Source organism: Lactuca virosa, chromosome 1, assembly GCF_052849685.1.
Source record: "Lactuca virosa cultivar CGN04683 chromosome 1, Lactuca_virosa_CGN04683_v6, whole genome shotgun sequence".
Classification (NCBI taxonomy): domain Eukaryota; kingdom Viridiplantae; phylum Streptophyta; class Magnoliopsida; order Asterales; family Asteraceae; genus Lactuca; species Lactuca virosa.
The window spans coordinates 78,838,889-78,899,836 of record NC_136426.1 but is presented as its reverse complement, the minus strand read 5'-3'; the positions used below and the strand labels follow the sequence as shown (position 1 = coordinate 78,899,836).

The window sequence follows — 60,948 nt, the reverse complement described above, 5'->3', positions numbered from 1 at the left end:
CTGAAAAAAATATTCGCACCCGACGCTTGGTGCGGGTAAACGGCTAGTACCTTAATATACATATTTGGTCAAAGGCTGAAAAATAAGAGGTACAAACCTTTATGCAACTTATACAATAAAGTTATGCAGTGAAAAAATAAAATTCTTAATTGGTCAATATACCTCAATTGATCTTGACTTGGTCTCCATTTCCTATCCATTCCCTAACAATTTTTTTTGAAAGTCAGCATTGAATGCGTTTGACTCGGATCGAGTTTGTTGAATCTGAGATCGTGGGAGATACTCTTGGAGTTTGGCCGGTCTCCTATGTATCCCTTATATCTTTAGTCTTTCTGTTGAACTTCTCCATCGCCTTCCTTCGTCTCCACACTCTTTCACCACCTTCGTCCATCTCTTTTCCTCCCTCTCTAACCTTAAACCAGACTAGATTTAAATACCCCTGACGACTGCCATCACAACATCTTTTACCACGGCTATCACCATAATCTACAACACCAAGGCAGATGGACCTCGACAAATGGAATTCTTTCTCAGCTTGATTTTATTGTCAATCGAACCTTGGCTTTACATTTTTGTTTTCAGGTAGACAACATGGAAACCCACATCATCGGCTCTCTGTTTCACTCTCTCTCCAATCAAGCTAAGTTTTTATCTTCTTTGTTGAAATTTATATGTTTGAAGCTTTCTTTTGTGGCTGATGTTTATTTGTATGATGCTTAAGGCTTTGGTTCAGGTTTGATTCTTATCTTATGTTGCTTCCTTCTTTCTAAATCGCCTTATTTTTTAACAAAATTGAATCCGTATGGACCGATTCCTAGCACATATTGAGGGCTATAGCTATTTTGAAATTTGAATCCTCAAATTACCTCATGTCTCGCTCCATCCCTTTATAATTGATTACCAAATTATAGCGGAATCATCCGCTTTCTTCATCTTAGACACATCCAACTTTGCTTAGGTTTAGTTCCAGCCATCGTCAGCAACAACGGAGACCCACCCCAGTTTTCCGGCAACAACCGCTAACCGTCGCATTAGCCGACCACTACATTTCAGCCATAATCGCACCCCTACACTGCCATTTGCAGCCGTCACAGTCCTCCCCAACCCACATCTCCGACAACCAACCCCAACCTTGAAATCGTTGCTACCACCGCCGTACCCCTGCATTACCAGGTATTTCATATTAGAAATCTCTTAGCCACCGACGCCGTTTTTCTCCATCTTTGCTGATTGGTCAGAGCATCGAATATTTACTGAGTGGATTATCTATTCCCAGTGGTTTATGTCTAATAATGTCCAGAAACATGAATGTTGAATCCTGATTTAAAACGCAACCGCCCCATTTACTCATTGATCGATTTATGTTGAATCCTGGTATTTCCCCTTATCCGCCTTCATAATCTGGAAATGGACCAATCAATTTCACTCAGTTCTAAAATAGGCACAGTGTTCGATCATGTTATACATGTCGAATTCTCTTAGTTGTACAAACTAATTGATTTCTTGCTTCTCGGTCTGATCAGGTTAAGCCTTTAAAATCGATTTCTCAGTTCAAGGTACATACGAATCAAATTCATGCTCTCCCACGCCATCTCACAGCTTCATCTTCAACAATCCCACGTCGTCCCAAAACTTAGTATGAAGATGAGTTCGATTTTTGTTCCAAACATTACATATTTGGGAGTTAAATCGATTTCTCACTTGAAGGTGCACACTAAATCCGTCCCATAATTTCTCAGTGGTAGGAATCTTTTGACTTCTCAAATGTTTTATTTTGAAAATTTTATGTTTTACTTTATTCTTGGAATTGCTTGGAAATTATGTAATGCTTGGAATATATTATGTTTGGATCAAGTTTTGTTTTCATATGATTTTAAGCTTCGAATTCCTAGGATATTATGTGATTTTGGTACAGATTATGCTTGGAACAGATAATTCTTGGATCAAGTTTTGTTTACATCTCCATTTCAGGTTCTGATGTTCGTCTGTATTTCAAGTACCCATTTATATATTAAGTGGTTCATAGGTTCCGGTGTTTCATATTAAGTGGCTTATTTAATATTATGAATGATTTTTATATAATTTTGTTGTTTTATGGTTATACAGGAAGGCTCTGTAGATAGTAGGTTACATATGTTCCTAGATTCTATGATGTTTTGCAACAGCTAAAAGGGCACAAAAGGCACAAAGGTCACAATTTTACCAGTTTCTTTATTTTCCAATTTTATCATTTTGATGTATTTTTTAATTAATCAATATATTAAACCATGTTCTAATTTGGGATGTTGAAGCTCAGCCCAATGTGCATGTTGTCATGGGTTCCATTGAGTTCCGTCTTGATCTGGTGGGGATCATTGTACACAATCACAACACAGTTACAAAATCTTCACTTCCATCTTTTATCTTCCCTTTATGTTATCATCTTTCTTTATTGTAATATGCAATTATAGGTGTTGTTTTTCATATGAGTCTCCATAATTATATCTGTAAATAATTACTTTTATACCCTTCACCTTGCAGATTTTGACTGGTCATCAAGAAAATGCAGAATTTGTTCTTGCTATGATTGGGTAGATTTTTCTTTGTTTGGTTTCATGTATCTTGTAGTGGCTTTGGTTGTTTCTCTTTTCCAATGTTGGTGATCTTTTCCTATAAATAATTACTTTTATACCCTTCACCTTGCAGATTTTGATCGGTCATCAAGAAAATGCAGAATCCTGGTATTTCCCCTTGTGTCTTACATGCTTATGTTGAGGGCGATTATGGTTAATCTTCGTTGTTGTTGCCTTATGTTCATGGGATGCATTTGTTCGTTGGCTCTTTCTTTCTTCTAGCTATTGGTGAGTTTTTTGTTTTTTTTTTTGGCATGGTGGGTGGTTATGCCCTTGCTTTCTATGTGTTTCTACAGTGTGTTTTTTTGCTTCACTTCACAGATGATGTTTAGATAATCAGAAGGCAATTTTTTAATAAGAAATTATTTTGAGAGGAAACCTTAATGGGAATCTCAAGGTCGCATTTACCCTGTGTTATGAAATTTTTGCATAACCATCTCTATTAGCATCAAGAAGTTAAAACGTTTCATTTTGGTTTTGTAGAAATCAAAATGGCAGGGTTTTAGGAAGAACAATGATGAAATAACATGACAAGCACATGTGACATTTTGTGCAATATCTAACTTGTAAACTAACTATGAGGTGTCTAACTATTTATAATTCAGATGTTTTTTTTTTCAATCAGAAGTAGGGAAGTAAGTTGCTATTACTTATGGCTAATCTCTTTCTCTTTCTTGACTCAAAGAGGTAAAACGCCCATATTACTCTCTCTACGTGTGTGTGTGTATTTGTTTGGTTTATTGAGTTATTAACGAGTTTCCTGCCATAGGAATCATGATTAGTCAAATAATTTTCTGTATCAAGTTATACGAGAGTTAATGATATAACAGATTTAGGGTTTTTCTGTATGTATTGATTGAGAAGTGTACAGAATAAATACACAAGGCAAATCAAGAAAAGGAAACTATTCTATGGAATCCCTTGATATTAGGGATTACCTACAATTAAGACTATAATTAGCTATCATCTTTCCTACAATAAATGCAGAATAATTTACATTTTCCCACACTCCCCCTCAAGCTGGTGAGTGGGAGTTTCCCATTCCCAGCTTGGATAAGATCCTTTCAAACATTGGTGTACTTAGCCCCTTGGTGAAGACATCTGCTAGTTGTTCATGAGTAGGCACAAATGGGGTACAAATTAAGCCACTGTCTAACTTCTCCTTGACAAAATGTCTGTCAACTTCAACATGCTTTGTCCGATCATGCTGAACTGGATTGTGAGCTATGTTTATTGCAGACTTATTGTCACAATAGAGCTTCATTGGTCCCTCCCAGTTGATCCTTAGATCTTCAAGGATAATTTTCAGCCATAATAGCTCACATATACCGTGTGCCATTGCCCGAAATTCTGCTTCAGCACTAGATCGTGCCACCACGCTTTGCTTCTTGCTTCTCCATGTCACAAGGTTTCCTCCTAGGAGAGTGCAATACCCTGTTATTGATCTACTGTCAACTGATGACGTAGCATAGCTTGAATCAGTGTACGCCTCAAGAGTCGCACAATTATTTCTTTCAAACATGATCCCTTTCCCTGGCGCTCCTTTGAGATACTGCAAAATCCGATGTGCTGCTCGCAAATGGGTTTCCTTTGGATTATGCATAAATTGACTGGCCATGCTTACAGCATAAGCTATGTCAGGTCTGGTATGAGACAAATATATAAGTTTCCCTACAAGGCGTTGATACATTTCTTTGTTTACACTTGCATCTTTTTCTGCATTTCCCAGTTTATGATTTGGGTCTATAGGAGTACTAGCTGGTTTGCATGCACCTTGACCTGTTTCCATGAGTAAGTCTATAGTATACTTCTGTTGGGATATAAAAATTCCCTTTCTTGAATGGGCAACTTCAATTCCAAGGAAATACTTCAGTCTTCCTAAAGTCTTGATCTCAAATTCTTTGGCTAGACATTGGCTTAAGACTTTTTGCTCTATTTCATCATCTCCTGCTACGATGATATCGTCCACATAAACCAGTAGCGCTGTTATCTTTCCCATTTTTGAGTGCTTCACGAACAAAGTGTGATCCCCTTGACTTTGTTTATATCCCAAAGCTAACATAGTTCTGGAAAATCTCCCAAACCATGCTCGGGGAGATTGTTTTAAACCGTATAGTGCCTTTTTCAATTTACACACCATATTGGGATTTATTCCTTTTCTATAACCAGGAGGAACATCCATGTAGATCTCCTCTTCGAGTTCTCCATGCAAAAATGCATTTTTTACATCAAATTGATGCAACTCCCAACCAAGATTAGCAGCTAGGGATAGAATTACCCTAACGGTATTCATTTTCGCAACTGGTGTGAACGTCTCAGAATAATCAATGCCAAAAGTCTGCGTATATCCCTTAGCTACCAATCTCGCTTTATACCTTTCAATTGTCCCATCCGCCTTGTATTTCACTGTATAGACCCATTTGCATCCTACAGTTTTTTCCCTTCAGGCAATTTAAGCAACTCCCAAGTTTTATTCTTTTCTAGTGCTTGCATTTCCACATTCATGGCTTGCTTCCATTTTTCATTAGATAATGCCTCAGACAAATTAGTAGGAATGGTAATGGAGTTGAGATTGACAAGAAATGCTTTGTATGTAGGAGAGAACTTTTGGAAGGAGGTGTAGTGTGATAAGGGATACAATGGTCTTTTTGTGCATTCTCTTGTTCCTTTTCTAAAGGCAATGGGCAGATTTTGATCAATTGTTTGAGATTCAGTTTCACTTTGTAAGGGTATAGAATCAGAGATTATTACCCCATTTGAAGGATCAAAAGGACTAGAATCAGACACTTGGACTTGCTCATGTCTAGGAATGTTCTTCTTTTGTCTCGAGTATACCAGGTTCTTTCTAAACCGTGCGGATTCAGGTTCTGGAATAGTTTCACGAACTGGAACCGTGGAGACTATTTCTGGATTAGGGACAGAATCATGGGTAGGAGTACTTGGGGGGTTAGGTTGGGATGATGTAGGAATAGATGTGGAATGGGATGATGTAGGAGATGATGAAGGAATAGATGTGGATTGAGAATGTGATGTAACTGTTTCTGGATCAGGTTCAGGGATATTATGATCGGAGTGAGAATGAGATGATGCAGGCAAAGATGTAGATAAGTCATGGAAAATATCTTCCAAGCTTCCATTATCTTCCTTACAATTCCCCCCCCCCCCCCTGAAGATAAGGTTGGGTGAAGTAGGGATTGTTTTCGCTAAAGGTTACATCCCTTGAAACAAAGAACCTTCTAGACGGGGGGTGGTAGCATTTGTACCCTTTCTGGGTTGAGGAATATCCCAAAAAAACACACTTTAGAGCCCGGGGATCAAGTTTGTTTCTGTCTTGGCTATGAATGTGAACAAATGAAATACATCCAAAGATGCACGGAACAAGATTGTTGGAAGTGGACACATTCGGGTAGAAGGAAGAAAGTACATCCATCGGACTTTTGAATCCAAGAACTCGGGTAGGAAGTCTATTTATAAGGTAAGTTGCTGTGAGCACAGCTTCTCCCCAAAAATATTTTGGAACATTATTTTGGAATAATAGTGCTCTGGTTTGATCTAATAAATGCCCATTTTTCCTCTCTGACACTCCGTTCTGTTGAGGCGTTTTAACACATGAAGATTCTTGAATTATTCCCTCCTTTTGAAAATAAGAGGTGAGAGTTTGATTGAAATAATCTCGAGCATTATCAGATCTTATTCTTTGAATTTTGACTCCAAATTGGTTTTTTATCATTGAAATGAAATTAGGGAGAATAGTGCTAACATCTGATTTATGCTTTAACAGAAACACCCAAGTAACCCGTGTACAATCATCGATGAATGTCACGAACCATCGTGCACCCGACACATTAGAAATATTAGATGGACCCCATATATCAGTGTGAATAAGATAAAAAGGAGAATTAATTCTTTTATTACTGATATAAAAAGGGATACGCTTGTGTTTAGCAAGCTCACATACTTCACAATGAAGGCTTTCAACATCAATTGTTTTAAACAGAGAAGGAAAAAGAACTTTAATAATCCTAAATGAGGGATGACCTAAACGACAATGATGAAGTATGATTTTTTCTTTATTGGAGATAGCAAATTCTGATATGAGTGAGCGAGAATCTGTTATGAGTGAGTGAGATGATTTGGGTGTTTTTTGCAACTCAAGACGATATAGATCATCCTTTTCCTTAGCAAGTCCAATCATCTTCCCTGAATCCTTTTCCTGAAGTACACAATATTTATCAGAAAATATCACATAACAATGTAAATCTCGTGCTAGTTTTTTTATAGAGATCAGATTAGTGGACAATTTTGGCACATGAAGGACACTTTTTAAAGGAATGGATGGGCTGATTTGGATATCACCTTTACCGGCTACAGTGGTTCGAGTTCCATCAGCAGTGGCAATTTTCTTGTTACTTGGACAAGGTGAGTATGTGGAGTAGTGTTTGGAAGAGTGAGTCATATGGTCAGTGGCTCCCGAATCAATGACCCAAGAGTATTTTAGGTTTGAATCTGAGGCACTAAATCCAAATGAAAGTGGTTGTTTACCTGGGAATGAAGGTTGACCACCAGAAGGTTTTTCGAGAGAGCTGAAAAATGAAAGTGGTTGTTTACCTGGAAATGAAGGTTCACCACCAGAAGGTTTTTCGAGAGAGCTGAAAAATGATCTGAGCTTCTCCACTTCCTCTTGTTTAAGGCTTATTGGCTCTTGTTTGACTTCTTATGGGGTTGGGTCAACTACAATATGAGCTTGTCCTTTGTCTCTAATTTTTGCACTTTTCTGGCCCCATTCATGACTTGGAGGTTTGCCATGTAACTTCCAACATTTATCCTTCGTGTGACGTGCCTTTTTGCAATGAGTGCACCATAGCCCATCTCGATTTTAAGCTCTGAATTGATCATTTTTCCCAGATCCAGACTCATAGTTGGTTCTATTTTCCCTTCCTATCTTGACATGTTCTGCTGCCATTGCCGAGCCATTCATTGGAAGGGTCTCAAGCATTAAAGTTCTCCTGCTCTCCTCACTTCTAACAATGGCCACCACTTCATTAAAGCAAGGAACTTCAGGCTTTCCAAGGATTTGAATCCTTACTTGATCAAAATCAGAGTTTAAACCTACAAGAAAATCATAAACTCTGTCTTGTTCAATGAAGTCCTTGAGTATTGCAACATCTTCTGAGCAATTGGTCTTGATTACCCTATAATGATCGAGTTCTTGCCACAAAGATTTTAGTTGATTGGCATACTCGGTTACTGTTTTACTTCCTTGTTTCGCTGCCATAGTTTTGACTTTCACTTCATAAACTTGGGCTGCATCTCTGGCTTTGGAGTAAGTTTGTTGAATTGCATCCCAGATATCGTTGGCGTTAGCCATGAACATCATTGTATCGCTTATCTCAAGGACCATAGAACTCCATAACCATGCCATGATCATGGAATCTTCTTCATCCCATGCTTCAAACTTGGGGTCTTCTCGCTTTGGTCCTGTCCCAGTCAGATGGCTGATTTTTCCCTTCCCTTTCAGGATGGTTCGAATCAGTTGGGACCATTTGAGATAGTTTTTTCCATCCAATCGGTATGATGCATGGATGTGCTGTAAATCTCCTGGTTGAGAAATATGGGTTGCAGATTGAGCCTCAGATTCTGACTTGGCTCCTGTCATTCGTTTGGTACTAGGTTATAAATTCTTGACAATAAAGGCCAAATAATCAAAGGGAAGAGGCAATGAAAAAAAAGAACGAAGGCTAAAAAGGTTTCCCAAGCTTCAGATGCTCTGATACCATAACAGATTTAGGGTTTTTCTGTATGTATTGATTGAGAAGTGTACAGAATAAATACACAAGGCAAATCAAGAAAAGGAAACTATTCTATGGAATCCCTTGATATTAGGGATTACCTACAATTAAGATTATAATTAGCTATCATCTTTCCTACAATAAATGCAGAATAATTTACATTTTCCCACATGATAGATTCTATGATGTTTTGTTTGGAGTGTTTTGCCTTTTTATTAATCTTTTCTAAGCTGATAGCAAGTGATAATGTTGGAATTGTGTTACAACATAATATACTTAATATTTTTTTGCCTTATAAAAGGCATTGTACTTTGAGAAAACTAATTATCAATACATTGCACTTCATTTTTGTTTCCTTACTAATATTGATGCATTTAATTTAGGCAATGTACTTATGAGGACAATTCCAAAAATTTCAAGCAACCCCTTTCATAAAGGCAATGTACTTATGGGGTTATACCAGAAATAACATCAGAATATTTTACTAAGTTTTCAAGCATACATCAGACCATAAAGTGTGTTTCCCCTACAAACAGGATTATCCTCATCCCATGCATGAAGGTAATATACTTATGGGGCTATCCCGAAAATAGCATCGAACTATTCTAAAGTGTTCAAGTATACATCAATAGAGTCTTGTGATGTGTACATGGAGCTGCAACTTCATGCCATATATATTTACATCCACAAACGCAGGGAGTTAGTGGCATGTATGTCCATGGTGCTTTTGATCCCAAGGTGTTGTGGGGAAACGCTATGTTTTCTTTATTATCAATAATATGCTGATGGAACAAACTTTTAATTTTTACATAGTAATCTTGGGTGCTTCTTGATTCTAACTTGGATGTTGAGAATAATGATGTTTTAGGTGCACAAAAAAGCTACAATAAGAAATTTAGGGCATTCCATTCTGCAACGTTTCAATGCAAAAGGATCAATTTTACAATTTTACCCTTGGGGGTGCTCTTTTTCATCACAAGGTTTAAATTTAAGTTTGTCGCTTTCTCAAATTGGACGGATTTGCATTGTAGTTGATTTTAATGCTATCTGATGATGATTTCAAAATTTTGGACAAAACTATCCTTGCTTCAGGTTTTGATGTCTTCTATATATATTTGGATAGAGTGTAATATGGTATTTTTGCCTATATTAGACAATTTTGTCCCTAATGTTGATGTTATTGTTTCTGTTTTTTATGGGGATATTTCGGAATATGCCATCCTTTTTTTATCAATTTTTTACAACAAACTTTGATTGACTTATAGGTAATTAGAATATAGAAATTTATATGATAATATTTTTATTTATAGCCTTTTCATTTGTAAATTTTTCCTTTTATAGGTTTAACATTTAAATTTAAAATTTTTATTGTCTTTATCATTTTATTAAATCACTTTATCTTATAGTTGTGATATATATATATATATATATATATATATATATATATATATATATATATATATACTATTTGATTTTTGCTTCTCTTTTTAAGACTTCTATGTCCATATTATATTTCTATGTTAATTAACTTTTCTTTTAAAGTTGTACCAACATCGAATGCAGATTAATATATTAAATTTAGGTATTTATTAAACCACCATATATTGCGATCAATAATGAATTTTGGTTTATACTATATTACTCTGAATATAATGTTAAATAATTATATGAAAACTTAATCTATTTTTCATTCAAACTCATGATGTTTTGTTAAATAAGTATATGAAAACTTAATATATTTTTTGCAGGCTCTCATTCGAAAGTAAAATGTTATAACAATATGTATGGAAAAAATTTATAGCATTGTACTTTTGAAGTATAACGGTTTAGTAAGGAAAATATAAATATAAATGGAAAAACGTTATAACATTATACTTTTAAAGTATGGGTAATTACAAAAAATGGCATTCTACTTTGAAAGATATTATGAACCATTTGGTGTTGTTTCAATAACACATTGAAAGATATTATAAACCATAAAAGCGACGAATACATTAAATAATACATTGGTCTTCGAAGAAAAAATGAATCAGTAACACTAATGCTTAGTGATAATTTCCAATACATTGTATCTTATTTTTAATATGATATGTTTCATAAAATAAACTAATCCCTAAATTGAAACTAATCATTGCTCGCCGAAATGAATTTAATTTTCGAAACAAATTATTCGCACCCGTCGCTTAGCGCGGGTAAACGGCTAGTATATATATATATATATATATATATATATATATATATATATATATATATATATATATATATATATATATATATATATATATATATATATATATATTTGTTTTGTAAGATCGTGATCGTAAGATCTTACCAAAAATATTTTAGTACATAACAAATACATTTTTATCCATCTGTTCAGTTAACAATATATAGTTTAAACATAAAAATACATATACAATACAACATTAAACAATTCAAAATATATATTATATGTAGTTAGTTCAAGAAAAAAAAAAATATCGATCCTACGATCTTACAATCAGATCCTACAATCTTACCACGATCTTTCCGGAAAACAATCCTAGTAAGATCGAGATTTATTTACCTAGATGCGATCCTAGGATCGTATGAACTATGATCGGAATTGCAATTGTAACAACATTGGTTTTATTTATTCTGTTTTTACCGTAGATTTTTGGATATTTTGAAATGCAACCCACATTCTTTCGGTTTTTTATGTGAATTTACCTCTAAGATCATAAGTATTTCAATTTAACTCTAATACTTTCTCCCTCAAATGTTTTTTAGTTTTCTTATCCAATTTTGACTCTTAGGGTTCTAGATATTTAAAATTTACTATTTTATTTTCTGCATAAATTTCATTTGGTCATATCCACATTAAAAGTATAATCTTTATTTCGTTTATAAGTTTTTATGAGATTTTACAATTTAACTTTTTTACACATCAATAAAATCATTGAAATATATTTTTATTAATAAAATATTTTTTACGGTTTGTTTATTTAGCACAAAAAGATTATTACCACATCAAAACTATTGGATAAATACAAAGATAATGAAAATGGATGGATTTTCCAATTTACTGATGTATTCATAAATCATATCATTTATAATTTTCCTCTTTTTGGCCTTAAATCATTTTTAAAGTTCTTGTTATAATTAGATCTAATCATACCGTAAATTATCTCTTGCCTGAATATACAAAATTTCCGCAACATGGCCTGGCACGGGGTACAACCATTAGTTTGTTTCTAATAATTAAGTTTAGATATTGCAAAAGATAGATTTTGAATACTTCTAGTTTCACAGGTGAGCTAGTTAGTAGCCTTGCAACATACCGAAACCAAGATGGCCCTTCAATACCTGATCATATTCATCACCAAATTTGTGTGCCACCTCCCGTGCCTTCTTCTTCAGAGCTTCTGAAGCATTATCATACTCTAACTGAGCCACCTTCAACATCTCCTGAGCTTCTACAAACTGTTTCCATCTCCCACCTAACCTTTCCTTCAGTGGCTCTAACGATTCTTTCAACGCCATCAACTCTTGTTGTAAAGGCTCGTTTCCAAACTTAAGCTTCTCAACCATGTCTATCCTCTTGTGGGCCCACGACAGATCAAAACCAAACCTCTCAAATTCTTTGAGATCCTCCCGAAGGGTAGCTAACCGGTCCTCCGCCAGTTCAGCAACGGATGTTTCCAGAAAACTTTTGATGACCACATGGAATTCTTTCAAAATGGAAATCCACATTTCTTTTGCTCGAATTTGAACCCCTTGAAATGTGTCTGGGTATTGGTGCTCAACAGCCTCCAGTAGCTTTTTCACCTCCAGCCCAACAGCATTCCCCCGCCACAATCCTTCATCAGGCATCAATGTTCTAGAAGCTTCATGAGCATGATCAACTGTATGATCGGTATTGCTGATCTGGTCAGAATTGTCACCGCTCTCAGTATCATTCACCCAACCATTGCTATTATTGAAATTATTTGCATGATCATCTGTGTTTTCACAAATTGCAATGTGTGTAATCAGAAATTTAAAAGTAGCCACTATAAGATAGGTTAATTGTCATGGTTTATGTACCGTTTGAAGTCTCAGGTACCTTCAGATCATCAATGGGGTCGTTTGAATCACTAACACCTGCCAAATCCATCATAGCATGGTCTAATGCATATAGCATCATTTTCCCAATCTAAATATACCACAGAAAAGTAGCAAGTTAGATAATAAAATTACTTATTAATATAAGTAATACTTTAATACGTGAGAGACTTTACATTTAGCTTATTTTGTTTGTCCCTGTGATTGTTGGGAAGCATACGGAGTTCGTGTTGTAAGCGGATGCATTCACCAAGACTCTCAGGTGAAACAAAGTTGAGTTCAATCTTTGTACTTGACTATAAGGAGATGTTTTTTTTTTTTTTTTTTTTTTTTAATCAGCAAAATTAATAACAAACAAAACAATATTGCATTCATACAAGTATTAAGTATTATATATTCTGATCTGACCTTCAAGTTTCTAACTTGATACGGACAACCAGCTGGAATAAAAACAGCATCACCCAACTTTTGTTTGAAGCTCCATGGTTCGATTCCTAATCAGGATCAAGAAATCTGTATAAACATAACAAGCAATCACCAAAATACATACTCAACATCAAGACGTACCCAATTCCTCTTTCAGCTTCCTTTTATGTTCAGTGTTCAGGTAAAATATCCGATCATGTATAGGGTGAACAATCTTGTCAAATGCAAGACAATCAGCATGCATAAGGTCACTCGAGTGATTCCTAAGATATGTCTCTAATTTAGGTATATCTTGCCTCCTGAATATGTCCCACAGAGCACCTTCCTCCTCACAAACTAAAGCTTCATCTTGATGTTTCACCATTTTGGTATTGTTAAGCTTTGTGGATGAAAGGACAGGAGATTCTGTATGTGTCAGGACATTCACCTGCAAGTTATTAAAATAAAAACATGTAAGGAAGAAAGAATCATACGCAGAATAGGATTTTAAGAAGAAAGGAAATCATACTGTATCAGATTTATCATAGTGAAGCTTTGTAATAGACTTCCCATAAGCTATATCCATACGTGGACCCATGTCAGGTTTGGAAGACAAATCAGGCAACTTAACAGCCACATTCAGGTAGCCATTTTTAGGGTGTGTGTAGTCTTTATGTAACACCCAAATTTTCAAAACAATTTTTCACTTTTTAAAGCCATATAAATTCATCCACAATTGCTTTCAAAAACAATGTATCAATTTTATCTCACTACAAATCCCAAGATCAAATCATAATAAACTCTGCGGGTGTGTGTACAGATCATGCCGGCGCCTTCCCGCGATCACCACTGGTACCTGAAACACATAACAAATAACACCGTAAGCATAAAGCTTAGTGAGTTCCCCAAAATACCACTCTAACACATATTAGCCACTCGAGGCTATGACTCTGCTGACCCTCTGGTCAGTGTGTCTCAGTGGGACCCTCCAGTCCCAACTCTCTGTGGGCTCTTTAGCCCTAACTCTATGGACCCAAAGGTCCTAACTCTGATAACTCTGGATCATGCATATCACATATCACAATAAATCTCAACACATAAATAGCATACAAATACACTGGCACATAACTATAGAACATAACACACATTAGCCACTCGAGGCTATAACTCTGTGGGCCCTTGGGCCCTAACTCTGTGGACCCTCTGGTCCTAGCTCTTTGGACCTTCCGGTCCTAACTCTGGTATACACACAGCATAAATCACATAGAAATAATGTCGTGCCACAAATCACATAGATAGCATACAATAACTCTGTCACATAACTCTGTTACCACTCTAGGTAAAGTATAGTGAGAAGACTCACCTCGGATGTCTCGGATAATATCCCGCTCGCGTATACACTGATCTAGCCTCTGCCTAAACACATAACATAATCACCTCAATCAATAACGGTTCTCTAGGCTAGACTAGACTCTCACATGTTCTCTAAGAAGGCTAAAAGGCTATTTTACCCTTCAAACAGTCCACAAGTCCCATTGTTGACCAAACCCTAAAAGTCAACAAAAGTCAACGGTCAACCCTTGACCAGACTCGCCGAGTGCACAAATGTGACTCGGCGAGTTCAGTCGTGAACTCGAGTCCTCTATCCCCCCTCTGACTCACTGAGTCATTCCCCTAACTCGGCAAGTTACTCACTGAGTGAATTACGGGAAACCCTAACCCTACTCGCCGAGTCTGCTCTTGGTACTCGGCGAGTTCACGCCATGCTCGAGCTCAAATGAGCTCCTGAGGTCAGATCCGCTCCTCTAACTCATAGATCTGGCCTCCTTAAGCAATATAAACACGTAAAGTTTGGATCTTGATGTCCATGCAAGAACCCAATGGCTTTATTTGAAGAAATGGCCTCAATATGCCACCTTAAGCTCATAACTCTCCATGACACCCATAAAGATCAAGAAGTTAAGGTCTTTGGACCTCTTTGGATCCAGATTCGAAGCCCCAACACAAGAAGGGACCAATTGCTTCACAAATCATACTCAAAAAGGGGCTAGAAACCCCAACTCTCAAAGCTTACACCAAAACTGAAAAGGGGATCGAATGTTTACCTCAAGATGAAGTCCCTAAGCTCTGAAATCCACAGATTAGCACCCTCTTCAGTTTCCGCTTGCCTTGGTCACCTTCTTCTTGCAAAATCACCCACTCAAGGATCAAAAATGGCTCCCTTTCTCTCTCAAAATGTTCACACACTCTGGGGTTTCTCTCTATCAACTGGTAGCCGTCATTGAAGGCCATAAGGGCCTTTAAATAGGTCCCAAACCCAAGAAATTAGGGTTTCATTAAACAGCGTGGACTCGCCGAGTCCACGTATGGACTCGCCGAGTCCGGTCATTAACTCGGATGGAAATTCGCGACTCTACTCGGCGAGTCTAAGCGTCAACTCGCCGAGTCTCTCCCAAAATCTCTAAAAATAAATGAATACTTAATGTATCTGGAAAAATCCGGATGTTACAATTCTCCCCCACTAGAATCAGACTTCGCCCTCGAAGTCTCTTTCCATAAATAACTCTGGATACTGCTCGCGCATCTCTAACTCCGGCTCCCAGGTCATCTCGGAACCCTTCTGATGTTGCCTCTGGACCTGAACCAGTGGCACCTCCTTGTTTCTCAATGTCTTGATCCTTCTATCCCGAATCGCGATCGGCCTCTCAACATAGTTCAGAGTCGCATCCACCTGAATGTCCTCTAATGGAACCACTGCTGACTCATCAGCGATACACTTCCTCAACTGAGACACGCGGAAGGTATCATGAATTCGACTCAACTCCGCAGGTAGCTCCAAACGGTAGGCTACCTTGCCCACCCTGGCGGTCACCCTGAAAGGACCAATATACCGAGGCCCCAAATTACCTCTCTTCCTGAAACGGATCACTCCTTTCCAAGGAGATACTTTCAGGAGCACTAGATCTCCGACCTGATACTCGAGCTCGGATCGTCGCCTATCCGCATAACTCTTCTGGCGACTCTGAGTGGTTCAACAACCTCTGTCTGACCCGCTGAATCTGCTCAGTCGTCTGAAGTACTATCTCTGTACTACCCATCACACGCTTCCCGACCTCACCCCAACAAATGGGAGTCCGACACCTCCTCCCATACAACAGCTCAAAGGGTGGCATACTGATGCTCAAATGATGGCTGTTGTTATAGGAAAACTCAACCAAGGGTAAATACGTGTCCCAACTTCCTCCAAAGTCCAATACACATGCCCGAAGCATGTCCTTGAGCGTCCGAGTCGTCCGCCCGCTCTGCCCGTCTGTCTGTGGGTGGTAGGCGGTACTGAAATGCAACCTCGTACCCAACTGGAGATCGACTCAACCCCGACCTCTATCATCTGATACTCATCGTTGGACCCTTCGGTCCGGTCTATATCGTTGGACCCTTCGGTCCGGTCTGTACAACACATCACCAGGACTCAACTCAACTCAAGAGTTTGGTCCGCCCGTAGTTGGAATCGCTCGTTCCAATGACTCATTCAACTCATAGCTTGGGGACCCGCAACCCATGTGTACTTTACTTATCCAATCCCTTCGGATTGGATGTCCACACTTACTCAGAATGTAATGATTCCCAATCATTGAGGAGACCCCGGTCTCACCCCTGGTCCGACCACCAGGCTCCCAAAACTCATGCGTAGGGCTTTTCAAGCCTAAAACCCTCCTGTGTCATGCTCAGATCAAGAAGGCTTCCTCATAACAACCTCTCGCTAATTAGTGCGTATTACGGCTCCCCATAACATCACCACAACCTCCTACTGACTAGTGAGTACTACGGCTCCTCATAGTATCACAACAACCTCTCTCTGACTAGTGAGTACTACGGCTCCCCATAGTATCACAACAACCTCTCTCTGACTAGTGAGTACTACGGCTCCCCATAGTATCACAACAACCTCTCTCTGACTAGTGAGTACTACGGCTCCCCATAGTATCACAACAACCTCTCTCTGACTAGTGAGTACTATGGCTCCCCATAGTATCACAACAACCTCTCTCTGACTAGTGAGTACTACGGCTTCCCGTAACATCACAACACCCTTCCCTAGTAGCTCCTGAAGCTGCGAAGATAACTACTGCGTCTCTGGCGGCGCAAGGCGATAAGGCGCCTTGGCGATAGGCGCTGCCCCCGGAACCAACTCGATGCGAAACTCTACTTGCCTCTCGGGAGGCACACCCGGCAACTCCTCGGGAAAAACATCCGGAGACTCTCGCACTATCGGAACGTCATCCATCGAACTTGGCCTCCCAGCGGCCTCTCGTGTGTCCATCACATAGGACACATACCCGCTGCAGCCTTGCTGAAAACTCTGTCTCGCTCTGGCGGTTGAACAAAACGCCGACCCACATCGGTTACCCTCGTTGTACACCGTAAGTACTCCCCCACTGGGGTCTCGTATCGTCACCAACTGTCGCTCGCAGTCTATAACAGCCCCAAATCGGCTTAACCCAACCATGCCCACTATGACACACACGTCCCCCATCGATATCAGGACCAGATCTATCGGGGACTCAACACCGAAGATCTCGAGTACACATCCTCGACTCACATTCATAACATACTCCGCTCGCTCGTCCGCTATGGAAACTCGTAGAGGTCGACTCAACGCCTCTCGTCGGCTACTGATGTGCCGACCAAACGTTATTGACACAAATGATCGACTCGCTCCCGAGTCAATTATCACCAAAACAGGTACGGAACCCACAAAAAGTACCAGCCACAACATCGGGCGATGCGCGGAACTCCTTCGCTGTCAACTGTAAAGCTCTCCCGCGAGCCTTCGGTGCCTCGACCTTCGCTGGCCGAACCTCGGTAACTCTAGCAGCAGGTGCGGATTCCTCAATTCAAATACTCGGTTCTTCCCCGCTTAGGGTTCGAACCACCACCAATTGGTGCACCAACACTCTATCCCTCATGCTGTCTCCACCAGTAACATCGCACCTAATTCCGCAAGGTGCTATGCAACGCTTGATGATTTCTCTGACAAGGATCAAACAACTCCAGATACCAAGGTCTCGTATGCAACCTTCAGAACTTACCATCGTGACTACCTCTAGTCATTCAGGACCTCACACTATACTCTCACCGGACCTCCCAACTGTCCCGTGTTAACACTAACTCTGGATCTGGAAATAATGAACCATCATACTCCTCATCCTTGACTCATTGCCCAACGTTCCAACATGCTCCTTATCACAAGAGCCGAAACCACATTTCCACCCCTTATACCTCTCAGAAATAATAGGAGTCACTGCCCTGATATACCCTTCTTGATCGCCCAATACCGCACCTAACACCTGCCCTATTATACTCAATTAGGGTGCATCCTGATCCTTGACCATTTCAGTCTCCACTGTCAACCTGCTCAAACTATATCACTCCCTCGCGGAAGACCTACTGCCGGATACTCTGATTGAAAAGTCACCATCAGTGCGATCCCACAGGGTTCACTCCAACTCAGAAACCGAAATCTCAACACCTCTTACGCCTCCCACAAGAAACGGAAATAGCACCACTCGGGTCACGGAAAGTGACATATCTACTATCGGCCGGCTCTCCAGCTCAGACCGTATCCCTCCATAACGCACCGTCCCTACTCTACTCTGATTCTTGCGACTCGAATGACATATCACCAACAATCCCTTGGAGCTAACTCGGTTTCCCTATCATGGGATGCTCCACTAAAACTCGTTCTTCCTGGCCTTCTGGGCCCATACTCCTTCACATCCGACCTGGGTCTAGATAATCGCTGCGGAATAACCGGCAAAACCAGAAGCACTCACCGCCACATTTCATGGTACTCGAACCACAAAATCACCCCTCGATCTGCCACCAATCATGGTACTCGAACCATGACATCGCCTCTTGATCTGCTACCAATCATGGTACCCGAACCATGACATCACTTCTCGACCTGTCACCAATCATGGTACTCGAACCATGACATCACCTCTCGATCTGCTACTAATCATGGTACTCCAACCATGACATCACCTCTCGATCTGTCACCAATCATGGTACTCGAACCATGACATCACCTCTCGATCTGCTACTAATCATGGTACTCGAACCATGACATCACCTCTCATTTTGCCACCAATCATGGTACTCGAACCATGACATCACCTCTCGATCTGCTACTAATCATGGTACTCGAACCATGACATCACCCCTCGATCCGCTACTCACAATCCTCCGGATCGCCACGGTCATTTCGTCAAAATCATACTGCGAATCTCTTCATCGCTAATACTGCTGCCCTCCGGCGTGTGCGGTGTTCCAACCATGATGTCTCTGAAACACAATATGAAGATACCAGAGACTCGATCGAGTATACTCGCACTCGATAACTCAACCCTACTTGTTCCTGAGTACCCAATGGATTCTTACTTAGGGTGCGCGCTGCTCCGGTGTCTTCAGTAGTACGGGCCCTATACTACCGTCCACACCGCATCAGTATTCACTCTAAGTCCTCCTCCTTGGATCCCAAGTCCCAAGTACTCTACTCTCTTTAACCATATGCTACTCACTAGCAGCTCTCTCATAACTCCTCGCTGCTATCTAAACACTCTCAAGTATCCCTAGCAGCAAAACTCCTAGACTAAGGCATCACATATCAGGCCACTCTAGTCCTAATAAGAATACCTAGTCTACTCTAGCATGCATAGCATAACTCATCGCATATCATAACATAATATATCTCATAACACTAATTGCAAGGGTATTTTGGGAATTCACCGTTCGGGCGCTGGCTGATCGTACACACGGCTCTGCTCTGTTTGTCTCAAAACTCTTTACTCTTGTGAAAAATTTTGCAAATTTTATTTTGAAAATCTCTCAATTCCTCAGTTTGAGTTCAGATACGCTCGAAGATGTATCCGAATCCCTCAAACCAAGGCTCTGATACCAACTTGTAACACCCAAATTTTCAAAACAATTTTTCACTTTTTAAAACCATATAAATTCATCCACAATTGCTTTCAAAAACAATGTATCAATTTTATCTCACTACAAATCCCAAGATCAAATCATAATAAACTCTGCGGGTGTGTGTACAGATCATGCCGACGCCTTCCCGCGATCACCACTGGTACCTGAAACACATAACACATAACACCGTAAGCATAAAGCTTAGTGAGTTCCCCAAAATACCACTCTAACACATATTAGCCACTCGAGGCTATGACTCTGCTGACCCTCTGGTCAGTGTGTCTCAGTGGGACCCTCCAGTCCCAACTCTCTGTGGGCTCTCTAGCCCTAACTCTATGGACCCAAAGGTCCTAACTCTGATAACTCTGGATCATGCATATCACATATCACAATAAATCTCAACACATAAATAGCATACAAATACACTGGCACATAACTATAGAACATAACACACATTAGCCACTCGAGGCTATAACTCTGTGGGCCCTTGGGCCCTAACTCTGTGGACCCTCTGGTCCTAGCTCTTTGGACCTTCCGGTCCTAACTCTGGTATACACACAGCATAAATCACATAGAAATAATGTCGTGCCACAAATCACATAGATAGCATACAATAACTCTGTCACATAACTCTGTTACCACTCTAGGTAAAGTATAGTGAGAAGACTCACCTCGGATGTCTCGGATAATATCCCGCTCGCGTATACACTGATCTAGCCTCTGCCTAAACACATAACATAATCACCTCAATCAATAACGGTTCTCTAGGCTAGACTAGACTCTCACATGTTCTCTAAGAAGGCTAAAAGGCTATTTTACCCTTCAAACAGTCCACAAGTCCCATTGTTGACCAAACCCTAAAAGTCAACAAAAGTCAACGGTCAACCCTTGACCAGACTCGCCGAGTGCACAAATGTGACTCGGCGAGTTCAGTCGTGAACTCGAGTCCTCTATCCCCCCTCTGACTCACTGAGTCATTCCCCTAACTCGGCAAGTTACTCACTGAGTGAATTACGGGAAACCCTAACCCTACTCGCCGAGTCTGCTCTTGGAACTCGGCGAGTTCACGCCATGCTCGAGCTCAAATGAGCTCCTGAGGTCAGATCCGCTCCTCTAACTCATAGATCTGGCCTCCTTAAGCAATATAAACACGTAAAGTTTGGATCTTGATGTCCATGCAAGAACCCAATGGCTTTATTTGAAGAAATGGCCTCAATATGCCACCTTAAGCTCATAACTCTCCATGACACCCATAAAGATCAAGAAGTTAAGGTCTTTGGACCTCTTTGGATCCAGATTCGAAGCCCCAACACAAGAAGGGACCAATTGCTTCACAAATCATACTTAAAAAGGGGCTAGAAACCCCAACTCTCAAAGCTTACACCAAAACTGAAAAGGGGATCGAATGTTTACCTCAAGATGAAGTCCCTAAGCTCTGAAATCCACAGATTAGCACCCTCTTCAGTTTCCGCTTGCCTTGGTCACCTTCTTCTTGCAAAATCACCCACTCAAGGATCAAAAATGGCTCCCTTTCTCTCTCAAAATGTTCACACACTCTGGGGTTTCTCTCTATCAACTGGTAGCCGCCATTGAAGGCCATAAGGGCCTTTAAATAGGTCCCAAACCCAAGAAATTAGGGTTTCATTAAACAGTGTGGACTCGCCGAGTCCGGTCATTAACCCGGATGGAAATTCGCGACTCTACTCGGCGAGTCTAAGCGTCAACTCGCCGAGTCTCTCCCAAAATCTCTAAAAATAAATGAATACTTAATGTATCTGGAAAAATCCGGATGTTACACTTTAAATGGCAAACAGCCAATGAATTCAACAAAATGACGTGGCCATTCTCCTTCAGATAAGCAAGAAGGTTGCCAATCTTCTAACTTCAAAATCTCCCTTTTGAATCCACCTTCTGAGTATCCCCTAAAGAATTTGTGAAGATCAACACTCACCTTTTTCCAATCAAAACAATCGATTGCATTCACTTCACACGTATGGGAACGATTGCTATTTTTTGTAATGTCACGAAAAGCACGCCACAAAACCATTGGCTCCCAACTTAGCCCTGAGGAAGCTGAAAGCACATCATTGACTACCATAGGCTCACCTTTTGACCAATGCAATTGGAAATGTTGCATGTCTTGTTGAGGTTGAATGTCTTTAGCACTTAGAGAGTACAAATAACATCCATTAGAATTTTCTTCATTAGCTTCAGAATCATAACAACACATGCCACATTTGGTAGAAGTTTGATGAATATCAATATCATCACTTGTGTTGATTTTGTATATCTCTTGTACTTTCTCCAACATATTTACAACCCAATCAACAGGCATTATACGTTTCAACTCAAGGATCCCCTCATTACATCCACCAATATAAATTGGTGGGCAATGAATGCTACCATCTATAGAGAACTTCCATCCAGATATCATACACATATTTCCCTCACGTAAATCTTGACAACATACAAGGCATAGATCATAACCACATGCACAACTTCTATACAAGTCAAAGATATATGCTCCACATTTGTCACTACACAAAAGGATAAGTTTTAATACCTTTATATAAATAACAGAATAACATACTTTAACAAGATTAAGTAATCATTCCATGAGAGCATGACTCCTACCAATATATATTATCATCCACCTCACACTCAGCATCCTGTATTTGTAAGTATGATAGAGATAATCCTGCCCAATGAGAGAATATTAGGAAAGCAACAAATTAAATATGGTTTTCGTTTACAGTTTTAAGTATATGAATATCTTACTTAGAAAAGGAATCAAAATAAGCTACCTTTAACCTTAGCCTCTATTAACTTCTCCCTCAGTTGGTCTGCATTCAGACTTTTCACAAAAGCAAAAACTTTTTGTATGATATTCTTTGAGTATCGAATTTTATCAGGTTTGGAGCAAGAATATCCCTGCATCACCTGCATAAACTATTAACAAACTTGTTATGAGTATGTGAAATTACACAAGTAACAAACTGACAATTGCCAAGAGTTTGCTTCAAAAAACTAACTTTAGGTGAATATCCACGCAAGCATGCTTTGCAATTGCAATTTTTGCGACAAAAAGGGCACGCCTTGACAAACTCCTCCTCCGATATATTGGGGTACCTATTTCAAGACGAACACATAATCACAAATTTGTATTCGCTAAAGAAAATGTAATTACAAGTTCAAAATTACTACCATTTAGTCATGCATGTGACGCAATATTTCTTCGATTGACATTTCTTGCACTCAACAACGCGATCTCTTTCACTCCTATGACATTGATGGCACGATTTCAGCTGCTTGTCAGCCCCATTTCCTACCTACAAGAAATCAAACTAAAATTATAGCAACTTGGGTGATGATTCTGTATGAAAACGAGCAAGAACGGTCGTAAACAACCGAAATTACGTTGATATCCGGTTTTTTTCGGCGGGGTTTCTTCTGATTGTGAGCTTTCACCTTCGCTGAAGCTGATTTCTCCGTCTTTCTCCTTTTACTTGAATTCTTAATGGGGTCAAGTTCTGGTTCCTCCATTTCAGCAGGGACCGACTTTCTTTGCAACTGCCAAGTCGATATGTGAGCCATTGTTGCTTGTGTGATCGTGGGGGAGGGCAGAAGCAGGTTACAGAAAGAGCCGCGTTAGTTTGAAAAAAGAAGCGTGTCGTATAAGATAAAGCTTTTTGAAAAAATTTCACAAAATGGTCCTTTAGGTTTACCGTTTTCCTTGAAATGATCCCTATGAATTTTTTTCTCTAAAATGGTCCTAAGAAGCAAATCTTGCACACAAATGGTCCTTACCGTGGATAGATTCGTTAAATTGAAAGAATTTTAGATAAGGATAATTTCTCTCAGGGTTTTCCTTGAAATGGTCCCTATGAATTTTTTTCTCTAAAATGGTCCTAAGAAGCCAATCTTGCATACAAATGGTCCTTACCGTGGATAGATTCATTAAGTTGAAAGAATTTTAGATAAGGATAATTTCTCTCATTTTATGAAACTTGTTTGGTGATCATTTGTGAAATTTTATAACCATTTGAAATATTACAAAGTTAGTTTTGGGGAAATGACATAAATGTCCTATAAAGTTTCTAGGTTGGTCGATTCAGTCCCTAAAATTTTTGTCGGACTTTATGGGTCCCTAAAATAGGATACGACCTGTAGGGCATTTGTATCATTTCCCCGTTAGTCTTTCACTTTTTTTCTTTTTATATTTTTTGCCCTCTTGTTTACTTTTTTTTTTAATTCAAATTTCTTTTAAAAAAATTTCTTAATTTTTCACAACTTTGTCATTATATATTTTTTTAAAGTTAGAGTCTTAGAAATTAGTTTTTACAACATTGTTTTACATGAAATCTTTTATGAAATATATTTATTTTGTAACATCCCAAAATTTCAGAAGTTCAATGAAGGGCCAAAAGTGTAAATAAAAGAAGGGACTCGACGAGTAGGTCCGCTTACTCGCCGAGTCGGAGCGGGATTTTGTCGCAGGTTTAAGTGGCCAACTCGCCGAGTCAGCGGCTAGGACTCGACGAGTTGGTGCTGAAGAGAGAAAATCCTAATCTTAGGGTTTGCACCCTATATAAAGAACATTGTATCCTTCCCTCAGCCCCCTTGCTACCTTGAGAGTTCCAGCAAACCCTAGTTCGTGTGAAACACCATTGATTGAGGAGAGTGGAGCTTGGAAGAAGATTTTGGTGTAAAAAGCTTGAGGAGATAGAGGCTAGCATCAAGGGGCTTGTGTAGATCCATAATCTACATTAGTTGGGCACATCTCAGAGGTAAGAAGCCCTTATTCTAAGCTATTTCCTTTTTAGATTCATCCATGGTGGTTGATTTGGGGTTCCTTAGCTTGTTTGTGATCCATTTCTGATTAGAGGCTAGATCTGAGGTTGCAACTCCGGATCTAGGTTAGTTTTGAGCTATGAAAGCATAAAGCACCATCCTTTGGGATTATTGAGGGGATCCTTTGTCTTAAACCCAAGCCCTAGAGTAATTTGGACCTTTAACTCCTTGGTTTCACATAAAGTTTGCAACTTTACGTAGGAGTTATGCCCTAGAAGGGTGGATCTACAGTTTGGAACCCCTGCATGGCTCGAAAAGCCTCTGTATGGATTGAGAACTGAAGAGACTCGGCGAGTCACATGGGTGAACTCGATGAGTTGTATGAACATGTGCATGGACTCGGCGAGTTGAAGAACAACTCGACGAGTCTGTTGAAGATTGCCTTGGACTCGGCGAGTCTGTTCTGAACTCGGCGAGTCTGGGTGCAGAACCCCAATTTTTCTGGTTAAACCTCGAAGCAGTGAGTCGGGAGGTGACTCGGTGAGATGAGTAGGATGGGACTCGGAGATCGTTGGACTCGACGAGTCAACGGGTTGACTCGGCGAGTAGAGTCAGTTATGAAGGTTGACTTTGACTGAGGACTTTGACTTTGACCAAGAGTTGACCAGTTTGATTTCCAAGGGTATTATGGTAATTTTGGTATTTATGGAATTGGTTCTTTGGTAGTGTTCTGTGGTGGAGATCGTGTCGGTGGTCGGAGCAGCTTGGTCTTATCTTTTCAGTCGGCAATTGCAGGTGAGTTATCCTCACTATATCGACAGGGTCTACGGCACCAAGGCCGGCCCTTTATCGGATGGAAATCCGGGTAGTGTTTGTTATGTTATTGCTTTGCTAGATCTGCATCCTGGTATTTAGGATGGTGTTATGTTAGTGACCTGGTTAAGGTCGGTACCCGGTATATAGGGTAATGTTATGCTAGTGACCAGTTAGGTCGGAATCCTGGTTAGGATGTTGATATGCTATGTGATCTGTTAGACTGATAGTCTGGTTAAGGATTTGTTATGTGATTGATTGTTTTATGTGCACATGGTTGTTTGACGGGGGTTGGGTTGAGGCGGGTCCTGCTTTGTGCTGAAGGCCAACATACCCAGGGCGGACCGGATATTCCGAAGGCCCATCGAGCGGTCCGGATAGGCTGAAGGCCCCAAGAGGGCGGACCAGACGTGCCGAGGCTCGGAGAGTGGACCAGGCCGACTGAAGGCCCGGTGCGGGCGGACCAGTCATACTGTAGACTCAGAGAGTGGACCAGGTGGATTGAAGGCCCGGTGCGGGCGGACCAATCACACTGTAGACTCGACGTACATGGCTAGACTCGGAGGGTGGACCAGGTGGACTGAAGGCCCGGTGCGGGCGGACCAGTCACACAGTAGACCCGATGTGCATGGTTGTTCTGTATTGTGATATGTTATGAGTATATTTATGTGTGGTTGGTATTTTGGGGGTAACTCACTAAGCTTTCGGGCTTACAGTTTCAGTGTATTGTTTCAGGTACTTTAGGAGATCGTGGCAAGGCGAAGGCGTGATCGTACAACTCCTCACTTTTATGACTATGTTTCTGGGATACTCTGATATTATACATTTTGAAAACAAGTTTGTAATAACTAATGGTTTTTGGGCTGCTTAAAAAGTTTTAAATTGGCTTGAATTTTTGGGTGTTACAAGTTGGTATCATAGCCTTGGTTTGAGTGAATTGGAGGAACACTCATGTAACTCCAGTCTCAAATCAAGGAAAGGATTTTCAAAAGGATTTTTCAAAAGGTTTTCAAAATAAGTAAATGAGGATGCAGGGTGTACGATTAGCCGGAGCCAGTAAGTAGACCCCAAAATATCATACAAGTTATTTGATATTATGTGATATGTTAGAACAGCATGCTAGTAATAAGATAGGGATCCTTAGGACTCGTATGATAGAATTGCCTGATCTTTGATGCCTTATCTTATGTAGAGTGCCTCAATTGATTGTTTGTGTCTCTTTCGCGTGTGAACTAACTATTGGGTGAATACTCTAAGTCACATGCTACATGGGTTAAATGGTCTTAGGGTAAGGGATTTGGTCCTGCTGCGCAGCTCTTGTCTGAGTCCAACCGTTGTGGGGTTAAATCTTTTAGTCTAAGATTGTTTAAGTCGTGTGGTATGTGATTGTATTCATGCAATAGTTAACTGGCACCAATGGAGGGTCGTGTGGCAGTTGGTGGATGGGTGGGTAGTGAGAGGCCGGGAGGCCAGTTATGAGATATTTAGCATTCCTCTAGGAGTGAGGATTTATCGATCGCTATGTATATGTATATTGTAGGGTGTTGTGGTGATACTTGAGACAAATATGGGTAGGTGTGGAAGGTAGTATGGGCCCGTACTACTGAAAGCACAGGACCCATACGCGTATCAAGGAAGTCACAACTCTCTAGGGTATCGGTTATGAGATAGTTCCCCGGGTGAATATGTGATGTGTCTAAGGGTCTCATTGGTGTATTGCAGTATGGTGATTACGAGACGTTTCGGGGCAGGATCCGGCTCGGGATCAGGATCAGGAGAGGGTGGTCAGGATGGGTCAGTACCACCCGAGGTCATTGGTCAGATGAGTACGGACGAGTTGGATGCCAGGATTCGTGAGATCCTGCATGATGAGGTTGCTGCTATGTTCCGGGCCGAATTGCCGGAGATGTTTGGGTCGATCAAGACTGCCATGGTTGAGTACTTTGATGAGTGCTACGCAGCTCTTGCGGAGGCGGCTGTCGCGGCAGCTACAGCGGCTGTAGCAGTGGCATGGGGAGGAACCGGTCGTGGTTTTCAGTATCGGGACTTCGATAATACGAAGCCCCCTAATTTTGATGGAGTTCAGGATCCGATCGTTGCTATGAGATGGTTGTCAGACGTGGAGGGTTGTTTCTTCACATGTTCATGCCCTGCGGATCAGAGGGTGAGGTGTGCTCTGAACCTTTTGAGGCTCGGGGCGAAGGATTGGTGGATGTTGACTACGGGATCTTATTCTGATGCGCAACGGGTTGCGGTTACTTGGGATCAGTTCCAGGAGATGTTCAGCACTCGTTATATTCCATGGTTTGAGAGAGAGAGGTTGGCTCAGGAGTTCCTGGAGTTGAAGCAGGATTCAGGGTCGGTGACGAAGATCACCAGGATGTTCACTGAGAGGGCGATGTTTTGCCCGAAGTTTGCTTCGGAGCAAGCTCAGATGTCCCGATATCTGAGTATGCTCAAGAGGGACATCAGGCAGTTTGTGTCCACGCAGAGATGTGATACCTTGTTAGAGTTGCAGGAGGCCGCCAGGCGGCGGGAGTTAGAGATGGAGTTACAGTTGCGAGAGCAGAGGCAGACCCCGATGCAGTCGCAGCCGGCGCCGAAACGGTCCAAAACCGTTGACTTTAGGGTTGGAGGTCAGAGTAGCCACACTTGTGAGAAGTGTGGGAAGGGTCATGTCGGAGGTTGTAGGTCCGGTGGTGCGTGTCGCAAGTGTGGGAAAGAGGGACATTATGCGAGGGACTGCCGTCAGTCGGTCCCGGCTCAGGATATGAGGACCTGTTATCATTGTCATCAGGTGGGACACTTGAGGGTCAACTGTCCACAGCTTGCTGCAAGACCGGTGCAGGCTCCAGCACCGGCCACTTTGAGGATTACTGGCAGGGGTCAGGGTGGAGCGAAGCCTCCGAGGGCTCAGGGACGCGCATTCCAGCTTACAGCAGAGGAGGTCAGGACAGAGCCAGATGCAGCTGCGGGTATGTTTCCATTTTGTTATCTTGTTATTGGTGTGGTATTGTAAATCTGTCTGCATTGTTCCGCATGTTTCGTAGTATGATTGAGGACCTTAGTAGTTAGGAGTTGTAGTTGGTTAGCGTTCAGGAGGATTCTTGGTCGAAAGATAAGATTTATGATCTCGTTGCTAGGAATAGCAACTGCGATGCGAGAAGTGTTCAGTTGAGGTTCGAACTTCCTTGGAGTTCGGGTGTGCGATGGCGGAAGGGTTATTCGGTGAAGGTTACTCACTCCCGAGGGAGTCAGTTCATGGTTAAAGGGGAATATATGGAGTGAGGGCGATTGAACTATGCCGGTGTTGGACAATGGTGGTTAGTAGTCGGTGCACTAAGTGGGGGAGAATTGGAAAATTCTCCGGTGAAAACAGCAAGTATTCAGTGTTGGTTAGCTGCTTAGATTTATCAGTGTTGTTAGCCGAGAGTGTGGCATGATTGGAGCAAGTGATAGACAAGTGGGGTAGGGAACAGACCATGGTTTCAGGTAAGGTAGTTGGTCGATGTGAGGCCTGGGTTTAGGCCATGGAAAGGATTTCGGGAACGGAACTAGAGTTCGGAACCCCTAAGAGGGCTAGAACAGATTGCATGGAGAGATTCCTAGGAAGAATGGTTCAGGATGACGTACGACAGTTTTGGGCGGTCCGGATAGACTGAAGGCCGGAAGGCGTAACAGTCAGACTGAAGGCTCGGGGAACGGTCCAGACAGGCTGAAGGCCCAGGAGGGCGTTCCAGACATGCTGAAGGTTCTGAGAGTGGTCCAGATAGGCTGAAGGCCTGGTAAGGCGGTCCAGTCATGCTGAAGACTCTGGATGTGTTAGTAGATCTGTATGCGGAGAATGAGTGAATATGTCACCACGCAATAGTAATCGATATGGTCTGGCCCCAAGTATTGATCATGATGATGAAGTTGACGGGAGGCCGCGCGTGGGCCTAGTTTATTATGTGATCAGATTCGGCGTATATGGGAGTTCGAGAATAGCAGTTGCTCTACATGGATAGTGTAGAGTGGAGTTTAGCTCAGTGACACTTATAAGTGCGGTAAGGGTTGTTGAGTAAACTTCCTGGAAAGGAAAGGTATGTAGCTCTGGAAGGAGTGTGGGTCCTCTGAAAGGAAGGCAGTGGAGTAAATGGATGATCGAAAGTGCTTGGTAGTAGGTACTGGGATTGTACCAGGTAAATGGAAGCACATAACGGGTTGGATGCCCGTTGAGGTTGTGGCAATGTTGGATGATGCGCAGGCATATTTTCAGTCTCCTTGGAAGAGGAGGAGGAGAGTGGTTCCAGATTGGAGATTGGGACAGAGGAAGGTGAGACAGCAGGATAACAGACTCGGAGGTAGTCTGGACTGGTGTTGGGGACTGTAGAAGGATATTACAGTCGGAGGTCAAGGACCTAGAGATCGTGATAGGGAGGTGTGAGTGGGTTGCACTCCGTGGTGTCGAACCGAAGGGTTCGAGAGTGACGCAAGGACAAGGTCCTTAGTTCCGAGAATGGTTGTAGGCTTGAGTTATGTATGTGGAGGTATTCCATCATGAGGATTCATTCCAGGTTGCAAGTTATCAGGGTTATCGCCAATTTTTGGCGAAGGAAGATGGATTAGTGTCTTGGCAGAGCTCAGTGGGTGCTTGAGGTATTTAGCGTTCGCAGGGCGCGAAGGTGTGTTCCTGATTTGAAGGGATGGTATCATCGGGTAATACGTGGTTAATATGTAATGCTATTGAGTTGAAAGGCCGATGGTTGGCTTGGAGTAGTGGCAAGGATGCCACGTGTGAATGAGCCATTTTAAGAGAGATGCAGAAGTAGGGTTGTAAGAACCTGAGTTGATTGAGAAAGCGGAGTCGGCAGTGCAAGGGGTTGTTTTGAAACGTATGCTGCAGTAGGCTTCGAGGACGAAGCCTAATCTAAGTGGGGGAGAGTTGTAACATCCCGAAATTTCAGAAGTTCAATGAAGGGCCAAAAGTGTAAATAAAAGAAGGGACTCGACGAGTAGGTCCGCTTACTCGCCGAGTCGGAGCGGGATTTTGTCGCAGGTTTAAGTGGCCAACTCGCCGAGTCAGCGGCTAGGACTCGACGAGTTGGTGCTGAAGAGAGAAAATCCTAATCTTAGGGTTTGCACCCTATATAAAGAACATTGTATCCTTCCCTCAGCCCCCTTGCTACCTTGAGAGTTCCAGCAAACCCTAGTTCGTGTGAAACACCATTGATTGAGGAGAGTGGAGCTTGGAAGAAGATTTTGGTGTAAAAAGCTTGAGGAGATAGAGGCTAGCATCAAGGGGCTTGTGTAGATCCAGAATCTACATTAGTTGGGCACATCTCAGAGGTAAGAAGCCCTTATTCTAAGCTATTTCCTTTTTAGATTCATCCATGGTGGTTGATTTGGGGTTCCTTATCTTGTTTGTGATCCATTTCTGATTAGAGGCTAGATCTGAGGTTGCAACTCCGGATCTAGGTTAGTTTTGAGCTATGAAAGCATAAAGCACCATCCTTTGGGATTATTGAGGGGATCCTTTGTCTTAAACCCAAGCCCTAGAGTAATTTGGACCTTTAACTCCTTGGTTTCACGTAAAGTTTGCAACTTTACGTAGGAGTTATGCCCTAGAAGGGTGGATCTACAGTTTGGAACCCCTGCATGGCTCGAAAAGCCTCTGTATGGATTGAGAACTGAAGAGACTCGGCGAGTCACATGGGTGAACTCGATGAGTTGTATGAACATGTGCATGGACTCGGCGAGTTGAAGAACAACTCAACGAGTCTGTTGAAGATTGCCTTGGACTCGACGAGTCTGTTCTGAACTCGGCGAGTCTGTGTGTAGAACCCCAATCTTTCTGGTTAAACCTCGAAGCAGTGAGTCGGGAGGTGACTCGGTGAGATGAGTAGGATGGGACTCGGAGATCGTTGGACTCGACGAGTCAACGGGTTGACTCGACGAGTAGAGTCAGTTATGAAGGTTGACTTTGACTGAGGACTTTGACTTTGACTAAGAGTTGACCAGTTTGATTTCCAAGGGTATTATGGTAATTTTGGTATTTATGGAATTGGTTCTTTGGTAGTGTTCTGTGGTGGAGATCGTGTCGGTGGTCGGAGCAGGTTGGTCTTATCTTTTCAGTCGGCAATTGCAGGTGAGTTATCCTCACTATATCGACAGGGTCTACGGCACCAAGGCCGGCCCTTTATCGGATGGAAATCCGGGTAGTGTTTGTTATGTTATTGCTTTGCTAGATCTGCATCCTGGTATTTAGGATGGTGTTATGTTAGTGACCTGGTTAAGGTCGGTACCCGGTATATAGGGTAATGTTATGCTAGTGACCGGTTAGGTCGGAATCCTGGTTAGGATGTTGATATGCTATGTGATCTGTTAGACTGATAGTCTGGTTAAGGATTTGTTATGTGATTGATTGTTTTATGTGCACATGGTTGTTTGACGGGGGTTGGGTTGAGGCGGGTCCTGCTTTGTGCTGAAGGCCAACATACCCAGGGCGGACCGGATATTCCGAAGGCCCAGCGAGCGGTCCGGATAGGCTGAAGGCCCCAAGAGGGCGGACCAGACGTGCCGAGGCTCGGAGAGTGGACCAGGCCGACTGAAGGCCCGGTACGGGCGGACCAGTCATACTGTAGACTCAGAGAGTGGACCAGGTGGATTGAAGGCCCGGTGCGGGCGGACCAATCACACTGTAGACTCGACGTACATGGCTAGACTCGGAGGGTGGACCAGGTGGACTGAAGGCCCGGTGCGGGCGGACCAGTCACACAGTAGACCCGATGTGCATGGATGTTCTGTATTGTGATAAGTTATGAGTATGTTTATGTGTGGTTAGTATTTTGGGGGTAACTCACTAAGCTTTCGGGCTTACAGTTTCAGTGTATTGTTTCAGGTACTTTAGGAGATTGTGGCAAGGCGAAGGCGTGATCATACAGCTCCTCACTTTTATGACTATGTTTCTGGGATACTCTGATATTATACATTTTGAAAACAAGTTTGTAATAACTAATGGTTTTTGGGTTGTTTAAAAAGTTTTAAATTGGCTTGAATTTTTGGGTGTTACATATTTTTATTAAATATATTTATTTCTACATGAAATGTAATATTTATATAAATAAAATGTAACACCCCAAATTTCAATTGTTCAATGAAGGGCCAAAAGTGTAAATTTAGGAAAGGGACTCGACGAGTAGGTTCGCTTACTCGCCGAGTTAGAGCAGGATTTTATCACGGATTAAGTGGCCAACTCGCCGAGTCGGCGGCTTGGACTCGACGAGTTGGTGCTGTAGAGAGAAAACCCTAATCCCGGGGGTTGTGCCCTATATAAAGAACATTATAACCCACCCTCAGCCTCTTTGCTACCCTTTTGAGATCCAGAAACCCTAAAAGCGAGTGAGCCTCCATTAATAGAGAGAATAGAGCTTTGGAAGAGGAAATCTTGAAAAGGGGCTTGAAGATCAAGAGACTTGCTGCAAAGGGGTGGTGTAGATCCGGAATCTACTTCAGTTGGAGCTTATATTGGAGGTAATAATCTGTTGCTTGGGCTCTTTTGCATCTAGATCTTTTATTGTTTGAAAATTGGGGCATTTTTGGTATGATTGAGAGTTATTTCGGGTTTGGAAGATAGATCTGAGGTTGCTACCTCAGATCTAGTCTTGAGTTGGTCCAGAATGTCATAAAGTAAATGTCAATGAGTTGTTGGTGAAGCCCCTTTGTCCTAAACCCTAGCCCTAGAGTGTTTTGGGCTTATATCTCCTTGGTTTCACGTAAAGTTTGCAACTTTATGTGAGGGTTAGGCTGTATAAGAGTGGATCTATGGATTGGAGCCCCTGCATGGCTCGAAAAGCCTCTGTATGGATTGAGAACTGGAGAGACTCGGCGAGTCACATGGGTGTACTCGACGAGTTGTATGAACATGTGCATGGACTCGGCGAGTCTGTTGAAGATTGCCTTGGACTCGGCGAGTCTGGTTATAGAACCCTTAACCTTTTCTGGTTAAGACGCAGATCAGTGAGTCGAGGGGTGACTCAGTGAGTTGGACAGGATGGGACTCGGAGATCGTTGGACTCGACGAGTCAACGGGTTGACTCGGCGAGTAGGGTCAGTCAGGAAGTTTGACTTTGGCCAGGACTTTGAATTTGACCTTCAAGGGTGTTATGGTATTTCGTTATTTATGTCAATGGTCCATTGATGGCAATAGGTGTTGGAGTTTGGAGCAGTGCTTCGGGTGTGTGCTTCTGTGGTTCGGTTCTTCATTTCAGGTGAGTTATCCTCACTGTACCCAAGGGTCTAAGGCACCAAGGCCGGCCCTTTGAATTGTTGTTTAGAGCTTGTTATGTTATGTGATGATATGCTTGCTAGTATCCTGGTAGGTAGGATAATGATATGTGGATATGCCTTGTTAGCTTAGTATCCTAGAGGAATGGATAGTTAAGTGATGGCTAGTTCTGTTGGATCAACGCCCTGGTAGTTGGGTAGTGGTTATTTTTAGACCTGTAGTTGGTCTTGCCTTATGTACGCTGGTAGGAGGTTACCTGCGGGTTGTGTATGTTGAGCAGTAGCAGAGGGTATTCCATCCCGGTAGGATGATAGGGCCCTAGTATGTTGGTTCTGTAGAGTATTATGTGGTTGCCTGTTATGTGTGCATGTTTGCAAGTGTGGGGCACTCCAACCCGATGGTTGTGGGCCAGGAGTATTCCATCCCAGTAGGATGATTGGATTCATAGTAGGTTGGCATTCCAACCCGATGGTTGAGGGGCCTGGGGTATTCCATCCTGAGGGATGATTGGACCCATAATAGTAGTAGTTACTGTATGTATAGGAAGTGGGGCATTCCAACCCGATGGTTGTGGGCCAGGAGTATTCCATCCCGGTAGGATGATTGGACTCATAGTATGTTGGCATTCCAACCCGATGGTTGAGGGGCCTGGGGTATTCCATCTTGCGAGATGATTGGACCCATAGTAGTTATTGTGTTACGTATAGGTGTATGGGCATTCCAACCCGATGGTTATAGGCCGAGAGTATTCCATCTCGGTAGGATGATTGGGCTCGTAGTATGTAGGCATTCCAACCTGATGGTTGAGGGCCAGGGGTATTCCAACCGGAAGGTTGATTGGACCCATAGTATGTTGTTCTTTGTTGTATGCGTATGTTTATGTGTGTATGAGTGCTTTGGGGGAAACTCACTAAGCTTTCGGGCTTACAGTTGTGGTTTATTGTTTCAGGTACTTCAGGAGATCGTGGCAAGGCAAAGGCGTGATCGTACCGCTCCTCATGTTTATGATTTATGTATTATGGTTCTGGGGGATACTCTGATGTTTAAACTGTTTTGAAAACAAGATGTATGAACTTAATGGTTTTTGAATGAAATGAAATGTTTTAAATTGGCTTGAATTTTATGGGTGTTACATAAAAAATTAAAACTTATAAATTTTAATCATCATATAAATATATTTTATTTAATATATAAATAATTTTTTTTGTCTATACTTTATCTAAAATACCCAAACTACAATACATAATTAAATATTTTTGTTTTATATTTTTATTTTAACAAATTTAAAGTATAAAAACAACATTTTATTACTTTAAATTTTTATATTATTTAATTTTTAAAATTTATCTTCATTTATCTTATACAAAAAAAGTTTATTTTTATAAAAAAATATGACGTGTTATTATAAAAAAATACGTTATTTTAGAAATAATAATATACTGCTATTTTATTTTAAAAATATAAGTATATGATTTTGAGTTAAGATAAAAATATGTTTCTGTTTTGGTTTCACAATATAAGTTCGGTAAATTTTATATCGGTTCAATATAAACTTTTGATATTTAATTTTAAAATTTTATTTAGTTTTATCAAAATTTGAATATATTCCTTAATAAATACATAAATTTTTCAAAGCAAAATTAAAAAACATATATTAGCTAATACTATGCTACTACACATACTAAAATAATTAACCATATGAATAATATGATATTAAATTCCGTTTAATTCACTATATATATATATATATATATATATATATATATATATATATATATATATATATATATATATATATTGAATTAAACGGAATTTAATATCATATTAGTATTTTAGTATGTGTAGTAGCATGGTTAATTATCGACTGCCATTTCAACAACTAATTTATACATTTTAATATTTATCTTAAATATTAGTAATGAGTAATTATTTAGTAAGAAATTAACATAAAACACAGTTAAGTTTACATTTAGGCTATCCGGTGTGGGAGGTGGAAGACGTGTGAGAGGTTATCGTGGAGCCCCCCGAGATGCGTGAACACCGCCCCCAAGGCCGGTGCTTTGACTGTGGCGTGGACGTGAAGACGGATGAAGACAGATGATTTGATTGGGCCTCTCGTTTTGACCGTTGGGGGGGGGGGGGGTTGGGTGATATTTGACCGTTTGATAATTAAAATAAATAAATAAATAATCACTCAATTATTAATAAATTTCTCTATATATACACATTCATTTTACATTTCAAACACACACACTCTTTCAACACAAACACACATATTCAACAAAAAAAATACTCCTTCCTCACATATTTTTATGGATCCAAATTAAAATACTCTACTCACCCCAAACACTCCAAATGATCCATTAACAAGTATTAGTTACATGCAATTGATAACATCTCCAATCCAACAACAACCTCTATTCACCAATCTTTCATATCACCCACACTACAACCAACAACAACAACCACCACAGCTCAATCAACCCCAATTTCAAGCCTTTCAACAACAACTTTATCCGCAATTTCAACCCCAAACTTCTCAACGTCAACAACCTTCACAACTATCTCAAGTTCCATTATCTCAATCTCAACCTATAAACCTCGACAACGACAACGACGAACGGGTTGAAGAAACACAACCAAGTCGTAGAAGGCAAAAAAAAATCAAAAACTCTGAGGAAAAAGAAAAGTATGCAGTAGACCGAAGAGGAGGAGGAAACTTTAGCTAAAGCTTGGATTTTCATATCACAAGACAGGGATGTCGGCAACGCGCAAACGAGTCAAAGTTTTTGTAATTGTGTTTTAGACCACTTCCACGCGTTATTAGGAAGACAAATGAGTCGGACATACGACTCGGTCAATGCAAAATGGCGTGACTTTCGAGCGGCTTGGACCAAATTTAACGACGTATTTGACAATCTTAAAAATATACATAGAAATGGTAGCAATGATTTCAACATTTTATCAACCGCGTTACCAATTCAAAATTACCAACAATAGTAAATCATTTGCCAACCAAAAAGCGTGAGAAGTTTGTCGTAATGATCCAAAATGTGTCATTTATCCTGATACGGTGCATTCAGGATCTACCACCGGCTCCAACAAAAGGGCGAGAACGTCCGAGTCATTGGTGTTAGCTTCGACCTCAATGATGAGTTCGATGCCACCGAGGGGGAGGGTCCACCGGACGTCCAACTTCGTCGACCACCGGGAAGGAACAAAGCGAGAAAGGGGGCGTCTTCAAGCGGAAAATCAACCAACGGGGACGTACTAGCGGAGATTTAGAAAGAAAATTTGAATCAACGGAGGAAGCTCGTCGGCGAAAAATGGCACTCACCGATCTTCAAATTTTAAACACGGTGCCGCAACCGAATCTCGACCTGGAAATTTTAATGGCGTTTTTAAAAATTGAACAAGTTCTCGACAAATATCACAACTAGATTCTATGTTTTTTTTATGTTTTTTAGTAATTTAGGTTTAATTTTCTATGTTTTTTTTTTTTATGTTTTTTAATAATTTAGGTTTAATTTTCTATGTTTTTTTTATGTTTTTTTTAGTAATTTAGGTTTAATTTTCTATTTTTTTAGGTTTAGTTTTCTATGTTTTTCAATTAATGTAATGTGGTTTCAATTAATGTAAAATGTTTTATTATGTTTTAAATTAATTTAATCATAAAAAAAATAAAAAAATTGTGGAGTGATAACCATTTCCAATGTCCAGTGGGTTGGTGGTGAAGCTGACGTGGCGCAGATGTGACAACACTTTTTCGGTGGGTTGGTGGTGACCACTCCCCATAGCCTTAATGCAATTCTAGTACTTAAAAGCATAAGAGTGCGTTTAGTTGCGGAAAAATGGGCCGTTTTCCGGAAAAAATTTCCAAGAAAAATGAGAAATTTGAAAACCCATTTAGTTCGTCTATTTTTCTAAAATTTTCACGAAAAATGAAAATTTTCCGTTTTCTAAAATTACAAAGAAGTTGAAATTTTTTGGAAAATCAATAATTATTGTTTTCCATATTTTTCTAATTCCAAAATATTTCTAAAATATAAACACACACTTACTCCCACCTCTACCTACCCCCACCTTAACACCCCCAACCCACCACAACCCTACCCAGCCACTCCTAACACACACACAAACACACACCTACCCCAACCCACACCCCCCCCCCCCCCTTCACACACACACACATAACCATAAACACACCCCCCCCCCCCCCCACACACACACCCCCACACCCACACACACCCACTCCTATAACACACCCACACCCACACCCACCCACCCAACACCACTACCACAATCACCGACCTACCATCACCATCACAACCACTGCCGCCGCCACCACCACTGCCTGTCATCACCACCACCGCCACCACCACCACTACCCCCCGCCGCTGCCCCACCCCCACCCTACCACCGCTACCGTTTTCTAAAAATGAAACCAATAGAAATATACACATCTAAACACGTTTTCTAATTTTCTAAAACTGAAAATAAAAAATAAATAAGTTTTAACTAAACGCATTTTCTAAATTTTCCAATGAAAACTGAAAACAAAAAGCAAAAAACGAAAAGGGAAAACGAAAAACGGAAAATGAAAATTGTTTTTCCGTAACTAAACGCAACCTAAGTTTTCAGCTCTTCTTTATGAAACACTTTTAAAAAAATTGATTATATTGCTTAATAATCATTTAACTTCCTTTTAAAAAACGTCATGTGAAAAATACGCCTCGTAGTCTCTAACCCTCTATTTGTAAAATTTAACAGTTCAACAGACTAGAGATGAAGACTTTACGACCAAAAGACTAGAGGAGAATTTTTCTCCTTGCCACCATTGGATAGCACCACTAACTATTGTAATCAAGAAGTAAAAAATAAGTATTCTAAAAAGAATAGGTATATGATAGTATTATTTTTAGAAAGATCATAAACTATCAAACATATTCCTATTGCCTGGACTCTTACATTTTTTATCGTACTAAAAAATAGTTAAATCTACATTCACGACCAATTATGTATACAACTTACATATTTTGAAAAAACGAAAGAAGTGTATTGAGTTTAATCATTGAAAAGTTGAGTTACTAATCTTGTATAGTATCGAATATCCACATACAGCTATGAGCTAATACAAACTTCTTATGGTGGTATTTACACACAACATCAGAATTCAGAACTTTGTAAGTTTTTTGGCTGACCAGGCAGAGCGAGTATTAATTTCTTGTCCACTTATATAGAATTTTCTAAAAAGTTCATTTACCAACTATGTTATAAAAATCTACTCTATTAAAGTAATAAATATATTTTTGTAGAATTTTTGTAAGATAGAAAGATTACCACACTCTGCAGTCTACTTCTAAATTACACAACTATCCCACACAGGATTTGAACCCCCAATCTCTTGGCAGAAAGGCACCATGTCAACACCAGATACAGTTGGGGTATAAGTATAACGTTTTTGATTTAAAAAAAAAAAAAAATGTTCCCCGTAAATGCCATAATGATGAAAAGTTAGAACTCTAAAGCATTATTGACTACAAGTTGTTGGAAAAAAAAATCATACTAGAATTGCAAGGCCTTCCTTCTTTGTTGTGGTTGAGAGTGGGCGGTTTCCAGAGAAAGCTGTGCGAGAAACATCAACGAGAGCCTTGAAACTATACGGTTCGTGCATAGACAGCTCTGACAAAACCTTTCGATTAATTTGGATGTTTTCTTTGATTAGTCCATGCATAAAGTTACCATAATTCACCTGTGCAATATTTGAGAAAATGAGTGACATACATTGAAGTTAGATAATATTGGTATATACTTATGTAGATTTTTCAACATACAATGTTGTAATAGAAATAAAGTAAAGTAATAAACAAATCATTGGTATTTCTTCCATACAAAAGGATAGAGGTAACATACACCATGGACGCGAGTGCCAGCATTGATGCGTTCAATCCAAAGGGAACGCATGTCACGTTTCTTGTTCCTACGATCTCGATAAGAATACTGAAGTGCCTTTTCTACCCTTTCTCTAGCTATCCGGATACAATTCTTTGCCCTTCCCCGGAAACCTTTCGCTAGTTTGAATACCTCCTTCTTGTTCATGTCTCTATACTCTACTCTATAGGTAAGGATAAATATGTCATTTTACATTTGTATCAATCATCACTTCCAAACATAGATAGGTCATTTTACATTTATGTTAATAATCTGCAGTTTTCCCTACAGCCCGAACCCAGATTGAAATCCCCGAAACTTAAAAAAATCTTGAAAAAACTGCAATTATTAAAAAATAACCGAATCTGTGGTGTTCAGGAAATCAGGAATCAAAACATTAGAAATAATACTCTAAATATATCACAATTTGTGTAAAGCATCTGAAATCAGGAATCAATATCACCAAAAATATGAAAATAACAGTGCAAAAACTAGGAATGGTATTTCTAATACTAAATAAAAGAGCAAGGCATTCGGCAAAATTATTACCTGTAAGCACAAGGAGATGGCTGCCTGAAAAGGGAGGAACTGAGCAGGTATGCGACGATTCCGACGGCGATTCGGACCAGAGGTAGGTCGATTGACGATGGTTGCGTGAAAAGGGAAGAATCAAGGAGAGTGAAAGACTGAAGAGGAGTGAGGTCTGATAAATGATAATCTGATTTAGGGCTAAATTGCTTCTAGGCCTGTAATTGGATTATTTACTGAACCCTAAAACAGTAAAGACATAATCTTTCGGATAATAAAAAGAAAACAAGACGCCCCACTGAAGAAAAAAAAAAAGAACTTTGTTATTTAGATGATAATTTAATAATGAGAAATTAAATATGTTAACATTTTTTATTTCTATTTATCTTATCATGATAATTGTCATGATAAAATTAAAAATATTTTAAAACATTTGTTATCATTTTATATAGAAATAAGTAAAAAAAATTTAATTTCTCTTTAATTATTATCCTATTTTAGACAAAACTTTATTTTATTTTAGTAATGTAGTAACCATTTAAAAAAATATATCTAACTCAAAAATACCAAAAAATTGCAATAAAAAAGCACACCGTTAATTTATAAGGAATTAACAACCATTAATTTTGATATATTTTTTTATAATTTTTAAAAATACAGTTGATTTAATAATGAATTAAAAGAAAAAAAAATAAGGAGAAAGATGCGGTTAACCGCATAACTGCACACTGGTCGGTGTGGTGTTCACCGCATAACTGCAGGGCCACCTAAGCACCTCGCAGTGTATGAGGTGCACACTTCGACTCCGTTAGTCTAAAATGTTGTAACTAAGCAAACAAAAATGAAAAATCTTACAATAAAAAAGCTTACACAATACAAAAAATGGTAAATCACACAATTTGAGCGATCTACATCAACTGGACCGTGGACCCCCATGGTAGGTCAATTGCGGAAGACTACAAATATCTTGGATGTACCAAAGTTTTGACCCTGAACCTCATACGCATACGCGGTTGCACATAGTGTCCTACAGTGGCACCGACAACGCTTTGACTGCCGTGTACGCAGTGCAAAATTTTTTGAATTTTTTTCTACTATTTTGCCACTGTCTAAAAAAATATGCAACTATGTAAAAAAATGTCACACCTAGTATGAAATCTTGCATCCGTCCCGGCTCATAAGTATAAGCCACTAGGCTTCCATCAGGGGAGACAAATATTCACAAAATAAGAATACCAAAAAAATTTGAAAAAACTCATCTCGTGGGCGGCTGGGCGCTTTATGTGCAAGCCTTTTGATATTGTGATCATCTTTTTGATGTTTGTAGTATTGAATTAAAATTTAATGATTGTGGTTATTGTTTTGATCTCATTTTATTCCAATCAATTAATAGTCAACATTCATTGTTGTATGTTTCTTGTTCGTTTTGGTCTTACATCGTTTATAACATAAAACACAAATAATACTAGTAAAAGTAAAAGAAATGTAGGTAAATTCATCTATGATCTATGTCTTATTCGCCAGTTTTTTAACCAAGGAAAAAGGGAAGGAATGGGATGAGGGAAGCATAATGGAAGAAAAGTGAAGAAAAGTGAAGGGAAAGAAAACTCATTCTCTTTGATATTTTCTTAGCTTCCTTTTTATTTCATTTCACTCCTAAAATGAATTTTGACAACCAAAATTAGATTGTACAAGAGAGCAAAATTTCACAGTTTCTTCTTTGTGCCAGGATTGGCACACAGAAGAGATATAAAGTTCATCCATGTTTACAAAGAAATTAGATATACATATAGCAAATATTAACATGTCAAAATCATGTATTAACTTGGAAGAAAAATATATAATCAATCTTATACTACGAGTATACTATTTTATTTATTTCATAATATTTAGTTCATCCACTCACACATTCTTAAAAATTCTTTTCGCAACACTTAAATGTAATATTCAAAACTAAGTTATGACAGATTTCGCTAATAGGAAATATCAAAACTATCATGTAACTCAATCAAAATGAAGTTTACAAAAAAATAAAAAAATAAAAATAATAATGTGCTCTAACCTTAAAAATATCAAATTTGACCCAAAAGAATAGATATTGATACATGAGTAACAGATTAGGAGATTAGAACAACAAAAAGAGTCAAACTTCAATCGAGCAACAAGAATTACTCATATCATTCATCAAGTCATTGAATCAAAATTTGGTTAAGCCAAATACTGAGTCCATTGTGGCCAACTTGTTTGGCCTACAAACTACAATTTGTCAAACCCACATAAGTTTTATCAGCCATTGTTTCTACTATTTAAGTTATATATATCATCACTAAAGAAAATCCATAATTTTGTACATGATTTTAAACAATTTTGGCGAATGAAAGAAAGTTAATCAGTACCCTGGTAACATACCGAACCCAAGATGAGCCTTCAATACTCGATCATATTCAGCTCCAAACTCCTCCACCATTTCCTCTACTTTCTTATCTCGAGCTTTTGCAGCATTATCATACTCGAATTGCGCCTTATTCCACATTTCATGCGCTTCCATCAACTGCTTCCATCTCAACCTGATCCTTACCTGTAATGGCTCCAACGATCCTTCTAAAGCTATCAACTCTTTTTGCAATGGCTCGTTTCCAAACTTGAGCCTATTCACCATGTTTAGCCTCTTGAAAGCCCACGAAAGATCAAATCCAAACCCCTGAAACATGTTGAGATCTTCTTGAAGACTGGTTATATCCTCCTCCAACATTGCATCCACCGATGTTTCCATAAATCTTTTTATAACCATATGGAATTCTTTCAACATGTTCAGCCAGACTGATTTCCCACGAATTTGTAGCCCTTGAAATGTGTCGGGGTATTGTCGCTCGATAGCCTCCAACAACTCTTTTGCCTCGGGTCCCACATTATTCTCCCTCCACATTCCTACAGTTTGATCAACAGATGGGGAGAGTTTCGGCGACTCATTGCTTCTTATGTTGACTGAAGCTGTCCTTCTTTTACTTGAATTCTTCATGGGTTCAAGTTCTGATTCCTCTGGTTTAACAGAGACAAACTTTCTTTGCATTTGACAAGTCCATTTTGAAAACGTATTGGTGGATCTATTAGGATCTTTGTTGGCCATCGCCCATCTGTGAGTGACAGATTCTTCTTGTTGCCTTCTGTGAGATTAGTGTGACTGTATAGGGACGCTAAACGAGAAATCGAGAGTCAAAAATGTGCGGAAAGGGACCGATGAGTTAGAAATTCCAGCGGCTGGAGGTGGTTAACGGTGGAGGGAGGTGGGAACAGGCTTCGAGAGCAAACTCGGGTATCCGGTGGTTCAAAAAAGAGCTGCAGACTTGTTTGATGGTGAAAAGACTGGCGGATGGGACGCCTGTATTTTTTGTACAATAACAAAAGAAGAAGTAATATTAATGTAAACCGATAAAAAAAGAAAATCATTAATTATCATTAACTTTATTTAATAAAATAACAGTTTTGTTCTTATTTTGCATTTAATGTTCCATTAAATGCTTAGTTGGTTAAGTAATAACGAATGAGTATTTTGGTAAAAATGTTATTTATTTTTAGAAGTGGACTATTATTTTGGGACAAACCAAAAAGGAAAGATGGACTGTAATTTTGGGACGGAGAGAGTATATGGCTAACGGAGTGATGACACTCTTAGCACCTTGGCACATCAGCATTTTAAATGCCACATCATTTTTCTCATTTTAACACCTAAACATGACATTTGGTAAGGAGTAGTAACACTCCTAGTACTCAATTTTTTTTTATTTTCTTTTTTCTACTTTAATTTAATTACTATATTTTATGTGTGTAAATTGTTGAGAATGTGGTTTAATTTATATTAGTTGAATATATATATATATATATATATATATATATATATATATATTAAAAAGGTTTTTTTTAAATGTAAGTTGGTAAGAAATTTATTACATCTTAATTATCTTAATTAAAAGCTGGTAACTAATTTACTATCTCAATTCAAAAGCTGGTGTCGTTCAAAAAAAAAATCAAAAGCTGATATTTATTAATTGAGTTAAAGAAAGCAATCCGGTCAAACATGGTGAGCCACCTTCATCCAATCACAAGCCATGCAAACATTATCTCTCATCTCGTCAAGTCTTCAACGAGGCAAACATGGAGAGCCCCCTAGCGACCACTAGGGGGCGGTGTTCCAAATGGGTAGCGACCGATGGCGAGGATAAAAGAAACAACATTACTTAAAAAAACTAGAATAAAAAAATAAACGTAAAAATTTCAAAACATAAAAGAAACTAATATTTGTTTATGTTTAGTTTGTATAAATGCTCCGCGACATCTTCTCGAATATTGAAATACGTTTCACTATTATGAATTTCAAAAACTTGTGCTAAAAATTTAGTCGTTCTTGGTACAAACTTTTCAATCGGGACGAATACATCGTCCGGATCATACTTGCAAATCGCTCAACCTTCATCTTCAATGATCATATTATGCATTATAATACATGCTTGGATCATTCGTTTAATTCTATCATTATCCCAAAGTCGTATAGCGTATTTGCATACATGTCATGTCTGCTTGATGACTCCAAATGCACTCTCGATATCCTTTCTCATTGATTCCTACCTTTTGTGAACAACTTTTTCTTCTCACTTTGAGGAACCGAGTATGCCTTCATAAATGTAGAATAATTAGAGTATATCTCATGATAAAGGTAGTAACTGTATTTGTACAAATGCCCGTTCACCATGAACGACATATCAGGTGCTTTGTTGGTCCAAAGATCATTGAAAAAATGAGACTGACCAAGAACATTAATGTCATTGTTAGGCCCCGCAACTCCAAAGAACAAATTCCATATCCACAAATCCTGATATGCAACAGCTTCTAGTATTATACTTGGCTCACCTATATCACCTCGAGTGAATTGACCGCGCTATGAAGTTGGACATTTTTCCCAAGCGACATGCGTACAATTTAGACTACCAAGCATACCCAGAAATCAATGTCTCTCTTCATGTGCCAAATATAATCTCTCAATATCACGTGGAATAGGTTTGTGTAAATATTGTTTGTGGTAAACCTCATACACACATGCACAAAACTGTTGGATTAGTGTCTAAGCCCGTAACTATATTTGGTATGTACTTGACCCGGTTATGCATGGTCCTTTTGGGTTGCCTTCACCAAAGCAACTTGACAAGGTAATTTAATATGAGAGAGAGGATATTATGGTTTATTAATATATTATAAGAATAATATATTAAAGGAGAAATCATATTTATTTAATTAGTATTAGTCATAAATTAATTAGGAATTAATTTGGTGACTAAAAGAGATTAATTAAATAAAGGGGTATAAACTGTCAAAAGTATGATAGTTGGATTTTGGGCTAGGAAACCTAATGGACAAGAGGGGGAACGAAAATATGATGAAAGGATCATCATATTTCGTCCAAGGCCTTATTCCAGAAGGTTCCTTGGGCTGCTTGGTGGCTAAGCTGTCCATTAGGGTTTAGATTGAAACCCTAGAAGCCTACACTATAAATAGGGACCCCTACACGTGATTTTCGGCTACCACTTCTGGAAGAGAAACCCTAGAGCCGATTTATAGCATCCTCCCTCCTCTCTCCTATTGCCTTCTTGCTTGTTGGTGTTTGTGATCCATTAGAGGAATTACAATTGTGATTCTAAGCTCAAGAAAGGAAGATTCAAGCCATTGTTGAAGAGGTAAACATCTAGATCTGATGTTTTATGTTATTTTGATATTATGCATGCTAGATTAGGGTATACAAGTCTTGGATTCAAAGCATGTACAATAGAGAAACCTAGATCCAAGCATTAGGGTTTGTATAAGCACATAGGATTGTTTCTTATGTATAAAACCCATCAGTGGTATCAGAGCCTTGATTGGTTTCAATTGTATGTGATGCTTAACTGTTTTGCTTGCTGAAAATCGTGTTTCTGGCTTCTGTTCGACTGGACTCGGCGAGTCACTTCATGCACTCGGCGAGTCGGCCCTACTCGGCGAGTCCATGAGTGACTTGGCGAGTCGGATCGTCTGGCAGAGGATATTTCGGATTTTCTTGCTGTTTTTTCAAAGGATAATTGCCATATATGTTTTAAACTGATAAAATACGAATTTTATGATTATTGAAAGATTATCATTGCCAAAACACAAGATAATTACCAATTGATTAGATAATAATTTCCTTATTTGTTTAAAATTGATTATCTGAATTAATTGGGTAACTTATCTTGCAAGAAAAGTAAATTAGGTCAAATATAGATAATTATGAAATTAATTGTTTAATTTAAATTGTTTGATATTTGATCCCTTATGTTTTGAAAAAGTTCAAAACTTGCCCTCAAGTTTTGAAATTTGAATTTTGTGATTAATAGTTTAATTTGAATAATTTAAATTTCAAACCCTTAGAATTTTACAAGTTTAAAATTCAACCCTATACTATTATATTATTACAAGATTAATGAATATATATATATATATATATATATATATATATATATATGTATGTATATATATGTATGTATGTATAAGAATAAGCTAGTCTTATCGCTAGTAGGCCTCATTCACGAAGTCAGTCTATAAGGTGGGTATAAGGTTGCTGCCTATAAAATGGCGCTTAATGGGTGTACACTCACACCTACCGCTTGCTTGACTGGTGGAGGGTCGTTAGCCGAACGGATAGGATAGGACATTTAATTCCTCATTATAAGTATAATGGAAATATTAAAGTAACTACATTGTTTCTATAAATTCTCAATCTTAGTTACTTTAGGGTAAAATGTGAAAATGATGCTATTCCATGGAATTACACTTTGTACCCCTGTCAAACATTAGTGGAGCGTGCGTGGTTAACCGGCACACTAATTTGGGATTGACATTGGTGACAAAGGGTGGCTCGATGTTTTATCATAGATCAATGGAGCGTGCGTGGCTAACCAGCACATTGATTAGGTGGTGAAGACATTGAGTGCACCATGTTGATTCGCATGGTTATTCACAAACTTGTTTGCGATCCTCGACATCCCAGTCGCAAATTTGAAGTGCATATCGAGATTTAAACATGCCATTGAAATGTTCAATGAATCTCAAAACAAATCTAGGAATTTTCAAACACATTTAAAACTTAATTTCCTTTCGTTTTTCATGGTGAGAATTAGTGAATCGTCATTCACTTACCTTCAAGTTATTTACTTTTAGATTACGGCATCCCTTTTCTAAGTTGTAAATAATGTTGTTGGATCCTAGCCCTAATTTCTCATTTGGGTGTTTAATTGGGGATTCATTTCTAATCAAACTTTGTTTCTTTCTATTTCAGATGTCTAACGCAAACGCAAACAACAACACTTCTGGGTCATTCTCATTGATGAACCTGTGTCAAAAGGTGACATTTGATGGCTCGAACTTCAACGAGTGGATGAGATACATTCGCATGATAACTCGCTACGAGGACAAAGAATATGTCCTCGACGAGAAGCTAGAGAAGATCAACCCAGAAGAAGCTACTCCCGAAGAGATGGCCGCCTTTGAGGCCCACGAGCGTGATGCGACGAAAGTTCATTGCATCATGTTGGCCACCATGAACCTCGAACTCCAAAAGTCCTATGAGGACATGTATCCATATGAAATGCACCAAGATTTGCTGGACAGGTACCACCAGAGCGCGAGGCAAGAGCGATATGAGATCATCACCAACATGATCACCGCTAGGATGGGGAGTGGAGAATCCCTAACATCTCATTTGCAACGAATGCAAAGGTATGTTGATCGTATTCTCAAACTTAATGTTAAGTTTGATGAGGATTTGGCTATCGACATCATCCTCCACTCCTTGCCTTCCTGCTACAACCAAGTCAGAATGACCTACCACATGAATAAGGAAGAGGTCACCCTGAGTAAGCTCCAAGGACTCCTGAGGACAGCTGAGAGCAACCTCAAGGACAAATCTATTGCATCATCCTCTACTGTAGCTGCTCCTGTGTTGGCAATTGGCCAAGGAAAGGGTAAGAAGAGGAAGGCTCCTTCAAAGAGCCACCATAAGGGTAAGACCCAAGATGGTTCCTCTTCTAGTGGGACCAAAGCAGGTTCTGTTAAGCCCTCTTCTGACCCCAAGGAAGCAGAGTGCTTCTATTGCCACCAGAAGGGCCACTGGAAACGAAGCTGCCCCAAGTATCTGCAGGATATCAAGGATGGGAAGATAAAGCCCACCTTCGCAGGTATGTATTTAATTAAATCTAATAACTCATCACTTGCTACTTCATGGGTCCTTGATACAGGATGTGGTTACAACATTTGTTCTGATTTACAGGGGCTAAGAAAAAGTAGGGAAGTGGAGCATGGAAGGATAAACTTGATCATGGGAAACAAGAAGTCTTCATCAGTAACCAAGATCGAGGTTTATTCCTTAGTGTTGAGTAATGGGTTAGGGATAGATTTAAATAATTGTTGCTATTCGCCAGATATAGCAAGAAACATCATTTCTTTTCATGGATTGTTTAGACAAGGTTTCAGATATTCTTTTGATAATAGTAATGGTTCTATTAATGCTTATTTGAATGGTGTCGTTTATTTCAATGCATTACCTTGTAATGGGATTTATGAATCTGTGTTAGTTATTGATAATTTAGGAAATGATGTTTTGAATATCGATTCGTCCACAAGTTTGGACAAAGCATGCTTGTGGCATTGTCGCCTTGGCCATGTTAACAAGAAACGCATAGCCCAACTCCAAAAGGATGGAGTCTTGGAGTCATTCGACCTTAGGGACGATGACGTGTGTGAGTCTTGTTTACTTGGGAAGATGACCAAGTCACCCTTTACTGGCTCATGTGAAAGGGGTGAGGGTGTATTGGATCTCATACATACAGATGTATGTGGACCCTTTAGATCCACCACAAGGGACGCTTGTCGCTTCTACGTGGCTTTTACAGACGATTATAGCAGATATGGATATATCTACTTAATCAAGCAAAAGTCAGAAACCTTTGAAAAATTCAAAGAGTTCAAGAATGAAGTGGAGAATCAGTTGGGCAGGAGAATCAAGATGCTTCGATCTGATCGAGGAGGAGAGTACCTAAGTCTTGAGTTTCACGACTATCTGAAAGAATGCAGAATAGTTTCGCAATTGACGCCTCCTAGAACGCCACAATTGAATGGTGTGGCTGAGAGACGTAATCGAACCTTGTTGGACATGGTTCGTTCTATGATGAGTCGTGCTTTGTTACCAATCTCATTCTGGGGGTATGCCTTAGAGACTGCCGCCCATATCCTTAACTTAGTTCCCACCAAGAAGGTTACCAAGACACCTCACGAGATGTGGACAGGGAAAGCTCCCTCGTTAGCACATATCAAGGTTTGGGGTTCTGAAGCTTTCGTAAGACGAGAGACTCACGACAAGCTAGAACCTCGTAGTGAGAAGTGTTATTTCATCGGCTACCCACATAAGTCTTTTGGCTATCTCTTCTATAGACCAAATGACAATGTTGTCTTTGTTGCTAGGAGAGGGGTTTTCAGAGAAAGAGAACTCATAAGTCAATGAGACAGTGGGAGTCAGATTGACCTTGAAGAGCTTCAAGAGTTAGGAGAAGAAGGAACCACTAACACTGGCGCTGAACCTGAGGAGGAAACTCCTGTTGAACCAATTGACCAGTCCTTACCTCTTAGACGTTCAAGTAGAGTTATTGTTCCACCCCAGTTTTATGGTTTCCATATTACTACTGACGGGGATACATTTATTAGTGATAGTACACTAGTAAATCTGGACGAACCTAACAGCTACAAGGAAGCCATGGCACGCCCTGAGTCTGATAAGTGGAAAGAGGCTATGGACAGCGAGATTCAGTCCATGTATGACAACCAAGTTTGGAATTTGGTTGATAATGTACCCGGTTGTAAGACGGTCGGGTGCAAGTGGATCTTCAAGAAGAAGACAGACATGGATGGGAAAGTGCACACTTATAAAGCGCGATTGGTCGCGAAGGGCTTTACTCAAACTCCTGAAGTTGACTATGATGAGACCTTCTCGCCAGTTGCGAAAATAAAGTCTATTAGGGTAATGCTTGCAATAGCTGCGTTTCATGATTATGAAATTTGGCAGATGGATGTAAAAACCGCTTTCCTAAATGGGAAGTTGGCTGAGGATGTTTACATGAATCAGCAAGAGGGTTTTGTCGATGCGAAGTATCCAAATAGAGCGTGCAAGCTTGAGAAATCCATTTATGGATTGAAGCAAGCATCTCGCAGATGGAATCTTTGTTTTGATGAGAAGGTCAAAGAGTTTGGTTTTCTGCGAAACGAAGATGAGTCATGTGTGTATGTCAAGGCCAGTGGGAGTATAGTGAGCTTCCTCGTATTGTATGTCGATGACATACTACTCATAGGAAACGACATCCCAACCTTGCAGGAGGTCAAATCCTGGCTTGGGAAGTGTTTCGCTATGAAGGACCTCGGAGAGGCTGCATATATTCTGGGAATAAGGATAGTGAGAGATAGAAGTAAGAGACTGATAGGACTCAGTCAGGATACATACTTGGAAAAGGTACTAAAACGTTTTAGTATGGAAAATTCCAAGAAAGGGGAGTTACCAATCCAATGTAATACAAAACTGAGTAAGACTCAGAGCCCAAGTACAGAGGCAGAAATAGCTGATATGAGCCGAGTACCTTACGCTTCCGCAGTTGGCTCGATTATGTACGCTATGACTTGTACTCGCCCTGATGTGGCCTTCGCTTTGAGCATGGTCAGCAGATATCAAGGGAACCCTGGTAGGGCACATTGGATTGCTGTCAAGAATATTCTTAAGTACCTACGAAGGACCAAGGAATGGTTTCTAGTCCTGGGTGGGAGTGATGACTTAAGGGTGCGAGGGCACAGTGACGCTAGTTTCCAGACAGATCGGGATAATTACCGATCGCAGTCAGGCTGGGTCTTTACCCTGAATGGAGGAGCAGTGACTTGGAAAAGTTCCAAGCAAGAGACCGTAGCTGATTCAACGTGTGAATCAGAGTATATTGCGGCAAGCGAAGCGTCGAAGGAGGCTATATGGTTGAAGAACTTCACAGGAGACCTTGGAGTTGTTCCATCCATAAAGGAGCCCATGGAAATTTTCTGTGATAATGAAGGAGCGGTTGCCTTGACCAAGGAACCAAGGGATCATGTCAGATCTCGACATATCGACAGGAAATATCATTTTATTAGACATCGGGTAGAAGAGGGACTCCTCGTTGTGAAGAGGGTATCGTCAGAAGATAACCCAGCAGATCCCCTTACGAAGGGACTGAGTAGGGTCAAGCATTTGATGCATGCTAGGAGCGTTGGACTAAAGGACGATATTAGTTTAGATTAGATAGGTAGGAAACTTGTAATGGATAATTTTATATTCAACATTTGATGATTAAATAAATGTGTGTTATTTATAAGAAAGTTACTATCTTGTGTTGATTATTTATCTATTGTTTCAATTTTGCATGTTTTGACTTCCTGAATAATAAGATTATTCGAACAGTCCACAATCGCTCATATGTTGGAAGTAGATATGAAAGAAGATTGTCATAAATTTGTTTGTAGATTGTCTGAAAGGTTTTAGACATAGCAAAGGTTTGCTACGAAGTTTATGAGTGCTTATGAAAATTGTTTTGAGCATTGGAATAAACCCGCACTTGCTAGTATCACTTCTTGAATGTTATCATAAGTGATCGCAAGATGATAATATCATATAATCTTAAAACCTAGAGATATGGTTATTGTTTGCTAGTTGATTATATATTGATAATACGAAAACGCATCAGTAACTTGATGTTACAAAACGTATTATTGTGTGTAACTTAGCTAGTAGATAATAAAAGCATATAAGTCGAAGTTTATCTGTTCCTTTTATTCTACGAGGATAAAAGCGATATCTTGGCCACTCGATGATTTGGTTTGACTTATGTGCCGGCCCCGGTCAGAATAAGGTTGATGTGTTCGACTGAATTCTATGTCGAACGAATCAAAGATCGAGAAACAAAATGCTAGACAACAAGTATTGTCTGCATGATATCTAGAACAGAGGATTATACGATCCCTTATCTAAAGGACAAGATTTTGATCAGAGTTGACAGAAGCGTATAAGAGCTACGATTGCCAATCGGATTCTGAAGTCGTATGTGAGATATAGTTACTAGACTTATCCAAGTGGGAGACTGTTGGATTAGTGTCTAAGCCCGTAACTATATTTGGTATGTACTTGACCCGGTTATGCATGGTCCTTTTGGGTTGCCTTCACCAAAGCAACTTGACAAGGTAATTTAATATGAGAGAGAGGATATTATGGTTTATTAATATATTATAAGAATAATATATTAAAGGAGAAATCATATTTATTTAATTAGTATTAGTCATAAATTAATTAGGAATTAATTTGGTGACTAAAAGAGATTAATTAAATAAAGGGGTATAAACTGTCAAAAGTATGATAGTTGGATTTTGGGCTAGGAAACCTAATGGAGAAGAGGGGGAACGAAAATATGATGAAAGGATCATCATATTTCATCCAAGGCCTTATTCCAGAAGGTTCCTTGGGCTGCTTGGTGGCTAAGCTGTCCATTAGGGTTTAGATTGAAACCCTAGAAGCCTACACTATAAATAGGGACCCCTACATGTGATTTTCGGCTACCATTTCTGGAAGAGAAACCCTAGAGCCGATTTATAGCATCCTCCCTCCTCTCTCCTATTGCCTTCTTGCTTCTTGGTGTTTGTGATCCATTAGAGGAATTACAATTGTGATTCATTAGAGGAATTACAATTGTGATTCTAAGCTCAAGAAAGGAAGATTCAAGCCATTGTTGAAGAGGTAAACATCTAGATCTGATGTTTTATGTTATTTTGATATTATGCATGCTAGATTAGGGTATACAAGTCTTGGATTCAAAGCATGTACAATAGAGAAACCTAGATCCAAGCATTAGGGTTTGTATGAGCACATAGGATTGTTTCTTATGTATAAAACCCATCAAAAACTAATCTACATAATCAATTGCGGTCCTTTCAGATACTTTCAAGTACTCATCTGATGCATCAAAAGCTATACCGTATCCCAAATATCTAAGCGCAGCTGCACATTTTTGTATACTACTAAAACCTATTCTTCCTCTAGCATCGGATTTTTATTTAAAAAAATCATAACGGGCCTCTAAAGCATTACTAATACGTAAAAATATAGTCTTATTTAGACGAAAACGACGTTCGAACGAGTCTTCATTGTAAAGATGATGCGACCAAGATCTCTGGTGACCGCATTGAGGGTATCTTTTGCTCCGGTATGATCTGAGATCACAACAGAAAGAGAACCGTCATCCGTTCTCCGGGAGGAGGTCTTGGAAAAACGATCCGACGGTCAAGTTAGTGGGGTGTGTAAGAGAGTATGGTAGGATGTGAGAAGAATGGCTTGCCTTTAGGGGTGGCGAGGAGACCCTTTATACTAAGGTCTCCTTCCAGTCCGTACATAAGACAAAGGCGTCAGACCTGACAATATTGGGCGCGCTGAGTGGTTAATCGTACTCCTCGTTGTGTCAGAGCGAACGATTGGCTTGGGTGGTAATGCTCCGAGCTTACTCCTTATCGTTTGGAGTCGTTGGGTTTTGTCGTGGAGTGGAATGTATCTATTGTGGGCCTTTGTTCTTATACGAGTGTCTTCTAGCAGCGCCCCTGGCGCGTTGGGTGCGACCTTTGGCGCGTATCAAGGGATACGCTATCAAGTCCCCTAGTCCAGTAGTCATGGCGTTTGTAACAGACTAGCCATGATGATCTGGAATAACTGCTTCTACATTTGTCGGCCTGGGGTATGTTAGACGCTTCAGTTTTTTCGGTGACGTGACTGCCTATCATGATTGTCAGTTACGTCATCAGTGCTATGGATTTTGAATTTCCCGCCTCCTTTATTGCCATAAATTATCTATCTTTTCCTTTTTTTCTTCCACGTGTTTTCTTCGCCCCTTCCTCTTCTTTCGTTAACCTCTTATCGTTGTCATGGCTAACCGTTCTGGTGTTGTTCCATATGCTACTGAATTCGAAACCGTTCATCGAATTAGAATTTCAGCTCCTGATTCGATGATCCCATCACCTTCTTCTGGGAAGGTGGGTATTTTCCTAACGACTTTGGATGCAGGACTTCATCTTCCTCTTACTGATTTCCAAGATTAAGTCCTTCAAAAGCATGGTTAAAGCATTTAGATGCTTACTCCCAACGCTGAATAAGATGGTGGCTTTCGAGATGATTTGTCATGCCAACGACGTTACTCCCGACTACTTTGTCTTCAAGTTCTTCCGGTTCAGTGCTATTGGAGACAAGTTCACATTATCCGCTCGACGCGTTGGTCACTTTCTTGTTCCAGATGGTAAAACTTTGAAGAACTGGAAGGACAAGTAGTTGTGGGTCAACCATGATCGAGTCGGCCAAGGATACTATCGTGCCAACAACTTTTTGGATTTCACCCCTAAGCTATTTCCCCATAACCGGGTTATCGCTGATCTTTTGAAAACTCTCCAGGTTGTCCCTGATGAGTACCCGAAGTACATCCTTGTTGGTGTCGGCATGAATCCTAGTTGGCATGCCCGTGGGAAAAATGATGATCTTCTACACTGTTTTGGATGGTATTTTTACTTGTCCTTTGTACTTCTCCCCCTTTATTTATCTTTTGATGGTCTTTGAAGGTGTTATTTGTTCTTACATGTGTCGAGTCCCCGTTGCCGTTGGACTCTATCCTTAGGAAACGGTACCAGGGGAAACTTGAGCATCGTGAAGTTGATCTTCACGAGACTCTTCCCATACCGTGCATGCTTGATCGTCTGGTTGTGTCTTCAAACCCGTCTACTTAGCCTCTGGAGGGCTCTTCTGCTACCGGTTGCCAATTTTATATGGATGTTCGACCAATTCCTTTGTGGCGCCCCCTTTTTTGCTACTCCCTCCCATACTGAAGTAGTGAAAGATAGCAAAGATGGTGTCCTTATTAGTCACGTCTATAGTCACATAATGCATACCAGTTATACATAATCTGAGATAGAATAGACCTTCGAATAAATGACTCTACTCTAAGTCCACAACCAAACAAGGAACAGGAAGTAGAGCAATAGTCATAGATTCTGAGTCTATAATATCTTTAATTATGTATAACCTTAGCGTATGCACTCAGGCATTATAGACCTACTAATAGGGGTCTTTAGTTTTCACATAAGTTGGTTATAGTATCACAAAATACTCCTATAGTATTTTAATATTATGTTTGGTTCTTAACGATTTTCTTGTATGGGCGTTGGTAAGTTGATAGACTTGTTGTCCACCATGACTATCCCCCGGCACATGCTAGTCATTTCTCGGACGAATATAGTTGATCAGACTATATCCCTCCCAGACTTGATTGCATATCCCAGGGCATATTCACATTGTACAACTTCTCTATTTTTAACTTTTGCGTTTTCCTTAGACATGACACTAAACCGGTATGCATGTATGTACTTTTAACAAGAAACTATTTATTTCTAAAAGTATAGTTATTTGAAAATGTTAAATCAGAGAATTTAGTCCCAATGCATTTATAGTTTGTATATCTTATGTGGTTCGATATACTTAGTTCACTATAAACAATGCTCTGATACCAATCTGTCATACCCCCAAACCAAGGATGGCGGAAACGTCCGGGGGTGGAGGACTTCATGTATAGTATCACAACAACGAGCATAATAGTGCTCAAAGTAAATACAACCATCATAAATATAATTGAAAAAGTTACACCAGAGTATATGTTTACATGATTCAAATCAATTACATTATGATGACAAAATGTACTGTTTGACGATTTATCGTCCCATCCTCAAAATGCTGTTGGTTTTCCTGTTTCACTGATTTCCTGAGAATACAAGTAGTTTTGAAAAAAGTGTCAACAATTAAGTTGGTGGGTTCATAATAATTTTGTTTGAGGAAGAAACCGTTTCCCTTGTAAAAGCGATAAAGTATGGTTTCCAGAAAATCCAATATTTTCTTAGTTAAGTGCGGAATGAATGCTCCTATGTTATGCGATAATGAACCCTAGAAGGACCCATAGATTCCTTCTATAATCGCCCAACGTATGTAAGTTATATAAAATTTAAGTTAAATAAACCGTTGAATATAATGGGTCTGCCCAAGGTCCACAACCAAACAAGGAACATGAGATGAGGCGGGCCCACCAATTCTAAGTCGATTGTGACTAGATTCTTATATAACTCTATCATATACACTTAGCAATTATAGCTGAAGTATAATAATTCTAGCTTTATGTAGTTTTAATAGAAATAAGTTCCAAAGAAAATCCAATATTTTCCTTATAAAAGTTATGTAGTCCAAAATCCCAGGACCGAAAATAAACAAGTATTTTCCCATACTTAAAGGTATAAAAAGTGATTTTAAATCGACATAAAACCCTTTTTAAAGTTAGGTAGTCCTAAATCCCAGGACCGAAGATAAACAAGTATTTTTCCATACTTAAAGATATAAAAGTGATTTTAAATCGGCATAAAACCCTTTTTAAAGTTAGGTAGTCCTAAATCCCAGGACCGAAGATAAACAAGTATTTTACCATACTTAAAGTAATTTTTGCAAGTTTAAATCGACATAAACTCGTTTAGTTTAGAAGTAAAACCCCTTTTCAAAGTAGAAGTTTCCATGTAAACTTGAAAGATTGTTAACTACCTATGTGAGTCGCTATAGCCATACTATGACGAGAAATAACCTGTACAACGTTTTTCAGACGTTAAGATACTATGACTCTTGTCACCCGTAGACCTGCAGGTCCCGCTGTAGCTAGCAGCAAGGTGTAGGGTGTTAAACCCAATATAGATCTATACACAATCATCACGCTCTCCCTACAAGAGACTCTGGTTATAACTTACAAGAATTGGGATCCCGTACTCGAACGTACGGGGATAGAATTGCCTCACAACCTAAGTTAACTAGTTTACACATAGTTTGATATTAAAACCTCTTCCGTGAAGGAAGTAAAATCACCTTTTCTGAATAAATTAGTGATATGAATCCTTAAACTATTACTATTATAGTTTATCACGTAGGATATGAAAAACTCATTTGTTTTGAGAGTAAAGCCTTTTTCATGTAGTAAAAATCCATAAACTATGCTTATTGAAGTTTATTATATGTGTTCGAAATGAATGAGTAAACCTTATCATGAATGACTAAAATTTCAGTTTATGATGATAAACTAACAACAAATACATTCAATATTTAGAACTTATTGTTATACACTTTGCTCAACATAATACAAAGTGTTATGAAAGTTATAAGCTGTTAACTAGTTTTTAACTTTTCTGTACTGTTTTAGAAAAATCATAGAAAAATCATACGAAGTCGAAAACTGAATCCGTAAACTATGAGAGTTCATAAAATGTGTCTGGTTTATTCATAATTTTTATTATGATTTTTAGAAGTCTTTAACTTGTGTTAAAATGTTCATATTCACAGACTGGTCCGAATTCGTTTCTGAAATGATAGGCAGTTTTGTAAAAATCACCATAAATCGTTGCAAAATCGTATGGAAATGTGCAAGTAGTAATTTTAAAGGTATGAACCTGAACTATTGGCATATTAAACAATTTTGAAAGAAATTAAGTTTAAGATAGTCAAAACAGTCTGTGAATAAACTCAACGTTTCTGATGAAAGCTGTTGTTTGAGTTTAGTTAAGTTTTTTTTGGTGTTTTAACTTGTATTCCCCCCCCCCCTAAAACTTGAAGAAAACATGAAAATGTAGGGGTATGAACTCACCTTGAGTGATTTCAGTAGGTGGATGATGGAGAAAGGTAGTGTTCAACTCAAGAACACTAAGAAGATGCCTTGAAGGTTCGAAGATCTAACATGAATGTGATGATGTTTGTGTAAAATATCTATGATTTGAGTAGAAGGAAGTGAAATAACTATACGGAGAATGAATATACTTACCAAAAGTGGAAGAAAAGCTTGGAAGAAGGCCCTTGAATCTCGAATTTTAGTGAGAGAATTAAGAGAGAAAATGTGTTTAATCTTTGGTGGAAGAATGAGAAAATGAGAGAGAGTGTTAGGAGAGAGGATAGATTTCAGCCTTAGACAAGGAATGGGGTTGGGAAATGATGGAAAAAGGACGATGAATGACCAGGTATGGTGGGGGATGTGGGCTGGTCATGGAGTGGGTGTGGGTGGTTGCTTGTGTTATAAACTAAAGTAAAGTCAACACTCCACCTCAAGTACTTCACCCACTCTTCTTGGATAAGATTTACACTAAAAAAACGTGATTATTCATGAAGTATGGGGTTTTATATGTTAAAACATGATTTTGGGTGAAAATCCCACGCAAAAATAGTGAAAAACAGACTTAAAATGAAGTTGTGGTCAAAAACCGGGTGAACTAGGCCATTCTGCGAGACCTCTCGGTACTGGGCCGAGGTTCGGTCCCTACTGCTGCTGGGCCGAAGATGAGTTGGTGCGAAATAGACCGAAGGAGAAGGTAGGAAGCGAAGGCGAGAGGCTTCGGGTTCGGGTCAGAGGCTTCGGGTTCGGTTCGCAGGGTTCGGTCCTCAACAGTTCGGTTTCGGTTCTTCAGCAGTTCGGTCCCTATAGGGACCTTCGGTTCTAAGCAGCTTCGGTCCGAGAGGCTTCGCCTCTAAGAGGTTCGGCCCTAAGATTGTTCGGCCCTATTTGGCTGATTTTCGCATAAACTCCCCGTTCTGCGCAGTTTTTCACCAAGTTAAGTGTCGGGATGCCCGAAATGATTATAAAAAGTTAAAGGAACTTTTGAGAGAGATTTGGGAGAGATTTGACATTCTTGGAGAGATTTCTCATACAGAGAGAGATTTGGGAGAGATTTCACATTCTTGGGGAGATTTCTCATTCAGAGAGAGATTTGGGGAGACATTTCACACACTTGGGGAGGTTTCTCATTCAGAGAGAGATTTGGGAGAGATTTCACACACTTGGAGAGATTTCTCATTCAGAGAGAGATTTGGGAGAGATTTCACATTCTTGGAGAGATTTCTCATACAGAGAGAGAGAGAGAGATCTGGGAGAGATTTGAGAGAGATCTCGTTTGCGACCTTTTTAAGTGTTTGGCTTCGTAACGCAAGGTTTGTAAACCTCGTTAAGTCTTGTTATGATTGTATATGCCCCCGAGGGTTAGGGAAAAATGTTTTATCGTGTAGTTTCATCACTTGTCCTGATTAGGGTCTAGAATTTCCGAACACGTAAAAACTCTAAGTGATACTTTGTATTAAGATTGCGAGCTGTTCAATAAGAAACATAATGGAAACCCTAATGTACAAGGGTTAGATGAGTTGACCGGTTTGACTTGTTGACTTTAGTTGACTTTGACTTGGCCAAAAGTGACGGTTGTCACATCATTCCCCCGTTAGAAAGAATTTCGTCCCGAAATTAGTGTTTCGACTGGGACTTCAAGAATTTGGAGGAAAGATGGGGGAAACTTTTCGTAGTACAAGAAATTGATTATGGTGAGGAACAACCCGCCTGATGTCATATGGCGACCTTGGAATTTCTTATTGTAACATGAGTTGAGTCAATTTAAAAGGAGTTTATTGTTTTGGAATGATAGAGTATTCTATGTGTGCCTTTATGCTCCCTGTTTTATCCTTGGTATTACCACTATGAATATTTTATAATGCAGTTAGCGAGTTCCAGCATTACGAATGTTTCAACAAATTGTGACGAAATTTGCATTATAAGTCCTACCAGTTCTTTTATAATCGCTTGGTGTAAACTAGTCGTATATCATTAAGATTGCAAGGGCATTCGGATGGGTGACCCCGCCTTAAGCCCAAAACCAAACAAGGACAGGAAATGAGGCGGAATCACACATCCTAAGTCCATAGAATCTTATTGATATATGACCATAATGTTTACACTAGCCATCACAGATTTACTAGTAAAGACCCTGCGTTTTTATATAGATGATAAGACTTATTTGTGTTTTGTCGTGTTCTCGAGATGCTTTCAGCCTTTCTCGAATTTGTACTAAGTCATAAGTGATAACTTCTCCTCGGAGCGCTGCATAGGGTCTGCTTTAGTGTTTCTCGTTTGATTAGATCGGTAGGGAACATATGGGTTCGGTTTACACGACTAGACGTATTCGGATGATAGGGTGTTCACTTGCACTCCTGGGTAACCTGGTCCCGAAGTTCATGGTAGGACTCATACCTGGTCCATCTATCATCAACTTGCGCATATAGGTCGTATGTAATTAAGGTTGGTGAGACAGTTGGATGGGTGACTCTGCCCCAAGTCCACAACCAGACAAGGGACAGGAAATAGGGCGGAAGCACACATCCAATGTCTATAGAATCTTAATTATACATTATCCTCGCGTATACACGTAGTAGTGGTAGACTAACCGTATTCGTCCCAAGCTTCTATGCTTGAACCTTATCTGCTGCATGCGTGACATTCCCAAAGGGTCTTCTGTAAATACTTGTGGTAAGGTTTCAGAAGGTATAATACTCCTCTGGTGAGTGTTTTTGGGGTTTCGCAGCGAGAGATGGCCCGGAGGTCCGTGTTGGATTTGTGTTTAAGAGAGACGAAGGTTTTTCGAGACTAGGTGAAAGGTCTTTTCGTAGCCGTTTAGTCAGGAAAGTGAGGACTATATCAATTGAAATCGAATGACGACAACAGTATCTTTTTAGGTAAAACATGTGGTAAGCTGTATTCGTAAGAAGTGCTCATTA

The 60,948-nt window shown here is 39.7% G+C and overlaps 2 protein-coding genes and 1 long non-coding RNA gene across 10 annotated transcripts; 1 reads left to right on the top strand and 2 right to left on the bottom strand.

Annotated features, from left to right (window-relative positions):
* The first annotated feature begins 267 nt into the window (after positions 1–267).
* Positions 268–9,347, top strand: LOC145147997 (uncharacterized). Of its 8 annotated transcripts, none has more exons than XR_013728929.1 (7): positions 270–1,741; positions 1,916–2,190; positions 2,297–2,374; positions 2,521–2,570; positions 2,686–2,840; positions 8,785–8,962; positions 9,270–9,347. It is a non-coding gene; the product is annotated as an uncharacterized LOC145147997 (long non-coding RNA). The 8 variants fall into 8 exon arrangements; XR_013728935.1 differs by having other exon boundaries at positions 271–1,374; positions 1,524–1,741; positions 8,785–9,347; XR_013728917.1 differs by having other exon boundaries at positions 275–1,741; positions 1,932–1,971; positions 2,107–2,190; positions 8,785–9,347.
* A 2,217-nt stretch (positions 9,348–11,564) lies between these two features.
* Positions 11,565–15,161, bottom strand: LOC145147981 (uncharacterized). Its single transcript, XM_079075111.1, has 8 exons — positions 14,995–15,161; positions 14,253–14,305; positions 13,419–13,745; positions 13,052–13,337; positions 12,893–12,978; positions 12,661–12,780; positions 12,467–12,575; positions 11,565–12,381 (listed from the first exon to the last, which is right to left on the bottom strand). The coding sequence occupies exons 3-8, from the start codon at positions 13,485–13,487 to the stop codon at positions 11,702–11,704; spliced, it is 1,350 nt and encodes a 449-aa protein (XP_078931237.1). The 5' UTR covers positions 13,488–13,745; positions 14,253–14,305; positions 14,995–15,161; the 3' UTR covers positions 11,565–11,701.
* A 5,378-nt stretch (positions 15,162–20,539) lies between these two features.
* Positions 20,540–23,542, bottom strand: LOC145147965 (lysine-specific demethylase JMJ26-like). The gene is made up of 7 exons (XM_079075110.1): positions 23,288–23,542; positions 23,075–23,199; positions 22,903–22,999; positions 22,675–22,819; positions 22,505–22,568; positions 21,284–22,407; positions 20,540–20,594 (listed from the first exon to the last, which is right to left on the bottom strand). Exons 1-6 carry the CDS (start codon positions 23,462–23,464, stop codon positions 21,663–21,665), a joined length of 1,353 nt encoding a protein of 450 aa, XP_078931236.1. The 5' UTR covers positions 23,465–23,542; the 3' UTR covers positions 20,540–20,594; positions 21,284–21,662.
* Positions 23,543–60,948: the final 37,406 nt, after the last annotated feature.

Coding starts and splice junctions, on each gene's coding strand:
- LOC145147981 (XM_079075111.1), bottom strand. CDS start 13,487: ATGGGTCCACGTATGGATATAGCTTATGGGAAGTCTATTACAAAGCTT. Junction 12,979..13,051: donor GAAGCTGAAAGAGGAATTGG/GTACGTCTTGAT, acceptor GATCCTGATTAG/GAATCGAACCATGGAGCTTC. Junction 12,382..12,466: donor GGTACCTGAGACTTCAAACG/GTACATAAACCA, acceptor GTGAAAACACAG/ATGATCATGCAAATAATTTC.
- LOC145147965 (XM_079075110.1), bottom strand. CDS start 23,464: ATGGCTCACATATCGACTTGGCAGTTGCAAAGAAAGTCGGTCCCTGCT. Junction 22,820..22,902: donor TGCGTGGATATTCACCTAAA/GTTAGTTTTTTG, acceptor GTTTGTTAATAG/TTTATGCAGGTGATGCAGGG. Junction 22,408..22,504: donor GTGGATGATAATATATATTG/GTAGGAGTCATG, acceptor CCTTTTGTGTAG/TGACAAATGTGGAGCATATA.